A 68791-nucleotide genomic window follows, 5' to 3' on the forward strand; every position below is an offset into this window, starting at 1 on the left:
ACTGTGATACTGTGAAACAGAAAGTTGACATGGAGATTCGTGCTGCCCTTGTCTCGTTTGGTTGCTCCCAGCACTGTCAAGCAGTTTGTGAGCTGGCTAAGATGGAAGCTCATGCCTCTCCCACCAACAAGCTCTCGAGGCAGCCCAGTTCCTGGCTATTCCCATCACTGTTCCATGCCCAGGAGAGCAGAAAAAGTCCAGTTGGACCCCATCAGGGCCACGCACCATATGGCTGTTCAGCTTGCCCAGGCTGGGAGGCAGGAAAACCCATCAATTTCCTCACAAACTGCCTTTGTCCTCAATACATTTGGGATGCTAAAACCATGCACCTTAGGCCTCGCTTTTGCTTTTAAATGCAGAGCTGCTTTGCAGAGCAGTGCTACACCACCTGTGTAATAGAACCACGGAATGGTTTGGGTTTAAAGGTCCCTGCAGTGAGCAGGGACATCTTCAACTAGAGCAGGTTGCTCAGAGCCCCAGCCTGACCTGGAATGGTTTCAGGGATGAGGCATCCACCAACTCTTGGGGCAACCTGTAACACCAGAGTAAAAAAAACACTAAAAATGCAAACTCCAAAGGGCAGGGCCTTCCTCAGGCACAGTATCCCCTGCAGAGGCTGATTACTAGATCTGGGAGCAAGGGGGATGCCTGGGGCTCAGCCTGCCCCACAGTCAGCTGGGTGTGAGGAGGTGAGGGCTGCTGCCAGCTTGGAGATGTGTGACTAAGGGGATCTAAAGCAAGGGTTGAAGGCTGTGTGCTGGCATGGGTGAAACCTACAGCGTACAGCTGGTTGCTCACAACTGCTCACTCCACCAGTGAGTGTGACAGACTTCTTTCCAACCTCCCCAGCAAGTTAATCATTTCATTGCTCCTGCTGACTACAGACTGCAGAGGTGAGCTCATAGCTGAGACTCGTTACTCAGCGGTTGCTGTTTGTCCTCCTCTGGGAGCCTCCCTGTGCCGGAACCGGCAGCCTGTGAGAGCATCCCACACGTCATGGGGACTAGGGCAGGCAGGAGGTCGAACTGCAGGCTGGTTAGATCAGTCCAATGGCCCTGCCCTAGCAAAGGCAGAAATGGGAGAATGGGAGCCAGGGTTTGCTGTGACCAACACCAGAGACTCAGCTGCTCAGGGCAGTAATCCAGGCAGCAAGGAGAAATGCAGCTTGCCCAAATCCCTCTCCACTTCCGTCAGAGCAGCAGCCTTGACACAGGCTAGGCTGTGAGATAGGAAGTACCATCCTGCCTGAAGCACAGCATCCTTTAGCCCCTTACTCTAACAGCCATGCTGCGTGGCAGTAGGCAAATAAATAGCATCTCCTTTCCCCCCAGGGCAAGCAAAACAATATTGCTCCCTGTTTCTGCAAGAGATGGGATGAGGGGAAAGATGCAGGGTGGAGTAAAAATCAACGAGGTGCCTTCCCCTCCTTCAATTCTCTCTTGCCACATAGGGTTTAATGGTTGGAAAGCAATCTGAGATCAGCAGATGTCAACAGCACTGCAAATGAGTCATGAGCCCAGCACAACCAACTGAATCTCGAAACAGAGCAGAAATATGTAAGACAATAAACCCTGTGCAGCTCATGGTAAGCAGAAAACAAGTCAGGCAGAAAAAGCTATCCATTGGTGTGATTTATTCAGTGCCTTCCTCTTAACCCCATTGCCCCTGTCACTGCTGTTTCCACTTTTCCCTATGTTGATGGCACATCCCTGTTGCTCTTGAGAAGCCACCTTGGGCCATAGCAAGCTGGAACCAGTCAGTGCAGGTATTGGGAACAGCATGCCCAAGACAAAGGCATTTTGTTTATTCAACAAGGGGCAGAGGGAGGTGCAAAGCAGAGGAAGATCTCTGATAGTAGCAGGAAGATGGACACAAGGCCTCTGACAGCAGAGGGCCCCTCAGTTCCTCAGGATTAAGAACCAAATCTCTGGGAAAGGAAATTAATAAATAGATCATTCAAGGTTTTCTAATGGAGGAAGGTTGCTTATTTCCTCATGACCAAAATACAACAAGTGGTCCAAAGGAAAGAAAAAAAAAAAAACACCTAAAACCTACACAAAACAAAATCTCTTATCTGAGCATGTTCCTTCCCCTCCAACTCCTCCCAGCCTTCTCCAGTCCCCCACGTCCTTCCCATCCCACTCTCACAGTAAGCTACCCATCAGTACACAGAGAGAGCAGAGGGACAGGAGGGCTGAGCTGGGCATCAAGAGGAATTACTATTGTAATTCATCCAGCACACAGAGCAGCTTTGCTGCCCAAGACCTTCTGTGTAAAGGACAGGGGCATCTGGCTGAGAAACCTGGGACAAAGCTGGGGAGTCCAGCATGTCCCAGAGGTCCAGCAGCACAAGGGCTGGTGGCTGCAGGAAGCAATGCCAGAAGAATGACTCCTTCCTGTGCCAGGGAGACAGGCCAGCAGTGCCCACAGGCATAAGTGTTCCTGCTTTCTCTACTTTCCATGGCACCAACGTCCAAAACAAGCTGTTCCCGAGCCCAGAGGAAGGGCTGGCGCCTGCCCCACAGTACCTGGCAGAGGCAGGTGCAGAGTATCCCGTGGGACAAGCACACAGTGCTGCCGGCTCTTCCCAGAAGGGCTGGATGTTTTGGCAGGACTGGTGCTCTGCTCTTGCAGCATGTGCAGGCAGAGTGTAGCAACACAAGCACACACAGCTCCAGGTGCCCCAGACAGGGAAGAGTCTCATAATTTTTTTTTTGCATGCTTCGGAAGAAGACAGTCCAACAGCAAGTGCTTGGAGACCTCCCCACAACTGAAATCCTGCCCAGCAGCAGCTGCTGCCTGCCTGCACAGCTCCTCACCTCCCTACTCCAACAGCCATCCCTAACAGCATGCAGGACCATTTCACCTCTACAAAGAGCACTTCTCTCCCTAAAAATCCCCCAAAGCCTCTGTCTGGAAGCCCACTTCAAAGGTAGTGTAAAGCAGGTCAGCCAGAGTTATACCGATTTCCACTAGCCATGGATGTGACCCAGCTTTGCTAAGAACACTTGATCTCCTCCCAGAGCACTGCCAGCTGGTTGAAGTGCAGCTGCTGCCTCAATAGCACATGCAGAAAAAAAGGCCTGAGATGATTCACAACAAAGAGACAAATATTGCAGCCTTTGCTTTGGGTTTCAGATGAGCAGTTTCCACTGGATGTATCCGGGGGGAGAGGAGAAGGGGGAGCTGCTGGGTGTCAGAGAGCTCTTTGGGCTAAGCTGTCACTAGCTCCCACCCAAGATGTCCCCATGACATCATGGTCACAAGCTGTTTGCACAGGCACCTTGGGAGGGATCCAACTCAGCTACTTCCCATTAAAGAAATCCATTCACAGGGGTCTTGCAGGTGCTCTGCAGAACCCACATGGCATCAGGGCCTTCCCCCCACCCCAGAGTTTGACACCAATTTCTGGTTTCCTGACAGCAGTTCTTCTAGCACAAGCTCACAACTAACAAGCTTCACAACCTTCTCCAACTAGAAGCTCCCCAGTAAGCCCAGGCTGTCTCTTTGCAAGGCACAACACAGAATCATAGAATGGCTTGAGTTGGGAGGGACCCTTGAAGATCCATCTAGTTCCAATCTGCCTGTCATGGGCAGGGACACCTCCTACTAGACCAGGTTGCTCAAAGCCTCATCCAGCCTGGTCTTAAACATTACGAGGGATGAGGCAAATTGTGGAACTTCTCTGGGCAACCCATTCCAGTGTCCCACTGTCTTCATAGAAAGAACTTCTTCCTAATATCTAATCTAAATCTACACTGCTCTAGTTTAAAACCATTGCCCCTTATCCTGTCACCACATGCCCCTATAAAAAGTCCCTCTTGTAGGCTCCCTTCAGCTGCTGTAAGACCACTCTAAGGTCTCCCTGGGGCCTTTTCTTCTCCAGGCTGAACAGAGATGGAGAAAGGCTGTCTTTTGTTTCAACCATTCAGACTCATGCCTACCCTTCTGCAGGCTCAAATTGCACTGCCAACTCCTTCCTGGGTGCTTTGGAGCCATCATGGGTGGCTGACAGCAGTGACTCAGAGCTCTTCTGCTGCTCCCATGCCAGAGCTTGGCTCTCCAAATACAGGGGTGTTGCAGTACCATCATTCAGGCTGTATTCAATCCCTACTGCTCTCTGTTCCCTGTACAAGCCAGGCAGACACCTTCTGTGGGGTCCTGGATACTGCCCTTGATCCTGTGATGTTTCTAAGCTATACTCTACCCTACACAGAGAGCTGTGAGTAGGCTTTGCCATGCATGAGCTGTACAGCTCACAATTCAAGGGTAAAACAGCACAGTTGCCATCTCTCTTTTCCCTCCCCATGAAAACAGAAACCAAATGACCCAGATGAAACATCTCACTCTGATCAGGATGTTTCCATGGCACAGATTTGTAGCATGCCACAAATCTTTAGGATGTTCTTTCATCCCAAACCTTCATCCATGGAGTGTCCCTGGCCCCTGGTACACAATGCACAGCCCCAAGCTGTGTGCACAGCTTCAAAATGGTGCAGAGGACAGCCTTGCCAGAGACCACCTCCTTCCCCAGCCAGCTTCATGAGCAACTTGATTCTTCCTAGAGAGATGAATGACAGGTAAAAAACTTCCTCAGCAAAGCATCTTCTCCTCTTAATGAAGTGCTTCCTCGTGGGTCTACAGCCCTCATTGACAGTGCAGCCTGCTGATCCCTGGCACAGCTATTTGCTAGAAGGGAAGGTATCCATGCTACAGTGAAAGCATTTTAAGGAGCAGATGGAGACCTTGCCAGGGAAGCCAGCCACAAGGAGAGGTAGAACAAATGGAGCCAGTTAATCACCCTGCATGTGTGATCTGTCTGGGGGGAAAACAGTCTGAAAACACCTCATATTTCAGAGCAAGCAGTGATTCAGCCAGCTGAAGCCCTGGCCTCCAAGCTTCAGAGACATGCTAAGCCCATCTCGAAGCCCAGCTGATCCTAGGCAGCTTCCTAAAAGGAAACAGCATCCAGATAACATAGCCCTGGCTGTGGCTATTCCTGCCCTGAACTTGGTGGCTTGCTCAGGATCCCCTAAATACAGTAAGGTGTTGAACAGGTTGCTTTTTTTGGTTGAAGCAAATGTTGATCCTAGCATTTTCCCAAGTACCTGCTGGCCAATGTGCCTTCCACAATCTACAGGTTCACCTCAGTGGGGAGGAGGCTCCTACCCACTCACCTTCCCAGTATTTTAAGCATTTTGGCTAAGCTCTGGCTCAGGACAGAAGCAGCAATTCATTCAGCTGTTCAGCATCTCCATGAGCCACATGGGTGGGCTTGAGCCACCTGGATGGGCTTGAGCCACCCAGATCTGTGATGAGAAAAAGCAGTCTAAACCTCCATCTGATTAATAATTCTCATTTTAACAGTGTGTTTGACACTGGGGAAAGCTGGCAGCAAAAACTGTGGAGTCTAGTGCCTCATCCACCCACAGGACACGAAAACACACAGCAAGGCATCACTGCTGTCAGCTTCATCTAAAACCTGAGTGAAGGAAGATGACCTTTCCTTCTGAATCTGTGTGGAGCCATATGGGGCTCCATATGGGGCTCCATGGGGGTCATCATCAATCATGAGCTCAACTCTGAATCATAGAGTCCTTTTGGTTGGAAAAGACCTCCAAGATCATCAAGTCCAACTGTTATCTAAGTCTACCAAGTCTGATGATAAACCATGTCAGGCTTTTGGGGAGCCAACAAACACCCTGCCACACACTCATTGCTGTCCGGCACCATACACCCAGTCAGGCTAGTGCCACAGGACCCCAGAGTGCAGGATCTCCACAGCTTTTCCAGATCCTTAGTGGCACAGGAGTCACATCCTACAGACATGTCACCCTGAGAGGGCAGTCAGTGGTGGGACAGATGGAGAAACTGTTGGCACCAATGTGATCATCTCCAGCCACTGTGACCTACCTGTTTTCCATGCTAGCCTGGCAACCCACCCTTGCCATTGGATTTTGGGCTAGAATTATAGAACTCCACACTTCCATTTTTCTCCCCCAGCAGCCTTTCTGAGCAAGAACAGTCTCAGCCACAGAGTATGGAGAGTTCAATCAACAAGGGGAGGAGAGGAAGGTCCTGAGGTATGTATTCACACCTGGGCCAACCCGGCCAGTAGCCAAAGAAAGGGCTTGCTAAAAGGAGTCATGGGGACAACTTGTTGATGAAGGAAAGCAAGACTCTCACTGAAATGAGCTGGCTCCACCTGGGGCAAGGGATTCGAAAGCTCAGCACAGCCCTGCGATTCCTCCCAGCAAACCAACCGTGGCTGGAGGCAGGGATTAAACCCAGCAGCAGAGGAATGTGGCTCCTTCCCGCTGCAGAGTCCAAGTTGGCACCACATCCCCACTCAAGACATGGCTTACATAATGCAGCTTATGAAAAAAACACAGCCTGGCCGTGCCAGCCTGTGGGCAGGCTGGGATGGAGAAGAAAAAAAAGGGGGGAGGGGGAGGGGAAAGACATTTTTTTGTGACGTAAAACCTAGCTGCCTCCTGTCCCAGGACTCCCACACCACCTCAGCAGGGAAGGGAGGAAAGGAGCAGTGAAGGAGAGGGATTAGGAGAGGCAAAGGGCCCAGTACTACCACATGACTGTGAAGAGCCGAAGCCCTGCTGCTCTTCCTGGAGTCACAGAACGTAGATTTTCCCCCTAGTTTCCCCCTCTGACCCTGTGTTTCAACACATACATGCCTTGTGTGCAAGGCCACTGCAGGTTTTGGGAGCTAGCCTCACAAGAATCCCCCAACACCAGATCTTCCTTCCAAACACAAGCCAGACACCTCCAGGAGCAGCTGGGAGAGGCTCTGACCAACATCATACCCCACTGGGGATGGAGACCCTGGAGACACTTCAGTGCAGAGAGCAGCTGAGTTGGGTCTGTCCAGAGCCCTTCTCTGTGTGTTCTCGTCAAAGGTCATTGCCCAAGGGAGGGGGACAGTCCCAAAACACCCAGCAGTGGTTCAAAACAGAGTCACAAGGAGCAAACTGAGATCACCGTTTTCTCATGAACCAGGCAATTAACCAGCAACACCTCTAAGCATCCAGGTGGGTCATTACTCAATGACTGATACCTCCTATGATCTACATGACCTCAGGAAAAGTTATTCTTCTCTCCATACCACAAGTCCTGGGCAACCTAGTCCCTTAATCAGCCAGCAAAGAGTCCCAGCTGGAGAGCCAGGAGAGCCACTCCTGGGTGGAGGACCCACTCACAAGCCACCTCAGGTTTGACCCTGCATCCAGCTGGCCAGGGAGACCTAAGATCTTCCCTTTCAAGAGCTTCCACTTGTTTCCTAAGCAGCTCTCCTCAGTTTAATCAGAACTGAGCGTTTCAAGAGAGCAGTGCAGGGCTGCTCTGATAACTTAAGGTTCAAGCATGAGCAGAAGCTCTTGCAGAGCTCTGCAACTCACCCCTTCTGCAGGCTGTGTCTGGCTCCCTTCCTGGGACCATCCCATCAATCCACAGGCAGAAAGAGATCCAGGACAGTCACACAGGCCAGGTTCAGCATCTCAGGAGAAGGGAAAAACATGGATTTGGACAAATAAAAACAATTTTGCCTCTCTCCCACCCAGGTAACAGCATCCAAAAGACAGCTCAGCAAAATTTTACCCACCTGAGTCTGGCTGATTTCTCCTCCAGAAGGTACATTCAGGAAGAGAAAGGTGGTCATAGCTAGAGTGCTCCATACAGATTTCATTTCATTCCAGGCTCTTTAACTTGGAAAAGAGAAGACTGATCTTACAAATGCTTATCAGTAGCTGAAGGGTGGAGGTCATGAGGATAGGGCTGGGCTCTTTTCCATGGTACCCAGTAACGGGACAGGGTACAATGGGCACAAACTAGATCGCAGGAGGTTTCACTTGGACATAAGTAAAAACTTCTTCACTGTGAGGGTGCTGGAGCACTGTTCCAGGCTGCCCAGAGAGGTTGTGGAGTCTCCTTCTCTGAAAAGATTCCAAACCCACCTGGACACTGTGATCTTGGGCAACCTAATCTAGGCATATCTGAGTAAGCAGAGAGGTTGGCCTAGATGATCTCCAGAGGCCCCTTTTCAACCCCTTACCATCCTGTGGATGCAGAGGCTGATCTACCAAACAGAGCCATCTAGGAAGATCAAACAACCCTAAAACACACACACACACACACAAAAAGAAAATGAAGTGGCATGTAGCTACTGGACTAGCATCAGGGCATTCTGAAAGTGTGAGAGGGTAGAAGAAACCCAACCAGACATATCTGATTCTTCTCAGGAGAAGAATAGCCCTCCTGTGCTGATGGTAATTGGGCTGGCACAACCCAGTGTTCAAAGATGCTGCAAGTGCAATCTTGATGAGCTCGTCTGCTGCAGGCTGCATTTGAAGGGAGCTGTGGCTAATCTTATTTTGATTGCCCTCAAATTCAGTTGCAGGGGAAAGCCTGGCATGTGAGCTGATATATTAATCATCTTGGAGCAGCCTTGTCTCTTACACTGGTGCTTGATTAAAAGGGAGCAGAACCAACAGGCACTTCAAGAAGCTGGTGCTATTTTTGCCCGCTTCGTTGGCAGCAGTTCCTGATGCTCTGATGTGCCTAGCAGACCCTGTGAGACCCATACTGACGGCTTCTTGCACTCAGGGAGCTTGTCTATATCATTGCTCACATTTCTAAGGCTGTGTGAGTGAACAGAGCAAAAGAATCCCTTCATCCTGAGAGGCTGAGATTAAAAGTCAAAATGCTTTATATCAATACATAAAGCAGCAAACTCAGCCTCTGGAGGTTTGGGGCTCCACAGCCTTAAGAGGAGTCCTCTCTAGCCTACATAGACGGGAAATGGTGTTTGGGTAGCTGCAAGCAGACCCAGCAGTGAGACTTTAGGCAAAAAGAAAACAATGTCAGGAGGAAATGAGGGATTTTTCTTTTGTCCTTCCAATTCATTATAATCTTTCCTTACATATATATTTTTAATAATCATCTGGAAAGCCATTTTGCAGCACAATGTTGTCTCAACCTTGTTTTCAGCTGGGTAATTGTGAAGTGAGTGGATAAATGCTTTCTCAGCTGAGAACAAAAGGAGCCATTAGGCATCAAGCTCCTGTCCTAAATTTATGTTCAAGGCAGTTGGAGAAGTAAAGGATTGATGCCTGCTCCTGTTATCACCCTGATGGCCAGCCTGGAGATGGCAGCCTCTGCAGGGGCACGCAAATGGCACACCATGTCTCTGCACTGAGAATGCTCTGTGAGACACAGGGAGATGCTGTTTGCCCTCAGGACAAACCCTGGCTGCCCATCACCTACTGCCTTGCCTGCTGCTGATGCTGGGGAGCAAAAGCTAAGCCCTGCCTCCTTCTCCCAATTCCTTTGTTCCCCAGAAGAGGGTCCCTGGAGGGACAGGGCTCCAGCCTTAAGGATGCAGAGTGTTTGAAGATACAGAAAGCTCAAGAAAAACCTTACTATGTCTTGCCCCTCCTTCTTTGCAAATACTCTTACAGAAGTTTCCTTAATTTAGATGCCTCTCTAATGTTTTCTTGGAGGGCAGAAAGCACAGCAGCTGCCTTTGCCCTGCACCCAAAGCAGCAGAAAGCCCAAGTGTTTCTGGGCTCCTGATTTATTCCAGAGCAGCATCAACTTCTTCTGACTGCAGCAGCCCTGCTGCAGCCCAGAGGCCAAAGTCTTCATGGTCACGTCATGATCAGAGAGAAGCACACGGTGTCTGTTTTGCTTCTGCTCCTGTGCCATTCCAACCTACTCACTCTACCACCACCCACAGAGATAAAGTAATTTGGGGACTGTGGTGAGGAAGGGGCTGCCTTGCACATCTCCCAGAAGGGAGATGCAGAAGACCACAAAAATATGATGGCAGGAATGGGCTCATCAGTCCAGCAGGATGCTCCTGTGTGGTTAATCCATGTTTTGAAGTTAGGAATGGTTAAAGAAAGGGCCTCTTGGGGAGCTGGGAAACAGTACAAGATAAATGAAGAACTGTGGGAGCAATGGGACACATTTTTACTACCTTGCTTACTTTTCTAGATGCCTGGGTTTATACCAAAGGTGGATGAGCAGCATTTTTTCAACAGGAAAAGTGGGAAAGAGTCCTTTTCCAGAAAGCCCTTCATTTTTTTTTTTTTTTCTCCATGAAGTTTGCTGCAATTCTGTTTGCTGTAGGATTTCTACATCCTGTAGAACTTGCATGAAGGAGGCTGAGGACCTGCACAAACAATCTCTACATACCCCATAACACTCCAAGCCCAGTGGATACTCACAAGCCCAGTGGACACTCACAAGCCCAGTCCCTTTCTCGTACCAAGAGAAACATACTCCAGTCAAAGGTGGACCTTTACTCACAAGAGAACCAACACCCACCTACAAACCCCCATTTTCTAGAGAGCACCATGGACTGCAAGACCCCTGCCCTAAAAAAAAAAAACCTCACCTCCCAAATGAAAAGCCACTATCAGAGTCAAACCACCTCCAAATGAAGGCAACACATGTACTGAAGAAGCTGCCAGGATGAGTCACAGAAAGGAGGCAGAAGTCAGAGTTCAGGTTTTGTTCTTTTTTTTCTTTTTTTTATTACAAAAAAGACAAAACTATTCGGAAGAAGTCCAAATGCAGAATATAACTGGCACCATCTAAGATATCCAAGTGTAAAATCCTGGAACGTCTGAAACCATCCCAGCACGAGCTGGGAGGGACAGGTGTCCTCTCTCTTCTCCTAGCCCCTATCACACCTGGCTGACAGGCAGCCCAAGAGCCAGGACACAACAGTGACATCAACAGTCTCTGTAAAACCCTTCTGCTTTAGAAACTAAGAATATCATGAAAAAAAAAATAGTAATTCTAAAACTTCTTTTTTTTTTTTCCTTTATCAAAAGCCCTGCTTTAGTGATGTGCTAGCCCCGCTGGAACGGTACATCACCCACAGCTCTGTCCAGAACATGGTTAAGTTGACCTGTCAACTTTTAGTTCAGGACTCCTTCCTCCTGTTGATCTGCACGCTTGTGAGCGTGCGGCGGCTGCTCAAGTTACAGTAAGAAAGGCTTCTGCAGGCTTCCCGGGTCTGGGAACCGCCTCCTGCAAACTCCACTCCACGCTGAAACAAATCTCTTCCAAGTCTCCTCTACCGAGCCTTCCAAGCTCACCCTCAGTCCCACCTGGAGGCCCCCTGGCAGCATCCTCAGGAGCTCTGCCTGCTCTAGCCGGGTGAGTCATTGGAACATCATCTCTTTACAAAAAAAAAAAACCAAAAACCACTTTCACAGATTTTTTTTCTTGTTTTTGTATTTAAATAGAAAAATACTACTTCACTCTGTGTTATGAGCCAGAGACCAGTTGACTTCCAGTGACAGAACCAGTTCTCCTCAACGCTCCTATGCTGAGCTCAAATGCCAGAAGATTCCCAGAAACCTCTGAGTGGCCAGAGGGTGAAGATCTCCCAATCACACAGGCAGGAGCGAGCATGCAGGGTTCCATCATAGCCTCTATCTTCCCCTCTCCACAGAAGGGCACCAACTTTAGAGAACCATCAGTCTGCAGAAGAATCAGCGGTGGGGGCTAACACCCCAAATTTGACTCTTGGGGAATTCAGCTTTTAAGCTTTCCACTCGCCTGCTGGCTTTTTGTGTGTGCAGTCTGTCCCTGGAAGCCACCGGACCCCATACACATGAATTAGACAAAAAAAAAAAAAAAAAAAAATCAAAAAAACAAAAAACAGTGGTTAAAAGTTCTCTAACGCCCTCTCCTCCTCCTCCTCCCATCCTCTGAAGAGTCAACGACAAACAGACATCGATAAAACTAAATCTGCCCTCCTCCCCCACCTCAGGACAACAAGAGTTACTGAGACACAAAACGTGTTATCTTGTACCCTCAGGATTACATCTAGAAGAGAAGCTTAGGGGTGCAGGGAGCGTGAGGGGAGGGCGGCGTCTGCAGGGGCAGTCTGCTTAGTTCTTGTACTCAAAAGGCTCATCGCCGGTTTCGTTGAGGAGACACGTGCGGACCAGAGCCTCCGTCACGGCATAGGGATCGCAGTTGGCGGAGGGTCGGCGGTCCTCGAAGTAGCCTTTCTTCTCGTGGCCCACGTTCCGGGGGATGCGGATGCTGGCGCCGCGGTTGGCCACGCCGGCGGAGAACTCGTTGATGTTGGACGTCTCGTGGAAACCCGTCAGGCGCCGGGCGTTGTCCAGCCCTCCCTTGGGGTCGTAGGCACGGATGTGGTACTGGTGACGCTTGCTCAGCTTTTCAATGGCCTCTTCGATGTGCCTGTGAAGAGAGCAAGGGAGAGGGGAAGGTGCAGTGAGTTGTCTGATGAATGGGTACGAGCTGAGCCACTTGACCATTGCATCCAAGCCACAAGGGGTTCATGGCTGTCCCCAGGCCGCTTCACGATGAAGCCTTATGCCCTACAAGCCACTTTTCTGATCATGGCAACACTGACACTGCTGACCCAGGCTGGTTCTTGGAAAAGGATCCCCATGGCCAAATTCCACAGAGTCCCTCAGTGGTGCTGTGCATGAGACACCACCAGTTCAGCCCACGGCCAAATCCCACAGGGGAGCTTGTGCTCAGAGGGGATGTTTCTTAACACACAAGCATCTATCTGGTAAGCTCACAGGGTCATGGGTTGGCTCGTTCTCCTGGGGAATGAAGGAGCTAGGAAAAGGAGGCATGGCTCAGTTTTGGCACCACCAAGATTAAGGCAAGAAAACACAGCTGCCAGGAGGAGCCCCTTCATAGAGCTTCACTGCAAACCAGTGCTGCAAGGTCCCTGCTGGCACTCAACACACCCATCCCATAAGGAAACTTGGGGTTTACACATCCAGATCTTGCTGCTTAAGAGAATGTGTCATTAGCTACCACAGCCCAGCCTAGTCAGAAGCAAATTGTCTTTCTCTTTCATCGTGGTTATACAAAAAGGGTCTATACTGAATTTGTTTGCAGCACTGGCTGGTCAAGAGCTGGACAGCAGCCTGTTATGAATAGCTGCATCTTGGCCACCCATGCTTCCAGCAACACTGGTGGAGGAGCTATACTGCTGGCTGAATTTCCCACCCAGCACTGAGATGGGAGTGTTATCATAGAAAAAAAAAAAAATCAATCAAATAAAACATATATCCAGAAGAAAAGCTCAAACAAAACACCAGGCACCAGAATGACATCTCTCATCCCATCAAAACTCTGCAGAAAGCTTGTTGCTACTAACAAAGTCCAGCCTGCTGCCTGCTAAACAGACACTACTGGCCCATCTCAAAAGACTTACTTGAGACCTCCATCTTCCCTCATGCTCTTGGTGCTGAAGTTGGTGTGACAGCCAGCACCGTTCCAGTTCCCAGGAATGGGTTTGGGATCGAAGGACACGACGACACCAAAGTCTTCACACACCCGATGAAGGATGAAGCGCGCGATCCAGAGGTGATCCCCCATCTCAATCCCTTCACATGGTCCCACCTGGAACTCCCACTACAAGGAGGAGGAGTCACCAGCTCAGTGGTGCAGAGATATTCACCGTGAGGCACTTCCCACCCCCTTATGCTCTGATTGTTGATAGAGTGACATGGCTCAGAGCCAAAAGCTCCTGCTGCTTGGGATTCTTCTGTACTATCTCACTCCAAGAGGCATCTCAAAACAATTTACCTGGGCTGGCATCACTTCTGCATTGGTTCCTCCAATTTTCACACCAGCATAAAGGCACGCTCGGTAGTGGGCCTCCACAATGTCTCTGCCATAGGCTTTGTCTGCCCCTACGCCACAGTAGTATGGACCTGCAACAGCACAGGTGAACAACAGCGCAGCGTTGAGTTTCCAGAAAGGAAAAAGGCTTAAACTTAGTGAAGAAAGATCACACACAGAAAACTCCCCAGAGGCATAGGATGCGTGGAAACCCCCAAACTCTCTTTCTGATGGATGTACTAGCAGGGCACTGATGGAGAGCAAGTCCCTCTGATAGTGTGCGCTTGTGCTGTGCCATGCTGGGCAAGACTTTAAATCACCCGCAGACTAACAAACCACGCAGCAAATTTAGATGTGGCCCATCACCATCTTAGCCCTTCTGCAATGACCTTAATCTCATGGGTTAATTCATGCCAATATCCTCCTTGCTGTTGTCCACTCTCACTTCTAGAAACATCTCAGATTCTTCAGCTGGCCTGAAGCACTTAAGCTGCATCACACGGATTACAATTCAAACGCAGTATTAGGAAATCCTGACTTGCTCCAGTGCAGACTCCCAAAGGATTACCTTGGGGCCCAGGGAAACCATTGGAAGGCCAGCCAAATGGGTGTCCATCTGTGCCCAGAAGAGTGTACTCTTGCTCCATTCCAAACCAGGGGTGCTGGTTGGACACCATATCCATAATCCGCCTGCAGGTGTGTCGGAGATTTGACTCTAGAACGGAAAAGCAACACAAGGCTTCATTGGCATCTCCACCTCCATTCCCTATCTCCATTTTATTTATAGTTTGAGTCCTAGCAGTGTTTGTAAAGCATCCCAGGACCAGCCCTTTCTCCACCACCAGCACTTTGCCTTTTTTTTTTTTTACTTTCAGAGCAGAGATTATTTTTGTGTTGTGCACGACGCTAAGGGCAGGAACATCATTTGGACAGGCCTCCCTTTGCCCTCCCCAGAAACACCACCTCCAGCAGGAGAAGGGAGAAGGTGGTCCATTCACCTGCAGACTGGCGGTTGTATTTGAAGACCTCGCAGAGAACTAGTTTATTGGGATCCTTGCGGAAGGGGTCTCGAAACATGGCAGCAGGTCGCAGGTACATGTCACTGTTGGAGCCTTCAGATTGGTAAGTGCTGGAGCCATCAAAATTCCACTCAGGGAGATCTGGAGCAGAAAGAGAAACAAGCCACAGTGACCCAGGGTCCCTGGTCACCAGGCGATGGGGTCCTGACCACCCTCCAGTGTGACAGAGGTGAAGATGCTTGCAGAGGACAGGCTTACTTTAGGTTTAATACCAGCTCAGCTGATTTTGTTCCAAATGGGAAAAGCCAAAAAAAAAGACAAAAACCAAAACCCTACAAAAACAACAACAACAACAAAAAATCCCCAACAAAACAAGCGAAAAACAGGGTAATGCAACTCCCCAGCCACCCTGAGAAACAGAAGGAGCTGGGCTGCTGGCCAAGCCCAAGTGAACTGAGCACCACTAAGGCTGTTTCCCATGTTGCAAGAACCACAGGGATGAGCAGAACATCCAGTCTCCTTACAGAAGTGGCTGGACAAGCTGGGGGAGGGCAGAGCGTAACACATCCTCAAGCTGTAGGAACAAGGGGAGCCATGAGATACCATGTGTGGCCTCGAAAAGATGGGAAAGCAAAACACATTTAGGTGGAGTCTCATATGGAGGAGTATGGCCAGCGTGGTCCCCTCGGCCACCCCTCAGGGCTGCACACTGCCCTCCAGGTCAAAGCACAGCAGGAGCAGCAGTGAACTCCACCCGGGCAATGTTATCTCCTCTGTATCCTGGGGGAAAAGAGGGAGGATGGGAAGGACAAAGATTGCAGAGGAGCTGTGCCAACCACTCCCTTAGAGAGAAAAGGGGAAAGGAGAAGGGAACAAAAAGAAAAAAAGAAGGAAAAAAACCCCAGAAAGATAATTCTGCTCAGTCACACACACAGTATTTTCATTTCATAACTGTCTCCAGCCAGCACCATGGCAACCTGGGGAAAATCCTAATGCTATTATTGTGTAAGCTGGGACTGTTTGTTCTGAGGGACACAAGCTCTTAATTACACCGGATAGCTCCATTCTTTCCCCTCCACTTTCTTCTGCCAAACTACTTCCGGCCAAAACGAGTACTCGGGAGTCAATGGGCTGCCAAACCCCTGCCAACAGCCCCAGCCCCTGCCAACAGCCCCCTCCGCAGTAGGGGCAGTGCCAGGGGCAGCCTCCCAACCCTGGGCATCTCAGTGGAACTCCGCATCTGGAGAGCTGGGAACGTCCCCCCAAGGGTATCTGGGGAAAGAGGTATCTGGGAGGGGATGAAGAGTAGCATCTTCCCCAAGTATCATCCTTCTGCCATGAAGAGAGCAATGGCATCCGTTTTCCAGAGCATCCAAGCATCCTCCACCCGCCTTCTCACCTTCGAGGCTCTTGGGCTCATGGTCCAGAGTGCGGGTTTTGCAGCGGAGGTGCTCCCCTGTCCCATCGATCCAGATGTACATGGCTTGGACCTTCTCACCCTGTGGCAGCTTCATGTACATGTGCTTGATAGCTTTGCTCAGGTGGGAGCTTGCCGAGGTGGCCATGGCTGCAGACCGGACAAAGGGATTCCTGCAAGAGGGATACAAAAAACAACCTCAACTATGAGCCCTTCCTGCATTCCCAAATTTTTTCACCCTCCAGCCAGAGAGGAACACAAGATAGCCTGGTCACAGGGCTGATTGCCAGCTTCAGTGGTCCCATGCCATTCTGCAAGCCGCTAGACAAAACCTTACTCGAGAAGCGATCTCCTCAAAGTGTCCCATTAATAACCAAACTCCTACCCACGTCCTGCCAATAAGCTAGATCTTATCCACCAAGCCTTCAAAAGTGCTCCTCAGCCATGCTCACAACTCCAGAGCAAGTCTAATGCCCAGGAAAGCTTAGCTAGGGCTTTCTTAGTCTACTTGCTTCATGAGGAGGGCTGGCCAGCCCTGACTACTTTCTTGCATTAGCTGGTCTGAAGTTTAGACCAGGCTCACCCAGGACAGCAGAGCTCAAAGGAGAGCAACAGGCAGCGTGAGGAACCCCTGAACAACCCAGGCAGCGATGAGGAGGCTAAAGGGGCTCTGCTCCCAGAGCTGTAGCATCCCCAGAAAGCCCAGCACAGCCTGAAGCTGGGCTGCCAGGGCCAACCAGTGCAGGACCACGGCAGCCAGAGCCCAGGCACATTCACGAGAGCCCAAAAACGCCAATTACTGAAAATTTAACGTGATCTGGAAATTCACTCCCAACACCCTACTGCCCTTCAGCAGAAAGTCTGGGGCTGCCCAAACCAGCCTCCTCCTACCCACCCTGCTATGGTGGGGGTCCGCTGGCCCACCCTCCGGCTTCGATGACCCCAGGGAGGCTTCGCTCGCCCCGGAGGAGGCTCTGATAGCTTCGGGGAGGCTCCGCTCGCTCGGGGACAGCCCCACTCCACTAAGAGAAACGTCAACCCCACGTACATAAAATCATTTACGTTGGAAAAGATCCTTAAGATCCTCGAATCCAACCGTTAACCCAACGTTGCCAAGTCCACAGACACCTTGCGAAGAGAAACCAGCCCAAACCATCTGTTTTCGAGAAGAAACTGGAACTGCCTCTCCACTCCCCCACTCCAGGGAAAGGGAAAAAAAAAAAAAGAAAGAAAAAAAAAAGACAGAAAAACAAGAGAAGAAGGAATTTCCTCTACACGGTCTGACCGCCGCCGACCAAACAACCGGGGAGCCCCGGGAAGAGGCGGAGCTGTCGTCCCCACCACCACGGGGCCCCAAGGGGCTGCGCGGGGAGGACGCGGACACCCCCCTGCCCTCGGGACTGTTACCTGTGCTGGGTGCCGGTGTCTGCGGACAGACGCGGGGCTCCCACGCTCGGTCCCGGGGCCGCGCCCGCCGCCGCCGCTTTAATGGCGCCGCAGCGCCGGCCCCGCCGCACTGATTGGGCAGCGACGGGCGGGCCGGGGGCAGGACGGGGCCGGGGTAAGGGGGGGATAAAGGGCCACTTCCCTCCCTCTCCTCCTCGGCAGGGTCGTCCCTGTCACCCGGAATGGAAGGGAAACCCCCTGCTTCGTCCCGCATTGAGGGATTAGTGGGTGGAGAAGCCCAGAAAGCAGAGGGGAAAAGGTAGAAGTGTGGGGTTTGGGTTCCTTTTGCAACCGTCCTGGCCCTGGAAAAACAAGCCTTGGTCGGGGCTGGTTGTGGGAAGGGAGCGGATCCAGGGTTTGCCGCGGCGTTTACATTAGCGGCGGCTTTTGCATAACTGGCAGGGATGGAAAGCAGCCACTCTGGGTAAACAGGGCAGCGGGGAAAGGGGAACTGGAGCCCCCTCCCGAGCTCAGGCTCTGGCTTGGTGCTCAGATTTGAGGGTAGGGGGAACAGGCAGTGTCTGCTCAATGCCCCGCTTTGCCCTTTGGAGCAGGGGACATCCTCCAGCAGCTGGATTTCCACCCAGGACCCTAGCTCCAGGGTCACTGACACACGAAGGAAGAGAAATCCTCCAGTCCCACCGTGGGTGGGGGAAACACCCACTTCAGAGGCACGCAGGGTGTTGAGGGGTCACCCAGCAAACTGTAGGCACTGCCCAGTATTTTTCCACCCCGGCAGCTTGCTCACTGTCCCATCCCAGCTTCTCCACAACCCAGCCCTGATGGGCGAGCACAATGCCAGCACTAGCAGAAGGAGCTGCACATGTGTGCACACAGCTACATGCACATGCAGGTAGCAGGCTGAGCACATGCCACCCCCACACCTGCCACAGGGTGACAGGTTCCATGCCAACCTTGCTGAGGTGACACCAACATTTCTGTCTCTCTGGAAGCTGGACACTCCTGACCCATCACACCCAAAGTCAGTGCAGGGACCAAGGAGATCTGAATCTCCATCTAGGAGGAGGTTGAATGGCAGGCTAATGCCTCGCCTTGGTTTATTTTCCCATCTCAAGAGCCACATCCCCACCCTCCCTCCTGGGACAAGCCAGCTCATTCTTTACCACCACACTGTAGCAGCCACAAGTGTGTGTTAATCCCCTCAGGCTATCCAAATCTAAGTTAAAATTCAGATGCTTGTCATCTCCTCACATTGCTTGACCCTCCAAACGTCACAACAGAAACTGCCTTCTCTGAATACCCCCATCCCTGCACCCTCTATATAGAACACAAGTTTCAACACAGAAACAACTGCTGGGTTTTACCCACAGAAACTAGCTCAGTATCTCCTATTTGGACCAAGTTCAGCTGTGGTCACCTGAATCTAACGGCTCCACTGAAACACAAGGAGGCAGGAGCTGGTGCTGAGATCCAGTCAAGCCAGGAGAAACCCAAAATAGCTCCCATAAAGAGGAACTGTCAAGCCACAGGCAACGTAAAGCCATGCCCAGCCAGTTTCCCTGGGTTTGCAGTGAGAATTTGCTTACTCAGGACACTGACAGCTCTGATAGCTCCAAATTCTTGGAAATGTGCTTGCGAACCTGGAAATTTCACAGAAACTTTGGCTGCAAACAAGCCAGAGCTGGCTGCAAACAAGCCCGGGGTGTTTATGGCTGGAAATCTCTGTGGCGTAGGGCGACCCTCATGCCATCTGAGCGTCAGAACTCGGCAGCTCCTCTTTTCACCCTTCCCAAAAGGGAAGCAGGCAGTGAAGACAGCTTGCAGTATAAACATTTCTCCGTCCAACGAATACATGGCAGCCAGCAAACCCCAGCCTGGGACAGACCCTCAGCGTTTTCAGAGCTGGACTGGGGAGTGAGGGGAGATTTGGAGGCAGTGCCATGCCCGTGCCCTCATCCTGCACAACATGTTTACAAGCCCACGGAGAAGATCTGCGCCCTCTCCCGGGAAGCCAGCCTGGGAAGAAGTATCTCCTCACCAGCTCGCAGAGCTCAAGGCGCAGCTTGTTTAGAGCCTGCCTTCCCCTCCTCCCCTTACATGCTGCCGGGGTTTTTTTGGGAAACAGCTCAGGCTGTCCCTTCGCCCAGCTGCGTGCTCCAGTGACCCTTATTGTCGCCAGTGTTCAACCAGACAAAAACCTCACCGGGGAGCTGGGGAAGGCACGATGCCAACAGGTGACACCTCCCAGGAGTGGATTTAAATCCGTCTTCAAAGGGCCCCGCTCTAAATGCACAACGAGCCTGCCAGAGACAATGCACCGCTCCAGGGGCGAGTCCCAACTGGCACATGTTTTTCTTTTTTCCTCCTATTAATTCGTGGGAACACCTTTATTTGCCGCCCCGGCACTTCCCTCCGACATGGTTTATATCCTGCAAGAACTGCCAGGCTTGGAAACCGCCTGGTGAGCTGGGAGGGTCAGTCATGGATGGACTTTGCAGCCTTCTGATTACAAAGCAGCAATGCAAACCCAGCAGGAGCAGGGCACAGCCAGGTCATCCACCTCTCCTGGAGAGGTGTGGGGACCAGGATAGTTGAGTCTCTCATGGTTAGCATAAGATGTGCCCGCTCCTAGGTGTGCTCTGCTCAAAATCATCCTAGAATCTCTGTTTCGAAACCTAGTCAAGGGGTCATGGCTTTGCCTTCCCTGTCCATACATCCCACCCACCCCACCTTGTCCTCATGTTGCCCACAGCTGCCCTAGGAAGTTAATTCTTGGCACAGGGGCCTTGGCACAGGGGTCTGGCTGATTAGACCCCCTAGAAGTGCATCCTCATGAATTTGGGAATGCCTTAAAATGCAGAAATGCCACACCAGAGGGGAAGGGAAAATAAAAAAAATGGAAAAAAAAAAAAAAAGGTGTTTGTGATGGGCAATTCAAAGGTTAAAAACACAGGATATGAAACCTCCCTGTGGCTCAGGCCCTGGGGCAGGTGGCTGTTAGCTTTGCTCCTGCAGTGCTGGAACTCTTTCCCAACACTCCAGGGCCATCTCCAAGGGTAGCCCCTCAATGCAGAACCTGCAGCTGGAGAGCTGGTCACCCCTGGGCTAATAACCCCAACAGGATGCAGACCTGTCCAATAAGCCCAGGTAACCATTTGTCTTTTGCTAGCATTAAAAGTTAATTAATAACTTAATTAACGATTTCTTTTCTATTTAAACAGAGATGTCACACAGTGAGGAGGAATGGTCCATTTTGTTGACTGGCTAGATCCTAGGAGGAGGCCTGATGCACCTGAAACGCCCCAGCCACCAGCGCTAGCACAGGGCTGGGAGGGAGGAGTGACAAGCATACAATCACTGAATCACGGAATAGTTTGAGTTTGAAATGACCTTTAAAGATCATGTAAGTCCAACCCCCAGCCTTGCAATGAGCATGGGCATCTTCAGCATTTCTCCTCTCCCTGTGCTGAACAGCTAAGACATTCCCAGATTCAGATATATCATTTCCAGACCCATCCAGAAAAGCACTTTGGGCTGCAAGGTCCTACATAAGGAACTGAAACACACCAAAGTGAGACGAGACATATACTTGATGTCCTGACAGAGCATCACTTCCATCTCTGCCCACCACTGGGCACAGCTGACTCTGTTTGAACTCATCACAGCATGCACACTGCCACTGGGACCTGGACTCTGGGGGAACTAGAGGAGCAGCCCCTTTTACCCATGATTAGCAAGAGCTGGAAAAATGAACCTAACACCTTAGTGAGCACTTCATTAATGAGTTGCCCCACTAAGACCGCAACAGCAGTCACCAGCTGAGGACAGGGACCTTGCTGTGAGGCAGGAGAATTATCTGCACTGGATGTGGGGGGACTGACCTTGTGCAAGCAGCAGTGGCTGATGGGTCTCCCCTGGAGCGCTTCGGGAGGCTGACGAAACCCCCCAAGGCAGGGAGGCGGTAGCTGCTCGCCCGATAGGTGAGCAAACATTGCAGGCTCCGCAGCAGGACCATGCTCCCTTTGAAGATGCTGCCAGGGTCAAGGTTAGCTGAGAGCTGGTGACCAGAGGATTTTCAGATTACCTGGGCTGCACAGAAGGGCAATTTAGGAAAGCAAATTAATAAAGAAAGACGTGCAGAGGCACATGCAAAAAAACCCTCCACCTCCCTCCTCATGTAACTCAACATGACGCAATTAGGGTAAGAGGGGCCTTGGACCACCACAGTCAGGACAATCTTGTTCAATCCCCCCGATTTCTTATACCTCCCTCTCCACCCCTTTCTCAGCCCCCTTGGTTGCCATGCCCAATGCTTACCTTGCTGCTCCTAACATGGCATTACTTCATGCCCCAGCAGCCTTGTCCCCTGGCTCCCCCCAGGGAGCGTTCTTTGCAAAAGAGGCATTGCCTCTGCCAGCTCCAAGCTGGTCTGGCAGCAACCCCAGCAGGTAGCACCTACCTCTCACCAGCTCTGCCCTACACACATTCAGACCTTGCACAGAGGCCGAGTGTCTTCAGCAAGCAGGGGCCACCCCTGAGGAGCACATGCTGGCCATCAAAAGCAGCCAGGGGAAACTGGAAGATGAGAACGGCAGGGACAGGCGGGATTTGAGACCTAGAAATTGCTTGGCTCAGTTTGCTCTGTACAAGGGTGGAGAATATCCCAGGGAGCTCTCAGCACATGCCTTTCCCTGCAGTTGGAAACTGGTCACAGTGTGCATTGGCAGGGTTGTTTTTGTTGGGGTTATTGGGTTTGTGTTGGGGGTATTTTTGGTCTTGCCTTTTCGTTAGCACTGTTCATGCTGCTAAACGCAGTCCCAGCTAGGTCAGGGCCATGTTAGCTGTGGCTAGCAGATTAATTTCAGCCTCATGTACTTCCCAACTCTGTAAGTAAGAGTGCAGAAAGCCCGAGTGCTGCCCAAGTGGATTAAATGACAGGATCCGAGCCTGACATTGTTAATTAGCAAAGGTACCTGCAAAATGCTGTTGTCCATGTCCCCTCCTTAAGGGTAAATTAGAGCCACGTCCTGCTACAACACATGCTTAACCTGGACTGGTGAAGTCAACAGACCCAAGCACTCATTTAAGGTTACCCAAATGATTGATTTTGCTTTAGCTGGAGAAGAGACTGAGCCTGCTGTGGAGACTCTCAGGTGTAGCGGGTCAGAACCCAGTCAGTCCCAAGTAAAGGAGCTACAGACAGATGGCAGCAGGCTCAAAATTATTTCTAATTAATGTAAGGAAATGCCAGAGATATCCTTGCTTGAGCAAAAAAGTCTCATGCACACAGGAGTCCAAGCACAAAAATAACATTTTTAAAAATAATAATAATAATAATCCTAATATGTTCAAGAAAAAAATTAATATTTAAGGCTGAACTGCCCTACCTGAGACCTCAGACAATTCCAGTTTTAAGGTGTTGTGGGTCCAGAAGGATCATGCCCATTGCTGACAGCCTGTGAGGTGTCCTAAACTATCTATAAGAGAACAGGCTGAGGCTGTGGGAGGAAAAAAAACCCCAATCTTCCCCCACAAGCTCACTCTGGGCATGTAAATACTTAGTTTAGAGAGTGGGTTTGTGCAGCAAGGTGCTTGCACTGCTTCCTCATGCTGCTGTTTCCCAGTTTGCAGGGGCTGTAGACCATTCCCTGAGACCAAAAGTGTCTCAAGGGGATGGGGTTGCTGAGGGTTGATGGGGAAACAACCCCCACCCTCTCCATGCCAACAAAAGGGGCAGGTTGGGCAGCCCTGGGGGAGGTTGTGAGTAGCCAGTGACAGCAAGCAGTGAAGATGACCCTGCAGTTGGGCAGCCTTGGACTTCTCTGCCACCCAGGAGTGCAAGGCTCTGCCAGTGGTAGAGGTGGCTTCAGGTCTGCTCAGGGTGGGCTGCTGCCAACGTAGGTAATTTGGGCTTGGACAGAGTAGGAACGAAGCCCTTCTGACGTGTTTGGTGTTGCAACCCTGCCCTTATCTTTGTACAAAGAGTCCTGCCACTCTGCCCTCCACTCCAAGCCCCCTTCTAAATCCGGGTTGGGTTCATGTGCCCACCTTTTCTTTTTAAAAGCCTTTTCCTTTTTTTTTTTTTTTTTTTTTTTTTTAATAGCCACACAGATATTAAAAAATGCTGTTGGTTGACAGCCAGCTGAACATGAGCCAGCAGTGCACCCAGGTGGCCAAGAAGGCCAACAGCATCCTGGCTTGGATCAACAATAGTGTGTCCAACAGGATCAGGGCAGGGATTATCCCCCTGTACTCAGCACTGGTGAGGCCACACTTTGAATACTGGGATCAGTTTTTGGGCCCCTCACTCTAAGTAGGACATTGAGGGGCTGGAGTGGGTCTAGAGGAGAGCAACAAGGCTGGTGAAGGGCATGGGAACAGGTCTTGTGAGGAGCAGCTGAGAGTACTGGGATTGTTTAGTGTCAATAAAAGGAGGCTGAGGGGAGACCTTCTTGCTCTCTACAACTCCCTGAAAGGAGGTTGGAGCCAGGTGGGGGTCAGTCTCTTCTCCCAAGTAACAAAGCAATAGGACAAGAGAAAATGGCCTCAAGTTGCTCCAGGAGAGGTTTAGGTTAGATATTAGGAGTGATTTCTTCTGCAAAAGGGCTGTCAAGCCCTGGAACAGGCCACATGGGAAAATGGTGGAGTCACCATCCCTGGAGATACTAAAAAGATACATAGACATGATGCTAAGAGACATGGTTTAGTGGTGACCTGGCAGTGCTGAGTTAATGGTTGGACTTGATGATCCTAAAGGTCTTTTCCAGCCCAAACAATTCTCTGATTCTAACATGCTTTCTGGAGTCTGTCATGTAGCACCAGTTATCCTCCTTGCACAAGACAACACAGAAGTGAGCTCACTTGCTCGTGGTGACAGAGCGAGCCGGGGCCAGCAGCCCAGGACTGTCACCCTGAGGTCCCCAGCACCAGCTCCACCATTAATTTGGGGCTGTCCCTGAACTAATTGTGACTGTGGAGTCACAAGCCCTTGGTCGAGATACGGAGCCCTGCTGCTGAGAACAGCCTCACATTCCTGGTGAGGCAGCGCCACCTCGTGAGGTGGCCTCACTCCTGGGGACGTGTTGGGTGCGGGCAACTGTCCTGCCCCAGCGCTGCCCGCAGCAGGTCCCCACGCTCCGCACAGAGGTGGCTGCACACCGCTAGGTGCGCTTGAACCTAGAGGGTGATAGGATCAGGGCCTGCAGCCACAGCGACACCTAGGGGCCATGGCACCCAGCGGAGCACGGCTGCCCTGTGTCAATGGCCAGGGCAAGAAGCTCAGCGCTTCCTAGAAACGCAAGGTTGGCAGAGTCCATCCAGCAGCCCCCCTTAGGTAAGCGTAGAAGAGATGTCCAGTGCAGGAGAAGCACGAGACCTCTGCTCCACACTCTGAACGGGCCACAAAACCCTTCCCGCTCCCACTGGCATCGTGGAGCTACAGACAAGCAGAGATATTTCTCTGCTACACGCACATCAGAGACCCCAGGCACAATGGTGCCCAAAACCTGCAGGGTACCAGAAGCCTTGCCAGGTCTGACACCATGGCATTAGGGACAGGGGAATCAAATACCTACCTGGGGAGTAGATTCCTCCTCCTGCCAGGCAAACAGGTCACTCCTGCTGCAAGAGAGATGTGGTTCCTTCTTTTCTCCTCTTCCCACTGGAGAGTATCCAAGTTTGGTTCTTAACCTGAGATCTAATGAAGCAGGACAGCTAATAAGAAATCTGGGGTTGCTGTGTTCAAGGCATGTGTAGCAGGGTCTCCTGTGAAATTTCCATCACCACCTGAACCTGGTTCGAAGGCAAGAAGTTTACTTAAGTAGGGAAGAAGGAGGGATTTGTTTCACTAAGTATGGTGATTTTAAAAGTTGTATTTCCATGAAGGATTGCAAAAAGGAAAGTGCTGAGAGCCATCCCAAGGGCTCACCATGACAACTGTGTCACAAGCAGTGTGACACTCCAGAATGCATCCCTGGGACACAGCAGCTCCTCTTGGGACACGGCAGCATGATAGCCACTGGTGAGTTACCTTTGCTGGAGGCTTCAGCCCCTTTAAGCACACCCCAAACAGGACAGCAGGGAAAAAAACCCACAACAGTATTAGGCTTCTGAACTCTGGGTCCTGCCTGTGACACAGCTGTGCCTTCACACTAGCAGACATTTCCAAGGGCATCCACCCATCAGAAGCCTGATGCCATCTCACTCTGTTGCATCCAGATCTTTGAGACACGAATAAAACTTCACAGGATAGCGGCACACGGTCTTGATGCCCTGGGTGCATGGGGTAGGGCTCTGCAATGATTGTCACCACAGCCTGCCTCTAACCTGATGGTGCCTCCCAGTTTGGGGTAATTGGTGACCAGAACCTAAGCAAGAGGACTCAGAGGACACCAAGGGAGTGGGGCTGGAGCAGCAGCACCAGAGCACAGCACAGAGCTGCACTCTGTGATAGCAGGCTTATGCCTGCTTTCTGGGTAAGGCAGAGGAGCACTCTCTCCTCCAGCTACACCTCCCTTTTCCTGCCCTACAGGTGCCACCATGTACCTTTGTTTTTTAAGAAGCTGCCTTTCAGCCTTTCCTGCTCCTGTCTGCAGCTGAACCTGCTGCTTTCCAAACACCCTGTGCCACTCACCCAAAGCACATGGGTGCACCAGGACCCACATTTCATTAACTGTCCCTTCCGTGTGTGCACAGGACAAGCCCATAGCACACATCCTCTAGGGCTGTCCCTCTCCAAACTTATCCTTTAGTTCACACTGACATCACGCTTGCAACACAGAGCCCAGGTAACTTCCTTTTCTCCCCTTTGTAGCAACCATAGCCTCCATGGAGATGGGGCTTCTGCTGAGAGATGATGTTTTTGTCGACTTTTTCAACACGTTTCTGAACCTTCCTGTAAGTCTACTCTACATCATAGAGCCCAGGAACTTCCTGAGCCCCCCCAAAAAAATGGAAATATGCCATACTCAGGCTGGAAAATGAGGGAAACTGGAAGACCCTCATCCTGGGGATAGAGCTCTGAAGGGGAAAACTGTGTCCTCCTCCATAGTGAGGACCAATTAGAACATCTGTGCTCTGGGCTCCCCTGCCACCCTCCATTTCTTTCAGGTCTCCCCTTACCTTTTGCTACAGGTTTTTGGCCAGACACCTATTTACATCAGCAGCATAGGCCAGTGGGACCTCTGGCCAGAGCTACCAAGTCACCTGGTGAGAAAATGCCCCTTGAGGGGAGGGTGAGAAGGGAGGAAAGGAGTAGGACAGGGGAGGGAAGGAGTCCATTTCTCATTGCCAAGGCCAGTCTCTAGCTCTGCTGTTTGTGCAGCTGGGGGATTATTTCAAACAGGTGTCATTTTGCTTTTAGGCCCTGGGATGACCATAAGCCATTTAAAGTCCTGACGCAGCTTATGGAATCCAGCCAGCCCTCATAGTTGGAGGTGGTGGCAGAGAAGGAAGATATGAACATCAGTCCTTTGTGCCCTGTATTCCTCCTGAATTCACCAGGCATAAAGTCCTCTTGGTCCTCAAACTGGCTCAGCCCTCCCCCTCTCCATATCCATGACTGCCATTTGTGGTGCTCAGATCCTATAGCAAAAGGGAATCTGCTTCCCTCAGTGCTGCCAGCAAGCTGCCATGCCTTCATGCCTGGGCTCCAGGAGAGCAGGCAGGCTGTGAGGAGAAGCAGCCATGCAGCACCAGGTCTCCCAGGTTTGCAGGCAGAGCTCACAGGCATGCAAGCAGGAGCTACGTAGCTCGAGCATCCTCCCTTCTTTCTCAGCATGGGGTTGGTTTTCCTCACCATCTAGCAACAGGGTGCCTTTCCCACCTCCTTACCCCGTAGCAAGATCCCACTACTCACCCTAATCCCCAGGCAAGAGACAGCTCCTTGCTCGCAGTCTAATCCTCTCCTTGGTTGCGGGGCTTGCAACGCAGGATCCCAGCCCCCCAGCTTTCCTGGCTTGGCTGCAAAAGCACCGCCTGCCTCACTTCTGCAAATCCAGCTTGTGCCTCCACCTCGTCCTCTGCCAGAAGCTTCTGGGTTTCATTCGGTCAGGAGAAGCAGGTGAGTCATCTCAGCACAGAGGAAATCGGAGTGGCTTCGCTCCTCTGCCTGGGGCTGCCACCACCTGGGTCATGCCTCTGCTCCGGGTTAAAAAAGGCTCTGAAGGTCCTGTTTGTAGGGATGCAGCAGGTCCTGGGTTTTCCACAGGATAAATGGGGCTTTAACCCACAGCCCTGGTAGTACAGGCTCGCTGCCTCTGTGGAGCTGAGCTGGAGAAACCTGCTTGATAAGGGTTTCCATGCAGTTCAGGGGTGGAGCAGGGCTGGAGAGCATCCTCAGGCATGGTAAACCAAGGTCCTGGTGTTTGGGTCTGTAGCTATGTAGGGTGCCCAGAGCTCTCACAGTGTATTGCAATAGGTTCCTTGTCTGATGCTTTTTACCCTGCAACAATAAGCCTGTGCTGTGGTCAGTCTCACCAGTAGCAAGTGTGGACTGTGCTCAGTTCCCCCCTAAAATGAGTCATCTCAGCCCAGCCAACTGCTTTGTCAACCCACGTGTCAGCACAAGGGAAGGCTACTGGAAGGAAAGCTATGGCAGATTTTCATTTCCCAAAAATAAGCAATTCATCAAGGCTTCCTCCACTGCTGTTTCTAAGAGCATTGCTGCTGCTTCTCCAGTTGGGTTGAACTTTCAACTGAAGGAGGTTGAGGGCAAGCTCCAAATGCAGGCAAAAAAAAAAAAAAAATGGACTGCAAGGGGAAGAAGCTGTCACCAACGTGTGCAGGTTGCCCTTGCAACCACCACATGTGCATCCTCCAACCCTGCCCAAAGCTCCCATTTCAGTGTGGTTTGCTGGTCTCCTGGCTCACAGCACTGCTGCCATTTGGCAGCCTCTCTCGAGAAGGCTGGGGAATGCTGGGGGGGGCGGTCTGGAGGGCTTTCTTGAGGACCACTCTTGCACGCACCTCCTAATACCATGCTCTGCACTCTCTCTGACAGCAAAACTGCTCAACTGGCAAAGTGCAGACCAGTGGCTGCTGGAGAAGTGCATCAGTGGAAGCCAGGGCATGTGGCACTTTCAAGCCTTCATCCAAGGAACAGCAGGTGGGCATGGGATGTTCTGCAGCCCTTTCTCAGCCAGCTGTGGGCAAGCTGGGCAGTGGGACACCGGCACTGAGCTGGGGATGTGGGTAAGCACCGGTGGGACAGGAGATACTGCAATCCCAGCTAGAGCTTTGGAAGATGAGCCAGCAGCAGAGCCCCAGAAAGAGCACTATGCTGGCTCTTCTCTGCACTGTTCCCTCGGTTCATCCAGGCAATCTTCCCTGCTTTTTAAAAACACAGGCTGCTTCACTCATCAGTGCGGCTTTCAGGGGCTCTTTCCAACTCCTGTCCCTTGTCCCATAGGTGAGGAGCTGACCAACTTCTGGCTCACTACTGAAAGGCTCCTGGGGCTTGATGAGTCAGATGCAAGGCAGAGGGACCTCTACCTGTCCTTACTCCACAGGCTGAAAGCCACTCACCTGCGTGAAGGCTCCAGCGTCATCATTCTCTGCAGGACCATCGTTGGTAAGAAGCATGGGAGCTGGGGATGAGCAGTACTCTTCCAACAAGGTGGGCTTCCCTGGATGCTCTGAGGGAGGTGAAATACCATCAGCTTTGTTTTGCTGGGTAATGATCCACATGGAGCCATCTCCTCATCATAATCCCCTGCATCCATTTCAGGGTCACTGCTGAAAGCTGGACATGTTCAGCCCATCAGCACCAGGAGGGAAATCCTAAGTAAGATGCAGGAACGGGTCCTTTTTACAATTCAGAGTTACTGGCTCCCTAAATTCTTCATCCACTGCAAGATGAGCATGGAGAAGGAGAAACCATGCCAGCCTCTGCTGCAGGAGTACCAGGAGCGTTTGTTGCAGGGCAGCATGCAGGAGCCCTCTGGCTTCTCAGAGGATCTCTTCACGATGCACATTAAAAGAAGCCAGGGTTTGTCAGGACTCTACTGCAGCAGGAAGGCCAAAGCAGATATCTGGACTCTGGTCAAGGAGGGAAGAGACACCAAAGAAATGAAGATGCCCACTTTCCAGGTGCAACCAGAAAGGCAGCCAGCTGGGAGCACAAAGGAATCACAGCTGGATAGGAATGCTTTGGGATCGGTTCCTCAGCAGCCAGAGCACCCTGCAAACACTGCCTTTGGAGACAAAGGAGGAGCAACCTCTCCCAGCAGACCTGAACCCAGAGCAGAGTGGGTCCTTCATCTGGAAGGCCTCCATGAAGAGAGAATCTGCTCTAACCTGCATTCCTCTGCCCCCCTTGTCCAGCTGCCATCCCTGAAAAAGTCATTCAAGACTCTGAGTTTCCTTCCTTGGGCCCTTAGTGCTGACAGCTGTGCTGGACGGCCCTTCAGGGACTTCTTGAAGCACCAGGGCCGCTATGTGGAGACTCATCTCCTGGACCTGTGGCATGAGCTGGAGGAATTTCTACCTGTGGTGCTGGACCCCCGCAAAGAAAACAGTTTCTTCCTGCGACATTTGATTGGGGAGAAGATATGCAAGACCTACCTGGAGGAAGGCACCACTGGGCACCTTCCCTTGGAGACCAAGACTGTCAGGACCTTGCAGAACTATCTGATGTACGGAGAGTTCTCCCCCTGCATATTCAGAGCCCAGAAGGAGATTTGCAAGGTAGAGAGCAGTGCTGGAAGTGGTGAGGCTGGGAGGTACAGGTACTGTTGGCACCCCAGAGCTGGTGTGAGGGCTTTGGGCATGTTTTAAGAAGAGAGGTATTTGGAAAATAAAGATGTAAAAAGGCTAGGAAGGGGAAATCTTAACAGCTACAAGCCACCTGGCACTGGAACCTGTAACCAAGATGCACCAGGCCAGCACAGAGGAACAACCTCACTGGTCTGCTGGCCAGTGGAGCAGAGATGAGCAATTATCTAGCAGATGGTGGCCTCAGTTGTTAAACGTACATGGCAGAGACCATGGAATGGCAAGGCAGTGGCCATCTCAGTCCCTGGTTCCATCACAATATGACTAAAACATATTTACAAGGCTTTGAGCAACCCAATGGATCAGCCTGGGTATACATCTCCTGGCAGATCTGTCCTGGGCATCTCAGTGAAGTGGGACCTGCCTATGCCATCACCACTGCAACCTCAGGGTACAGCAGGTCTGAGAGGTGCTGGCTGCTGCTGCTGGAGCACTAACTGAGGACAACCCACTTCTGCTCCTCCTCAGGTGCTCTGCTGCTTCTATGAGGAATTTCTGGCTGCCGATGACAGAACCTTCCTCCAGTTTATGGTAAAGTGGAGGCACAGGGGTTGTGGGTATCCTTAATGGATGTTCAAAAACCAGTGGAAATATGAAAAATCAGAGAGAGGGAGGAGAAGTCCAGCATTAGCTACAGTGGTCCAGCATCCACAATGTCCGCCAACCAGTGCTGCTGCAGGATGATACTCCCACAGAGATGCTCCAGATACCCAGAGCAACTGTCCTCAGGACTGCCACTCCAGCACCCCTTAAGTCAGACACACTGCAAGCATATCCTGTGACCTGGCCCAAAACCAAGGAGACAGTTCAATGTAATTGTCAGGGTAGACAGAGGTGAGACCAGTAGCAGGCAAGTGCACTGGTAACTGCCTCATGGGCAAAGCTCTCCTGGGAATCAACTGCCCTGTTTTTTTTCCTTGCCTGCAACAAGACCTGCTGTTACTGGGACTCATGTGCAGACACACATATGTATGTCCCCATCCCAGTGGGACTCCCTGGAAAGCACATGGAGGGGAAGAGGTCCTGCAGCCAACCTAAGCCATTCTAGGATTCAACCCACTCAAGTTTTCCACTGTTTTTTCCCCACTGTGTAAAGGAATGATTTGAGAAAGAGTCACATAAGTACTCATCTTCAAAGAGCATTATCCCTTCTGGCAGTGGGAATCCCACTAATCCCACTTGTTTATGAGCACCTTAAATGCTAGCTTTACACCTGGGAGCATCCTCAAGGACTGAAGCCCCCTAAGCATGCCACCTGCTTGGCTCCCTGCACAACCTGCATAGGCAGCTTTGATGAATACAGATGGGGCTCTTCAAACCAACCATTAGGCTTTTCCCCAAACTGCAACATAAAATCAGCTGCTGATCCTTACGATGGTAAGGAGAGGATGTCAAGGATATTGTCCCCAGAGACCTAGCTCATGGAGATGCCAGCAGCTCAGTTAGCAAGAGCTGAGCATTTGGGGAAAGTCAGCTGGCAAGTGTTGACCTCGATTTGTGAAATGCTCTTGGTTGTAAGTTAATTAACTGCCCAGGTTTTGAAGCATCTTCTCAGGAAAATTACCCTTCAGAGCACAGACCTGGTGTGAGAATGCAGTTAGCACTTCAGCAGGCATCAAGGCCACACTCTCCACAGGCATCATTCCTTAAGCCAAACTCCTCCCAGGCCTCACCATTCTGACATCAGGGGAACTAGTTGCTCAGGGAATTAGCAGAGTTATTTTTGGTGCTTGCTCCCAGGGACAGCAGCCAACCGACAAAGCACACAAGGTTACCTGTCTGCTGGAGACACCTTCAGGGTTGTCTTCAGCCCTCCTGGGTGGACATGGACCTCTTAGGAAAGCTGCCACCTTTGCTAGCAAGCCATTGTCTGGACTACCTGGGGGACCTGCTGCACATCCCAGTTGCAGGAAGATGTGAGCCCGCTTTAGGCAGCTGCACAGGGAGGTTTAAGGGCTATGCTGAGCTCCATGCTCATGTCGATTTCTTCCAGGTAGTATAAAGCTAAAGCAGAGTAGGGTAGGTTTGTGCTCCAAGGCACAGTACAGCTGCCCTGTTTGGCAGAGTGTAGGAGCAGCAGCTCCCCAGGTGGGGTGCATGCTTTGTGCAATCAGCCTCTGCTCTTCTCACCATAGTCTCCACAGAGCAGCGTCCCAGCACCTGAGGAGCAGGGCCATGCTCTTGGGGAAGATGAACGTTTCCTCCTGTTCCAGCGACTAAACGAGTCCTTGAAGCTGAGCCAGGCCTTGCATGGCACAAGGAACTTGGAAGGTCTCTCCTCTGAGCACTGGCAACTAATGGCCACTCAGGACCTCCGCCAGGGGGGCTTCATCCAGGCAGAGGTGGAACTTCTCCGCAGGGCAGGTAAAAGGAAGCTCTGAATTTCTGCTAGGGCTCAGGCTGGTAAGGCACATTTCCTGCATCTGTGGTGACCACTGGCTTTGGTGTGTTGCTGTTTTGCTGACAGCAGGTGGCCATCATGGAATGGGTTGGGCAAGGTACCTGGGAGCCATGAAGCGTAATGCAAGCCCTGACAGTGACCCGTGAGCCAAATTCCCTCCTGCCAGAGGCACCAAATGCCTCATGAGTTGGAACATGCTGCCCAGGGAGGTGGTGGAAGTCACCATCCCTGGAGGCATTCAAGAAGCACGTAGATGTGGCTCTTCAGGATGTAGTTTAGTGGTCATGGTAGTTGGGTTACAGCAGGACTCGATCTTGAAGGTCTTTTCCAACCTTGATGATTTCATGATCCCTGCACTGGATTGGCTCACCAGACTTTGCTGCAGCAAAGCAACTGAACCTCAAAACCAGCAACTGCCACAGTCCTCTTCCACATCTTGACCTTTCCCTGTGAACACCTGGCCATGCTGGTGTAAAACCTCAGTATTGTCTTCTTGCATCGTCTTTTGAGAATGACATCGGGTTTCTCAGCACCTGCTGGTGCACTGACAGTGACAACAGTCACCTGTGGCAACCACTCGGTGGGGCCTCAGTTGTACCTGAGAAATGTGGTGTTATGGGTAGGTCATGGGAACAGGGCAGAGAAGGGATGAGGAAAGGTGAGTAACAATCACAATACAGCACTCAAAGGGGCTGTCATAGCCAGGAGGAGTGAACACTTTATCTGACCTGGCTTCTCGATCTGATGCAGACGCCCACAAGGTGGCATCCTCACACCGTCCAGATGTGTCGGTTCCTCAGAAACTCTCATCGGATGTGGATAGCCCAAGCAAGGAAAAGGAGCATCCGGGTCTCAAAAGTCCGCCACTCAGTGAGTTCAGTCTGAGCAGGCTAGAAGCAGGGTGGGCCCACAACTTTCATGCCCTCAAAGGGGCTCCAACATACCTTAAGGCAGCTGCACAAGCAGGTATCTTTCCTGCTTGCATCTCTTCATGTAACAGAACATCTCTAGAAGGAGATAGAGGCCAAGCCACCTTTGAAAGGCATATTTTGGGGTGTTAATCCAGCTGGAGAAGATGGAAATGGGAAGGCTTCTCTGAAGCAGATACCAAGGGCATGAAATCACACAGACAGAGTTCCCATAGCACTTACAGTGTCTCCTAAGCCAGGCTCACCATCAGCATGTTGGCTCTGGGCACAGCTTGGGTTTCTTTGGGCTGCTTTGCATTGATGACACCTGTGAGCAGACTCTATCTGTCACCTGAAGAAGGGGCCAACCCTTTTCTATCCCCACAGCCATTGAACCCAAGAAGAGAAAGAAGATGACTGTTCCTGTGAGAAAATCATCCCCTATTGCAGTAAAGAAGCCATCTACAAGACCCAGGTCTGGTACTCTGCAGCAGAAGGCTTTGCTGGTTTTTGCTACTTTCACATTTTCAGGAAGCAGATTTCCCCCAGTGCTGCCCTGCAGTGCCACTGCTGCCTGCTTCATCATTGAGCCCTCTCAGATGTCAGTATGGGTAGCCTGTGGGTCTGAACTGTAGAATTACTGGGGAAAGGAGAAAGATGTTTTAACCCACCCTCAACCCCATAGCTGAGATTTACTCCTCACATCTTGTGCATGTTTCATGCACTTCATCCTCAATTACTCCCTGGCCATCCCTGTGGTACACCTAGACAGCTTTCAGATTCCCAGAGGAAAAAAACAGAAATCACTTTAAACCACCCTGCAACCATACTTAGATGTCTGTACTCACTGACCATGTGAATGTCCTTGTGACTCATGTCTCACCTCCTGGGAATACTCCCAATACAAGCCCTCACAGCTCCACATTGGGATATAAATGGCAATCAGGACACAAGTCCTGAGCAGGAGCAGCTCTTGTTATGTGCTTATTGTGAGCTCTTATTGTGTGTTTATCGTGAAAGTCAGTTTCAGGAGCTAGAAGAATACAGGACTTAGTCCACTGATCTTCAAATCAGAGCTTGCTAACTTCATAAATGACCCAAAATCCCAGTCCACTCCTAGCTCTGGCTTTCCAAAGCTCTGCTGAATCTTTCAATATAAACATCCTCTGGCTTTACATCTATCAGTAATTTCCTGATCTACCAGCTGCAAAAGGTGTTTCCACTCCAGAACACCCTCTTGGCAGCCCAATGCATGAAGCATTCTGCCATCCAGTGGCAAACTGTTTTATTCACAACCTCCTTCCACTAGTCCTTCCAGGTGACCCATCCTTACCCACCTCTCTCCCCTAGACTGTGGGGCTGGCCAAGCCATCTACAGGTTCTGAGGTCTCTATCATAGACCCAAAGACCTACTTGCTCCTTAACTCCCTCGATGAAGCCTCCTCTTCAGGCCAAAACCAGCTGCTGTGGATGCACAGCAGTGAAGCTGTCGGACAGGTGCACCTACAGCCAAAACCAAACAACTTGCCAGGAGAATCACCCCTGGATTCCAAATGGCTTTGTGGGTAATGATTTTAAAGGTCTTTTCCAACCTAAACAATTCTAGGATTCTACAGGCAAGACAGACAAAGGAGGCTGTGCTCCACCAGTACCCTTGCTGGCCCATCTGCTGTGCACACACCTCACTCATCTGCATGTTTCTAGCTCTTCTTCAGGTGTCTCACTCTTGTTGGAGAAGCAAGCACAGAGGTCCTGGCTACGCTGTGTTTCAGGCCACTGGTGGCACAGATGTCACATCTCCTGCTGTCTCCTACTCTGTAGGCACTTTGTGAAAGTGCTGCACAACCGTGCCCACCTGCAGTACTTCAGGCAGTTCCTCAGGGAGCGCAATGCGGATAAACCACTGCATTTCTGGATGGCTGTGGAGAAGCTAAACACAGAGACCAACCCCGAGAGAAAGAGCTTGCTCATCAACAGCATCATCAAAAATTATTTCCATGGTGACATCCCAGCTGGTAGGTGCCCTCCTACCCTGCATTTCATTCATATTGAAATCCTCTTTTCCCTGGGCTTGATGCTGTAGCAGATTTTACATCCTCTCGCAGGGACCTGCCAGTTGTCCTTTCTCACCCAGTGAGGAATTTTATTTGCTGAGGCCTTCCACTGCTGCCTACATTCCTATGAAGGTGGTAGTCTAATTTGGCAGGATCTATTGACCAAAGCTTGCAACATGCAATTCCTGCAGTGGCAGAAAGAATTCTTGCCCATTTGTCTCCTTTAGATGCTCTTGGAGTCACAGTTTCACTAGCAAATTATAGCATCAGCATGGTATAGAAAGGAAAAAGGCTGAGACATTCAGCAGCCAGGGCAGGCAGAGATGGGACAGGGAAGCACTTGCAGATGTGAGGGTAGGAAGAGATGCCATAGCAGCCCAGGAGTGGCTCACAGGGGCAGGCAGTGACCTTACTTCCTTTCCAGAGGAGCTGCTGGACTGTGATTCTTCTATCATCAGTAACATACGTGAGGCCAAAACAGTCAGCCCCTTCATGTTGATGACAGCACAGGTCCTTGTCCAGAAAGCAATGGAGAAACGATGGTGAGCACCTGGGTCAAGCTGGTTCCTTAAGCCCAGTGGTTACACAAACACATCTTTCCCAACACCCATCCCACCCCAAAGTGACAGGCAGCAGCTGTGGCAAACATTTCCTGATGAACCATCAACTGGTGCATGGAAGTCCCAGCCAGAGCCTCACCCCAGCAAGACTGCTGAGACATTCAGCAGGGTTTGTCCCACGGGGACCAGAACACTATAGGGCTTTCAGGGTACTGGGCTAGAGGAGGCAACACACTGCAGATAAACAAGACAATCTCAAGTCAAGAGAGGGGAATCCAGCCTGTTCTCCAACCTACTCCAGGAACTCCTGTCCAATGGGACCCAAACCTCAGGCCCATCCCTGTCAACTGCTCCCCTCATTTAGCCACCCTTCCAGCAAACCACTACCCTCCTCATGTGTTTGACTGCTCTTGATGCTCTTTCCCTGATCTCCCACGTGGCAGGTTTAAAGAGTACCAGGACTTGTTCTCCCCAAGTGAGACACATATGCCTAACGTCGACCTGCAGCACAGGATGGAGAAACTCACGTCAGACAAGCTGGTAAGGAAAGACCCTCTCTGCTGGCAGGCTGAGATGTTGTCCAGGCAAGAAAGAGGAGATACTGTGAGTCAAGTGGTGCTCACATAAATGAAGTGATGGGGGTCAGATTTGGAGACCTGCAAAAAAGCAGCTGATAAAGGCTCACTCCTACAGGCTCTGAAGTCCTGTTCCACACAGACCTCACCAAATTTGGCCACAACTGCCCAAGTGATTCCCATTGTCACCTATGGCCACCCCTGAAACTGGGAAATGCTGGAAAACAAAGACTGTGACTGGGTCACCAATCCCAGCACCGAGGCTGGGCTCTGGTGCTCCAGCTCACAGTGGTGGGTCCAAAAGGGGGGGCTGTGTCTGGGAGCAAGCCTATTGCTGCAGCCAGGGGCTGAGGTGAGCTGTGCCATGTGCCTGCAGCGGCGGGCCTGGTGTGCCATCTGTGACCTCATCAAGAGCCTCTGCAAGTTCCGCAGGGAGATGAACAACGCCAACAGCCGTGGGGAGTTTGAGGACTTCCTCCGACAAGAACTAGGAAACAAGGAGGAAAGTATGGCGAGACTCCTTCCACCCCCTTCTCCTCCCTCCCCAAGATAATCCTGGGGTTAGGCAGAGAGGTAAATAAAGGAAATCTGTGGGTCATCTCCCGTCCCTATATGCTGCTTCAGTTTTCCCAGCTGGAGGCAGATAAAGAGCAGGTATCTCAGGATGCCAGGTATTGCTGTGCAGAGGTCTGCACACAAGCACTGGAGTTAAGAGAATCATGGAATGGGTTGGGTTGGAAGGGACCTTTAAAAGTTATCTAGTCCAACCCCACCGCAGTGAGCAAGGACATCTTCAACTACATCAGGTTGCTCAGAGCCCAATACAACCTGACCTGGAATTTTACTAGAGACGGGGCTCCTCTCCAGGGCCAGTGTTTCATCACTCTTGTTGTAAAAAACCATCATCCTTGCATCTAGTCTAAATCTCCTCTCTTTTAATGCAAACCCGTCATCCCTTGTCCTGTCACAATAGGTGCTGCTAGAAAGCATGCCCACATCTTCCTTTAGGCCCCCTTTAAGTAATGAAGGGCCATGATAAGATCTCCCTGGACCTGAAAGATGAGGTTCAGAGTTGTGCAGAGGCAACACACACAAATACATCCAAGCAGTACCTGATTTTCTGATATGGGTACTCCATGATGCTGTTGCTCCGCATCAGTTACCCAGTGCTGGGAGAAGCAGGACATAACTGCTCTTCTTCTCTCTCAGATATGCCCATCAGCTCAAGGCTGAGCAGCAGCACCATGCTCAATTTCCACTTCCACAAGGCCCATGCCAGCACCCCACCAGACAAGGAGGTGGTACTAGTGAGACGTCTCATGCTTAACAATCAGCTTGTTACCATCAACTTCCTCATTGATGACCTCCGCTTTTTTCTGGAGATTGACAAGTAAGTTCCCTTTCCTCAGGGTGCTCAGGTACCACCAGTCTCCCATCCTGTCAGTAGCATCCACTTCTCAGCAAAGGATAAAACCTGGTCCACAGATTCATTAGCACACACTAAGGTCTGTGCACTCACCCCTGAACTTCTATCAGCACCTCTGTGCAAGGCTAGTGTCTGGACATCACACTACAGCATACAATGCACCAAAGTCTCATCCCATAGCGCTCTACCATCTAATCTACTCATGGTTATCTGCTCCTGAAGCCACAAACCCCTCCACTGCAGCCTAAAAAAGTTCCCTGGCTCCTGTTTGGGTATCCTAGAAGTATTTTTGTTTTGATAGTCCCAAGAAGTTTAACATTTTGCCTATGTCTTGACATGCCAGTTGTGACATCTCTCTATTGACCTTGTCCAGGCCATGGCCAATGCATAACAGCCCTTCAGTCACCACACCCCCCCATACCTGGGGTCAGTTCTCCTCTTTTCCTGAAGAAGGGTAAACATCACATACCCCAGCTGAATGCCATGACCATAAGGCTGCTAGAAGAGGAGAGTGGCTTTTCACTGTTCCCCACTCTGTGGATTGTTATTTCTGACCCACTCATGACTGTCTAGTTTAGCAGCTTTGTCTCAGAGCAAGACGCCCTCATGCCTTTGCAGGTTTTCCAATCTGGCTGACTCAGTTGAAGCTCAGGCAGCCCACAACATGCAGACAGCAAAGCAAGTTGCCTTTCTCAAAAAGAAAGTTGCCATCATCAGCAAACTCTTCCTGAGCTCCGACATTCCCCCTAGACTGCGGGTAAGATGCTGGGACCCCCCAGGAAGCTGGAAGGCTGTTCATTGCTCAAGACCATTGCATCACAGCTGCAAGTAGTTGTGGGGAAAGGGGAACCAGGCAAAGGTTTGGATCTGTTCCTGCCAAGCATGCTGTGAAGCTTCAGAGTATGCTCTGAAGCTTGGGACCTCCACTTGGGCTCCATAAGATAGGATTTGTTCCAGCACCAGACCCATGCTGGCACTTGACCCATACAGATTGAGAACAAACATGTGGAAAAGGAGATAGTGAAAACCCCTACCTGATGGAGAAATGCCAGGCTGAAGGACCAGAATGGGTTCTGCTCACCACCAGTTCAGTCCTTTTGTGCTGCAGAGGTTAACATCACCATCACCCCCTCCCCACTGCACCCACCTCTCCACCTCACAGCAGGCTGTCTTCCTTTTGGAAGGCACAGTACAGTGTTTTCCACACAAATCCAGGGAAGATCCCACCCTTCTGCCCGGGAGAGTGAGCCAGGATATAACTAGCATCTCTTAGAGACTGCTGAAATATGAGGTGGGATCAGGGAAGAAATGTGCCTCCAGGACCCATCAGGGTTGCCACAAACTGCTTTGGTTAAGCAAGGTCTCTTCTGTGACCAGGTAAACATCTCCAAAGAAGAGAGAAATTTCATCTGGAGCTTATCTTCTAAAGGGATACTGACCCGTGTCCTCTACCACAGGGCCAAGCTCATCATCTTCCCCATCCTGATGCACTTCTGGAGAAGGTATGTATTCCCCCACTAAGGTGAGAGAGGCTCTGTGGATGCCATCCATTTCTTTTTCAGCCACTTGTTCCTCTGACATGATAAAAATGCAGATGAGACACTCCCCAAGAGCTCAGCTGTAGATGTCTGCTTGGAGGTTTGCTATCTTCAGTATGTCTCACACAGGTTCTGCTACTGGAAGGTGATGAAGAGCTTTCGGGCATCTGCAACAGAAAAAGGGCTAAGCTCTTTGCCCCCTACAACAGTGTCCTCCAAATCATCTGACATCTACAGTCCAGGTAAGCTGAGTGCCTGTCCCTCAGCACCACATTCGTCTTCAGGCTTGTTATTCCAAACAGAGAGATGCCCAGAACTGGGCTTTTGGTGTCCCACAGGGCTCCCCTTGAAAGAGCCAAACTTCTTCCTTCACACAGCTTTGAGGGTGCATGTGGTACAGGCATGCTGGAAAAGGAGGAACCTTTGAAATTGTTCTTTTCCATCCATTCAGTCACAATTGCCCAGCGAGTTTTTGGATCTTTCTTAGGGGAACAGGGAAACACATGCGGAGCAAAGAGCTGTTGCTTAACTCATGTTTACTGCAATAACCAAGTTAAAAGTACTCACACACCCCCTAAACCAGAAATAAAGCAACTGATCTTTTGAGTTGAAAGTCAGTTGGGAGCAGGAGATCATAGAATTGTCTGGGTTGGAAAGGACCTCCAAAGTTTATCTAGTCCAACCCCCTCTGCAGTCAGCAGGGACATCCTCAGCTAGATCAGGTTGCCCAGAGCCCTGTCCAGCCTCACCTTGAATATCTCCAGGGATAGGGCCCCAGCCACCTCCCTGGGCAACCTGTTTCAGTGTTCCACCACCTTCGTGGTAAAGAACTTGTTCCTGACATCCAACCTAAATCTACTCTTCTCTAGTTTGAAACCATTGCCCCCCCAACCTATCACTATAGGCCTTTGTAAGCAGAAGGAGAACCTTGCAGCCCAACACCAGGCTCAGTGGCATTACATGGAAGATGCTTTGAACATCTGAAATGGAGAATAAGCTTCATCAGAGTTTGAGATGACAGCCACTGGGACATCTCTGGGGAAGGAGAAAGATATTTTTCCTTCCTCATCTACTTGTTTAGTTTCAGTACCCTGAATAACTCTGAAAAGCACAAAGAAATCAGTGCTAAGTGCTGTCAGTCTGCCTGACAGCACAGTTCCTGGACTGAATATTCATTTGGAAATTGTCTAATTGATTTTTGATTAAAGGGGAAACCAAAATAGGCACATACTAATCTTGCTTTGACGGTCGAGTGGGTGTCAGCAAGCCACTGTTCTGCTCCCTGTCATTTATCACTGTCAAGTTCTGGATAAAAATCAGCAGAATTGTAGGATTTTGATATCCACAGGCAGGTGCTTGAGCTGCAGCTCTGCAACCAAGCTGAAGTAACAGACCCTTGTTCTGGTGTGCTCCAGGACTGCCAAGCCATGTCTGTTAGCCCAAACCACCCAACACAGATTCACAGATTACATTGGGTTGGAAGAGACCCTCAAAGGTCATCTTGTCCAACCCTCCTGCAGTGAGCAGGAACACCTCCAACTAGATCAGGCTGCCCAGGGCCACATCAAGTCTTGGGTATTCCCCTAGTTAACGTGAAACGTTCAGCTTGAATCTCCAGCTTGTTACAGAGCCTCACTGCACTTCTAGAGCCTTCTCAAACATAATTGTTTTAATCCCCAAACCCCTTGCCACCAAAAAAAAAAAAAAAAAAAACAACACCACCTCACAAACAAACAAAAAACCCCAACAACAAAAACCCAAACAAAACCAAAAACAGTCAAACAAAAAAAAAACTAAGTAAAACCACACCAGACAAACCCCAACCCATCACATGTATATTCCCAGCTAGAAACAAGCAGAAGTGTTGGGTCACCCAACAGCTATCTGTTGTATTATCTGGGATGAAGATGTTTTTGTCAAGGTCTTCAAGAAAAGGATGGGGAGAGAGGCATTCACAGTGAAACACTGGCACAGGTTGCCCAGAGAGGCAGTTTGCCACCAGAGAGGTGATAGATGCCCCATCCCTGGGAATATTCAAGGTTGGGTTGGATGGGGCTCTGAGCAACCTGATTTAGTTGAAGATGTCCCTGCTGGCTGTAAGGGGGTTGGGACTGGATGACCTTTAAAGGTCCTTTCCAACCCAAACCACTCTATGATTCTGTTTGATCAGTGCAAGCTGTTGCAGGAGTTGGGACAGTCCCACCACAGCCCATGCAGCACAGCCCACATTTAGCTACAGAGAGCCTCAGAGTGAGACTGCACTGAGATACTGCTCTGGAGAGGCAGCTAGGGATGTGTAGAAAAGACTGCAATCTCTCTCACATGGACATTAATCCTGCAGTGATTGTCCTTGGGACAACTGTGCCCAAGCTACAGCTCCCTGTAGCACCTCACAGGGATAAACAACCAGAGGTGGGCAGATAAAATCCCTCAGCTTGGATGGTGAGCTTGGGAAGAAATGTATGATCTCTCAGACCTGCCTCAGCCTTCATGGCTGGCATGTTCAGTCTGGTTGAGTGGGAAGGGCAGATGCCATCATGCCTTGGTAGGGCAGGGTGCAGCTCAGGCTGGCTCCTGCTGTGCAGCACCTGCCAGCCACAGGCAGCCCTGACTGTCAAAGAGCAGACCAAAGCAGCCTGCAAAGCAGCGCTAGGTGCTCTTTCTGGCTGTGCTAATGCCCATGCCACCTTTTGCTCAGGAAGCTTTCCTGCACTTCATCCCACCTTCACCAATGACCTTTTCCTAAGGGTCTCGCTTTCCTGACCTTAAGATACAAACCTAGCTTTTCAGCTGGGAGAAAAAAAAAAAAACGCCCATGTTGTCTTTAAAAGGCACCAAAATTGCTAGGGAAGATACCTGCAATTCCAAAGAAAGCCTCCTCTGGCCCACGCCTTGCTTTTTCCCTCGTTAGAGGGTCGCTGCTTCGCGCAGCGGTGGTGCACACAGGGGGGACCAGAGCTGAATGCGGCTCCCATCACCAGGCGTCACTGTGGCACCACCTGTGCTTTACACAGAGCAGAGGGACCAGTCCTGCTGAGATGGACACGCTCCCCACACCCCATCTCTTGGGCTCCTTTTGGGGGAAGCCACCCATGAGGGCACAAAGCTGAGAGCGCACCTGTGTAGGGGCAGCTGTGTACACACCACACACACCCCCCTTTCCCCTCCTCTCCAAACGCAGTATTCAAAAAGTCTCCAACTGATAACTCTCCGACCCTGCAGGAGAGCTAGGCTGGACATGTTACCCCTGCCCTGCAGCCCCCCAAAGTCAAGGGGAGCTCATGTCTTTGCTCAGCCACTCTGCCTGTGGGATGTGTTGTCCTCCCACATTTGCCATCAGAGTGCACAGCACCACTTCATCTCTTCTCCCTCACCAGGCAATCACACAGTCATTGTCTTCACACTCCAGAAGGGGATCCAGGTCCTGCTGCCAAACCCCAGGAAGAAAATTGACTCCTCAGAGGAGAAGGAAGGTGAGCCAGTGCTGAAAGGACCATTCCTGCTCCAAGTGCTGGGATGGGAGCTGGGCTTTAGGACTCCCTGCATCAGTCCATGAGGGAAAGTTTATGCATGGTGGTTTTCTTAGATGCAGATAAAAGTCTTGAGAAAAAGCTCTTATTCAAGAGGTCCTGAAGAGCAGGTAGGTGATTGCAAAGGCAGCCTCTGCAATCCTCCCCCAAACCACACCAGCACAAGCACCCAGAGCTGGGTGGGTCTGGGCAGAATGCTGGTCACCTCCCAGTCTCTAGTGAAATCCCCTGCTGCAGCCCTCCTGCATGCCCTGAGCACCTCCAACCAGGAGCCTCCCCTGTCACCCATACCCTGCCTCCATCAGCAGCAACCACTGATGCAACATCTCTCTCTTCTCTGCAGGCACCAAGGAACACCAGACGATCCCAAACCACCTATGCTAAGCAGGACAGGGATGTGCTCCAAGGAAGCTGAGCAGCTCAGACACACTGCAAAGCTTGCACTTTATCAGCAGTAAGACCTAAAAATAAAGCAGCTCACAGCATCCTCCAGTTTGCTTGGTAACATAGCACAGCAGCTTGCACCTCTGCAGCTATGGCAGGTACATACCATGACATATTTCCATCCAAGGACATACCCTTGTCCACCTGGCAATCTCTTTCCTCACACATATCTTAAAAAGATTACATTGCCCATAGCTGGGACCCAGGGACAGTGCAAACAATCCACTCTGGGGTACAGCACACCACCTCCAAGCTCTGTCCCAAGACACCTGGAAGGTGCTTAAAAACCAGAAAGCACTCACAGAAAATACTTCACCTGGAGAAAGAGCACCTCAAGACCACTCAGCCCTAGAAACTTCTCCAGACCTGCTGCACAGAACCGTGCTTCTTACCAAGGACTGGAATTGCTCTGCTCAATCTAACCTACAGCCTCAGCCCAGCTCCTCCTCCTCCCTCCACACAAATTAAATACCTCCTGTGGGTGACAAGGCTAAGAGACCCCACCTGGTTTTCTGCTCAGCTGTGCCTGGGTGGTGAGATGGTTCCTGTCTTGCTAGAGACTGATTTTCCAACCAAGATCAGCTCCTGCCTGACTCAGGGCTTCAGCATGTTTTTCTAAAAGCCAGTATTGTTTACAAAGCAGGAACCAAAACAGATCAAACCCCTTCGTGTTCCACAGGTGAAACTGAGTCGAAACAAGTGACCACAAAGCTGCAGAAAAATCATGAACTTACATCACATCTCACCCACCATAGCTCCCATTTGGAGCTATTTTTAGCTACTTCTTAACCCTCAGATCCTAGAGGACTGCATTCTGGGAATGACACAGGTGCATTGAAGGCAGATAACAACAAGTTTCATATTTGCTAGTTATGATTATCAACACTCCACTTCTGGAGGGTCAGAAAATCAAACCAACCCAAAGCCTAAGAACCTTTCTATAAATGAAGGACTCTGGAAGGTGATGCTGCTCCCACAACCTGAACCTCAGCATTGCCCTTCTGCTGTAACTTGATGCTCTCAGCCCCAAAAGCTAGCTGCATTTTTGTGTGCTTTGCACTAACTCTTCAGGCTCTGCAGCCTTAGCCCAGCTGAGCCTGGTCCCTAGAAGGCTTCACAGATGTGCCTGAAGCTCAGCACAGCAAAACCATGGCTAAAAGTGATCTTCACTCCATTGCTTCTCTGTACCTTTTTTTTTCCCTCAGTGCAGCAAGCAAGACACGTTGACCTGAGGCCATCTCTGTGCACACAAGCATGTCCTCAGCACACAAGTGACAGGATGGAGAGCACCTGATCCCATCACTTTGGGTGGAGCCAGCTCCCAGCAGGAGCAGAGGAAAAAAGGCAGAGGCACAGCAGAGTACTGGCATGACAGCAGGGGAATGAAGCATGAGGGCCAAATCAGCATGCCCTTGGGCATCACTCATGGCCTGCAAGCCTGTCTGTAAGAGATTAAGGCAGGCAGCACCTCCCAGATGGGCACTGATGCTGGAAGCCATCAGCACATCAAGCAGCACTAACCCTGGCAGCTGGCTCTGCCCTTGGCTCCCCAGGATGCTGTTATCCTGAGGCTGTGACATCAGGCACTGCCATACCACCCAGTTTCAATGCTGTCCAGCTCTCCTTGCCACTTGTTTTCCATCCTGCTTGGCCTTTCACTGAGCACTCATCCATCCTCTCCAACCCTGCCAGGAGGAGAGGCAGCCTGATGTTTTACCCAGCACTGGTCCCGGCCCTGCAGCCTCCCTACTTCTCATGGCCTGATACTCTGTGAGCAATAAGTTTTGCAGATGCCATGCATGGATCAAGTTTCTTCTCTGGCATCTCAGGAAGCAGGATGTGGCCCTGTGGTCCACACAAGCTTTCCCTGGAAACTCTTCCCAGCAGCCTGTTTGCCCCAGGGATGCAAGTCACAATCTCTATGAGTTTAATAGTTGCTCTTGTTTGGCCATCCTTGAGTGCTGTCCACTTTCAGGAAGGGCTTTCCACAGCCTTTTAAGGCTGCCAAGTCACAGTCCTTTAGCAAAACAACAGAGCAATTCAAGAAGATGCAAAGGTCAACCAAAACCATCTTACAATAGGCTGAAGGAGCCTCACCTCAACTTGGGCAAGAGCAGAAACAAGCTGCTATGGTATGAAGCCACCATGTTGCCTATAACATCCCTTCTTGCCACACTGCTGAGACCTGGACACACACCTCTGGGTGTCCTCCTGATTTCTGGGCATAAGAAACATGCAATAGGCAGGAGGAAATAAGCAGGGAGGAAAGGAGAAAATGAAAACATTGACAGAGGAGTCATCAGCATTCTCCTGGCTGCATTTTCTCTAGTGGTATCTCATCAAGAATTGGAATCATAGAATCACAGAATGGTAGGGGTTGGAAGGGAGCTCTGGAGATCATCTAGTTCAACCCCCCTGGTAATGTGGGTTTGCCTGGATCAGGTTGCACAGGAATGTGTCTGGACATGTTCTGAAAGTCTCTAGATAAGGAGACTCCACAACTTCTCTGGGCAGCCTGTTCCAGTGGTCCATCACCCTCAGATGAAGAACTTCTCCTGAAGTTCAAGTGAAACCTCCTGGGTTCTAGTTTGTACCCACTGCATGGCCAAGCTTTCTGTTGTTATGTTTATATAGTTTTAAAGGTTCCCAAGACCATCAGAAAGAGCTTTGCTCTGAGCAAGGGCCACTGATGCAGGCTGGCACAGAGCCCTCACAAGCCATGGGCACATGGATGGCAGTCTGCCACCCAACTCATGCACTGCAAAGCCTGCTAGTTTGCAGGTGCCTGCATCTAGAAGCACACACAGCTGAGGGGACACACAGGCCTCCATGGTGCATTCTAGGTAACTGCCTGTTCATAGAGGAGATGGGTCAAACATATCCACTCCCAGAGTTTCTCATGTATGCAACCACATCTTCATCCTTCAACTCATCCACAAAATCCTCACCCTCACACCACAAAAACAATGCAAAACCCCCTCCCCTTAGCCCAATAGTTCACAAGAGACAGCTTGCTTCCCAGGACAGGAAGCTTTCACTACTTCCCAACATCTTTTCTGATCAGTTACCCCTCCTGGACAGGAGCATTTGAGAAGTCACAAAACCTTACCTAAACAACCAAGAGGTATCTCCACAAGGACACAAAAAAAAAAAAAAAAATCTCAGTCTTTTGGTTATTTTACAGTGCTGCAGACTAACTCTGTGCAGAGGGGATGGGGGAACCTCATTCATAAACAAGTAGAGTCAGTTTTCCAGAAAAGTTTATTCCAAGGTTGGTTCTTCAGAGACTCATTGAAAGAATAACAATCTCAGTTTGAAAAGAAAAAGCAAAAACCCCTTCAACAGCTGAAAAATATTTCTGTAAGCAACACAGAATCAGAGCAAATCAGTGCAAATCAGAGCCATGGCCAAGGAAGGAGCAAACCCTTGGACAACCAAACGCACGCTGCGTGCTGTGGAATATCAGAACTGGGATTGTATCACTCAGCACCCAAATTTCAAAGCTCTGAGCTGGCTGCATGGGCACCAGCTCTGTGCCAGGGAGCCAAGCCCGGCAGGAGGACAGTGATACACCCACAGGGGCACTGTTTTGGAGACAGGGAGTGCTTGTGCCTAGCCCTGTCTTGCAGATGTAGCCTGTCATGGCAGAGCTTGTCCTTCCCAGGAGGAGCCAGTCCCTGCAGTCTCTTTGATGTCAGTGACCTTTTCCAGGTGAGTCAGGACTACTCACAGTAGCAGAGTTTTGGGGGATTCTGCTCCTTATTTCTGCCCCTTGTGGAAACATCTCCTGCATCCCCCACCAGAAGTCCCTCAGGTCCTAGGAGGCAGGCCTGACTGCTCATCTGCCAGCTCAGAGGGGTAATGGTCCAAGGGCAACTCTGCAGCCAGACCACCACCTAGGCATTTAATTTTCTAGCTGCTGTGTTTCCAAAAGGCTGAGAGCATCCATGTCTTTCGAGGGGTAGCTCCTCAGTGCAAGCTCTAGTGAGCATCAACCCTAACAAGGATTTCAAAGTCCTTTTCCTTTATCAGAGAGTCCCATGTTGTCTGGAAATGCTTAAGCTCTTCTCCTGCCTTCCAGATAGGACATTGGTATATTGATACATTGGGGATGTTGGTGCTGTCCCACATATTCCTTCTTCCCTGAAGATCAGAGCCTTCATTTCCACCTCAGAGAGGCAAGTAAACTCAGAAGGACAGAGGTAATTGAAAGGGACCTCCCCTAGCACTCAGCTTCATCTCTCTTCAAAGCCTGTCATTGTTAAACCAAACACTACTGAAGCATCTTTCAGTTCTTAGTCTAAGTCCTCTGTGCTCTGTCCCTTCTTGTGCTCTCTTCCATCTCCTTACTCACTTTTTTCAACTCTTTTGCAACTTAAGAAATAGGGAATGAAAGGAGACAGTGATGGTGGGATTAGACATGGGGCAGGAGACAGTGACACCCTGCAGAGAAGGGTCCCAAAAATCTGCAAAGTTCCTGATTTAGCACCAGAATTGGTCATTAGGTAATGGTTGTACTCGAAGGCCTTTTCCAACAGACACAGCTCCAGGATTCTACAAAGTGTCTGTACCTGGGGTGCTTGCACAGGCTGTTGTAGACATACATGGTAAGTGCTGGGAAGGACTTCAAGAAATACTCTGCATGGTCTCCTGTTATCTTGCTGATCCTGAAAGAGAACAAAACCCAAATGGATTTTTAAAGCTTGTCCAAGGAGCTCCCCAGATGCCCTGGTTCCTCCCTTGCAGAGGCCATTCCAGAGGCTTTCTGAAAAATACAGGAAGGTTTCCTAGAAACCCTTGAGCTGCAGATTTTCTGTACCTTGCCTAAGCTATTCAATCCATTTTTTTCCCACTATTCCTCCAACACCTCCATCTACCTAATCCCACCTGCATCTTCACTGCAGAGCAGTGCTGGCTGGAGGCATCAGTGAAACCATCACTGGGAGTTACCACCACCTCTAACCTCACATGTAAGCACCCATGACTGTAGAGGGTTGGAGACTCTGGCAGTTCTTCAGGGGTCAAGACCACCTAACAGGATTTTCTAACAGGAACAGTGCTCCCTGATCCATATCTCCAAGCACTTCAGCACAGCCAGCATCAGCACTTTGGAAATACTTGCAAGGTCGATAAGGAGGCTTTGTGAAGGTATAAAAGGTATTTAAGAGTGATCTAAAAACCTTCCTGGTGTTTTGGCAACAAGTACCAGCCTGCAGCAAAACTAAGGGCCCAGAAGTTCATGATGCCTTCTGCTGCAGAGCCATGTCCTGCCTTAGCTGTCACAGACACCTCTCCACCCCATGGGCTGCTCTGCAAAAGCAAAGGTGCAGACAGAGCTGCCACCGATTCTCTGAGGCTGCTGCTGTCCCTGTGGAGTGACAGCTCTGCTGGAGGATGTTCTGGCTGAGGATGAGTGGGAGTCAAGAAGATAGGACCACTTACTGGTGCCCAGTGATAGGATGAGGGGCAATGGACACAAACTGGAACACAGGAAGTTCCACCTCAACATGAGGAAACACTTCTTTACTGTGAGGGTGACAGAGCACTGGAACAGGCTGCCCAGAGAATTTGTTGAGTCTCCTTCTCTGGAGACTTTCAAAACCCACCTGGACGCATTCCTGTGTGGCCTGTCCTAGGTGAACCTATTTGGGCAGGAAGGTTGGACTAGATTATCTCCAGAGGTCCCTTCCAGCCCCTACCATTCTGTGATTCATCTGTGGGAGATGATCTGGGAATCAGATTTTGCTTCAAAATCTGAGGTCTAATCCTGTGAGCTAACTTCATTTTCCTACCCCTAGGTGGTTTTGAGGGCTGACCCCAGACCTCTTGCTGCTGTGACACAGAATCTTTCATACACTGTAGCACTCCCAAAGGAAACAGCCCCTACAATGAGATGATCTCTAACAGACTTCCTCCCACCTCCCAGTTCTCTCCTTTCTGGAAATCCATCTGAAGGAGATTTTACTCTTCATCTCAGCGATGCTTGCAAATACCCAGCTGCTCCCTGCGATGCAGCTGTGTCAGGGGTGAGGATGTGAACACATACTTGTTATCTGCATGTTCATCCAGGTTCCTGATGAACTTCAGTAGGTCAGTGACACTGTTGGTGTAAGGGATTGGCTTTCTGTTGGGAGGGTTATTCATGGCAGACAGAACACGTTTGTCAATCTGGGGGGAAAAAAAAAAAAGGCACATAGATTATTCTCTGCCTAGCACACACTGCCAAAGCAGCACATCTACCTCCACTCCCCACAGCCACTGCCTTTCTGCAGGGATGTCATTCTGCATGGGTGGATCTTGTGACCCTTAAAAGCCTATTTCCCAGCATGGGCAGAGGCGTTCACTCTGCAGGACATGCAGACCACTTGATTCTGCCAAGTGTTTCTTCTCCTGCCTTGCCAATGTGTGACATTCCTATTAGGAAACTCAACATGGCACAAGTGATTTTTTTTCATTGCATGCCTGGAGGGAAGGAGGCACTCAGGAGGCATGGTCCAACTGTTCCACTGTTGAGAAGACCACATGGGCTGCCATGTGAAACTAAGACCATCAGATCTCAAATGATACAGTATGACTTTCCAGGATGTTACCAGAAAAAGCAAGCCTGATCTCACTGCCTTTGAATCAAGCTAACAAAAAACTTTAGCCAGAAATTTTCTGGTAACAAGGACTGGAAGTGCTCGGCTTAAGGGCTCACCAACAAACACCTTTGAAGGCTTGCCAGCCAATTCTGTAATGACTGAAACAGGCTGACCAGGGAAGTGGTTCAATCACCATCCCTGGAGGTGTTCAGAAAACATGTAGACATGGCACTTTGGGACATGGTTTTGTTGGGTTAATGGTTGGGCTTGATGATCTTAGACATCTTTTCCAATCTTAATGATTCCATGATTCCCTGACCATCCCTTACTACCATCCCAGGCAACAAAGCTCCCTTTAGGAGCAACGTCTTTAGTCTTGAGGATTTTGACTGCATGGCTTAGATTTAGTTCCCCCAGTTACCTATATTTGGGGGAGGGGGGTTCTTGTTTCAGTTATGGTTTTAAACAGGCACTTGGGAACAGCTTCTGCCTTGTATAAATGCAAAGAGAAGAGGGTTACCTCCTTGGTCCACTGTGGATAAGGAAAATGTTCAGCAGCAGCAGAAGCTTCAAAGACACGTTTTCCACGAGGGAGAACTTTGATTTTGTTCCACACTGACTTCAGGAAATCAAGCCTGCTGTGGAACAAAGAACTTCATTAGCTGCAACAGGACAGAATCACAGAATGGTAGGGGTTGGAAGGGACCTCTGGAGATCTAGTTCAACCCTCTGCTAGAGCAGGTACTCCTAGAGCAGGTTTCACAGGAATGCATTCAAGTGAGCTTTGAAAATCTCCAGAGACATCACAACCTCTCTGGGAGCCTGGTCCTGTGTCCCCACACTCAAAGTAAAGGAGTTTCTCCTTCAGTTGAAGTGAAACCTCCTGTGTTCCACTTTGTACACATTAACCCCTTGTCCTATCACTGGGCACCACTGAGAAGAGCCCAGTCCCATCCTCATGACCCCCACCTTTTAGATATTTATATGCATTGATAAGATCCCAAATCAGTTTTCTCTTTCCCAGCCCCAGGTCTGTCAGTCTCTCCTCATAGGAGGGGTGTTCCAGACCTCTCATCATCACTGTTCCCAGTGTTACATGCAAATCCCACACTGAAAACTTTTCCTTTGTGCTCCAGGGACTCACAGTTGTTTGTTCCAGAAATAGGGGTGGTTGCTCAAACCTTCCAAGCCTCGTTCATCATGACAGACCAGGCTGTTTACAAGGTCCAGAGCCTCCTCATAATCTAGGGACCCAGGAGCCAAATCCTTGGTACTGACTTGCTCAAAGGGTTTCCTACCCCCAGTTAAAACATACAGCACGAGCCTGCTGAGAGCCTGCAAAGAAAGACATTGCTGCTTGTGTGCCAGGTGCATGACACTTCTTTACCAAATGGGAGAGGACAGGTACTCCTGAAGAAGCAGACCGTGTATATGGGCACACACATAGAATCATAGAATGGCAGGGGTTGGAAGGGACCTCTGGAGATCACTATGTCCAACCTTGCTGCCAAAGCAGGATCACACAAGGCAGGTCACACTGGAACGTGTTCAGGTGAGTCTGGAAGGTCTCTAGAGAAGGAGCCACAACCTCTCTGGGCAGCCTGTTCCAGTACTCCAGTACCCTCACAGTAAAGAAGTTTTTCCTCATGTTAAGTTGGAACTTCCTGTGTATGGTTTGTATCCATTGATCCTCATCCTATCACTGGACAGCACTGAAAAGAGACTGGCCCTATCTTTGACACCCACCCTACAGATATTTGTAAACATTAATAAAATCTCCTCTCTGACTTCTCCAGACTAAACAGCCCCAGGTCTCTGAGCCTTTCCTCATAAGACAGATGTTACAGTCCCTTAAGCATCCTTGTAGTCCTCTGTTGGACACTTTCTAGTATTTCCCTGTACCTCTTGGACTGGGGAGCCCAAAAATGGACACAATACTCCAGATGTGGTCTCACCAGGGCAGAACAGAGAGGAAGGAGAACCTCCCTTAACTTGCTGTTAACTTGTCTTAATGCACTCCAGGATACCATTTGCCTTCTTGGGCACAAGGGCACATTGCTGTTCCACAGATAATTTACCACAAGGTCCTTCTCCGTGAAGCTGCTTTCCAGCAGGTCAACCCCTGATCTGTACTGGTGCATGGTGTGGCTCCTCCCCAGGTGCAGGACTCTACATTATTCTTGTGGAACCTCATTAGGTTTCTCTTTGCCCAGCTCTCCTGTCTTCCCAGGTCTCAATGAACATGTTTCTATAGGTGTGCAGATGTGCAAATACAAACGCAAACTTTGAAGCTGCATGCACAGAGACAGAGGAGATAGCCACATCAAAATCATGCTCACAGGATATCTGTGGATACCCTCAGCCTTGCATCCACTCTTACACAGCAGCTATTGTTCTATGGGCCTTCCCCCAAAATCAAACTGTGTTCTAGTTGAGGATGCAGGGAGGCTTCCCCTAGGATTCACAGCAACAGAAAGTACCAGAGAGAGCCTGAAATTTTAATCCAGGCATTGATTCTCAGGGCAGTTACCTCTAAATCTGATTTTACAAGTTCCTTTTGGTCTTCAATCAACTTTCTTCTGTTATCAAAGTCTGCCAAGTATATTTTACCATCTAAATCTGTGGAAATAAGAGAAACTATTTACACACAATGATGGAAAGCCTTGATACAGCCTGTTACTGACTTTTGGACAGCCCCTTCTTGAGAAAACAATTCTCTGAGGAGGTCTGTTGTGGGTTGATCTTTCTGCAAAGCCTCAGAATCATAGAATAATTTTTGTTGGAAAAGAACTGCAAGATTACTGAGTCCAACCAGAAAGGAGGGCGGGTCTAATGAGACATGCAAAGTTGCTCTGTTCAGCCTCTGTGGCTGCCTGTGAACATATCTATCCTCATTCCAAGAGGAGAGCTAATGCCACATTCATCCCATAATGAATAAAGACATCTGGGTTCTTAAAAGACAGCTATGAAACTTCTTCTTTTCTAAGCTACAGGCAACAGGAAAGCAAAATGAAAACACTGAGAATGCAAGAAATAACCTATGAAAAAGTTCCTGGGATGTAGATCCTGGTGAGCAAATCCAAGGGAGTGCAGCTCTCCCACTGCCTGGAAGATCATCCTCAGAGTATCTTTGTAATCCCTTTGGTCTGCTGGTTCCTGCAGATGCTCTTCCAGGCTTTTCTCCCAGAGAGGGAAGCACAGATACATGTCGTCCTTGTGCTTCTCAACCTGGAAGAGCTTTAGTAGATGTTTACAGCTACCACATTCTTCAAAGAACACCTTCTCTTCCTCACCCTCCACACCTTGTCTTATTCTAACTGCTACCTCCGTCCCGTCATGGAGCCCCAGGTAGATGCCACCGTGGGAAGTGCTCAGAATCCTCTGCTTGATGTATGGAAAGGTCTTCAGTTTGCCAACCATGGGGTGATACATTTTGTACAGGTATTTCAGCTGGTCCCCCCAGCGTTTGCTGGTTGGCTCCCAGTCCTGCAGGGTTCCTGGCACAAGCGTGGCGCGGTGGCGTCGGAGGAGACGCGCTGTCTCATGAGCGCGGTTCCTGTTGGCAACCTCAATCAGGTTCCCAACGTCGGTCCTTGCTCCCTTTTCACACAACAACTTGACTATCTCATAATCATTTTTCTCTACAGCCACCGTCAGTGCCGTGTTGCCCTCCTCATCTGCATCATCAATGTCTATTCCACCTTTCTTCAACAAGGTTTCCACCAAATCTGCGCTCCTCATTTCAACAGCTAGGATGAGGGCACTTTTCCCACATTCATCTTTGCTCTTCACGTTGGCACCCTGCTCCAGCAGGAAATGACCTATGGAGACAGCTGACTTGGCACAGCCCTCCTTGAGGGCATGGATCAGGGCATTCCTGTCTTTGTTGTCACAAATGTTTACATCAGCCCCCATCTCTTGGACAAGAGCCTTTACAACTGAGAAGTGGCCCTTTTTACTAGCATCCATCAGTGCTGTCTCACCTCCCTTATGAAGTTTTGCTTTCTCCTCATTAACTTCCCTCCTCAAATTCACATTTGCACCTTTGCTAAACAGGAATCTCAGGGCTTCTTCATTCCCATACCAAGCAGCCTCCATGAATGCAGTGAAGCCATTGTCATCATGGTCATCAATATTTAACCCCTGACTAAGAAGGAGCTCCAGTATATTCACATTTCCCACTATTGCTGCCTCAATAAATGCAGTGCCACCGTTGTCCTTCCTGGCATGTGGACAAGCACCCTTATCCAGCAGAAGTCTGACCAGGTCCTCATCATCAGCTTGCACAGCACTCTGCAGTGGTGTCCAGCCATATTCTGCTTTGGAGTTCACATCTGCCCCTTTCTCTAGCAGCTCCAGCACATGATTTCTGTTACTGTTCCTCACAGCAGCATTTAACTTGAAGGCAAGGTCTTCTGCTGTCTCCATGCTGGAAGGGGTGGATGACTCCTGCTGAGTGTGAGCTTTGGGCTCCATGATGCTCAGACAGAGAGCTCTGTACCTCTGATGTTCCTCACTTGAGCCCTGGGATCCCACTGAAGGATGGAAGGAGTGCAGTGCTCAGAGCCTTCATTGTGAGGGATGCTCTGGGTTTAGCTGATGAAACAGGCTAGGAAGGACAGGCTGCTACTTTAACAGCTTCAATATCTTCACCTAATCAATAAACAGAAAAATCTTGGTTTATTAGGCTGTGAAAGTTTCTCATTTGCATTTAGTATCCTGCAGGTCTATGTGAGAGACAGATAAGGACAGCAATGCCAGTGCCAGCCAAGAGAACTAAGGCTTGGCAAGAAGCATGACTTCAGCAGTTGCCCAAACATAGGTATTCAGCATGTTTGCTTGCCTGATCCCAGCACTAATCACAACCCAGGCAGGTGTCCCCTGGGGCATCTGGCTGAGGGGATGGGTGAGAGCCCAGGCTGTTATCTCAGACTTACTACAAGTTACCTAACAAGCCAGACTCCAGCAATGTTTTCAGGTAGAGAATGCAGCAAGTAGGCAGAAACAGGCACTGCCTTCCAGTTTTGGGTGGCAGCCACACGTGCTGTCCCAGAAAGTGCCTGATCCAATATCTGGAATGAGACAGAAAGCCAATCTTAACTCCTCCTGCTTCCAGAGGCAGTTAGGACACCCTGCCTGACCAGAAGCCTTTCCTAAGCTTTTCATGACATTAAGAGGTTAATTAGGTAGGGCCTGATCTATCCATATCTAGTCAGCATATGGAAAGGCTGGAGTTCCAATACCCATTTTCCTGACTGCAAAGGCTGGTTCAAGTGACCAGTGCTTTTAGGAGCCAATGTCTGACAAGCTGAACTGGCAATAAATTGCCTAAGTAAATCAGAAAAGGGACAAAGAAGTCTTAAGGTATAAAAGCCAAAGTACAAATTCAGCTGAATTTACCCTCAGAAAAGCCAAGAACCCTTTAATGAGTGTTTCTGCCCCCACCCAGCAGGAAATTAATACCTTCTTTCATCGAATTAGATGCATTTCATTTCCTTCTAGTAACCTCTGTGTCTTCTGTCACATAATAAAAAAGCCAAAACGCTGCTTTCCTGTCTGGAAAAACAGTACAGCATCCCCTGGGCACGGTGGGGCTGAAATTCCTTGTTCCCATCAGGAAGGCAGAAGCCGAGGGAGAGAGAAGACAGGAGCTGTGTGCCTTCTTCACCGAGCAGTAGAGCCATAAGCACCCAGCCCTAGGAAACCTTTCACCATTTTTATCCCATCCCACTGACCTTTGGCCAGAAGCTGCACTGCGTCTGCACCACAGGCGTCAGTCCGGGTGCAAAGTCACACAACCCTGTCCAGCACCACCCACCACAGGAAGGCAAGGAAGGGATCCCTCTGGCTGTCTAGAAACCCAGATACTGCTTAAAATGCCTGCAAAGAACAGCGTTTCTCAGCAGCTGCTCTCACTGCTCTCTTCCCAGCAAGCGTCCCTAGATAGGATCTGCTTCCCAGCAAAGTCTGCTTTTGGTCCTCTCCCAGGAAGGAGCAGCCCTGGGAGCATTCTATCCACTTGCAGGGGGGATGCTGGGGGTTTTGGTGACTTATTTTTAGCACAGAGCAGAGAGGTCATGAGCAAAGTGCTCTCCCCATACAGCCACACACTCACACACACACTCACACACAGACCTTGTTTACAGAATTACAGAATGGTAAGGGTTGGAAAGGACCTCTGAAGACCATTGAGTCCCAACCTCCTGTCAGAGCAGGATCACCTAAAACAGATCACATAGGAACATGTCCAGGCCAACCTTGAAAGTCTCCAGAGACGAAGACTCCTCTGGTTTAGACCATGCCCAACAGTGCTGCAGGAGCTGACACCAGAGAGACATTAAATGCACCAGTGCTGGTGTTTTGGGGGAAGCAGAGATTTGGGGGTTGGGGTATTTATCTGTTTTAAGCTTTTTCTCACCTTTTGGTAAATCCATCCACATGAGGAAAGTAACCACACTGCTCAGTTTTCCCCAGGAACCACCGAGCTCCAGGTCTGTTTGTGCCACAGTTGGTGTGTTCTTAACCACACCCACACTGGCAAGCTGCCCACTGCCCTGGCACCAGCTTCCTTGTAGGCAGTCCTGGGTAAACATCATGGGTGTTGGTCTCTTCTCTCTGTTATCAAGTGAGGAAATGGCCTCAAGTTGTTCCAGGGGTGGTTTAGGCTGGAGATTAGGACAAATTTCTTTCCTGAAAGAGTGGTCAGGCATTGGAACAGGCTGCCCAGAGAGGTGGTAAAGTTACCATTCCCAGAGGTGTTTAAAAAAAATGTGGAAATGGCACTTCAGGACATGCTTTAAAGGCCATGCTGGTGCTAGGTTGATGACAGGATTCAATAATCTTAGAGGTCTCTTCCAGTCAAAACAATTTTATGATTCTGTGCTGCTGCCCGAGGGAGCCAGCCCTTCCTGTCTGCCTGCAACATGCATGCAGGAAATACATGAAGGAACCCAGGCTACCCAGTTTCCACCACTGCTCTGTCTTTTGGGATGAGCTCACCAGTATGCAGAGCCCATACAACCTCCCCAGCCACCTCCACCAAACCATGCCAGCTGCAAGATTTGGCTCATACATGAAATGGGGCTGGGATCACAGCAGTGAATTCACACCTGGCTATCCAGGGAGGGTTGATACATGCACAAACTGGGTACCTGCATATGTGCATGGAGACATAGCTGGGTGCAAATACAAGGGTGTGAATGCAGAAAAGCTCACCTGAAAGGGGTGCATGGATGCATCCCTGCATGTTTTTCCTGTATACCCAAATCCTCACCTATGCCTACATTGCTTACTGACATCTGCATGTCAGCTTCCACAAAAGCTCTCTCTGTCCAGGAGTCACCTTTGCACCTAACTGCCACAGTGAGAAGCCTGCTTTCCACAACATGCAGCACATCCATGAGGTCTGGATGGAGTTTCATACAATTTGTGTTGCCAATGAAGACTTTTGTTTTCCCTCAATTATGGTTTAGGTTTGTACCCAGTACACAGGAGACAAAGAGCACATGGAGTCAAGATTCACCTTCTAACCTTTAAAGCAGTTCTGTATAGAAAGAGGTGCCAGGCAATGGCTGGACCCAGCACTCCTTTTAGTAACAAGTGACAGGATGAGAGGAAATAGCATCAAATTGCACCAGGAGAGGTTTAAAAAGGATATTAGAAAAAGCTTCTTCAGAAAAGGGGGTCTTGAAGACTGGAACAGGCCCCCCAGGGAGGTGGTTGAATCCCCATCCCTGGAGGTATTTAAAAGAGGCAGAGAGGTGGTGCTGAGTGACATGGCTTAGCACTGGACTTGGCAGAGTTAGATAATGGTTGGACTCAATGATCTTAAAGGTCTTTCCCAGCCAGAATGATTCTACAGTTCTCTGGTTCAGAGGGGCTGTAGGCTTTACACAGATTACAACAAAGAGTTAGACAAATTTGTTCATTGGTCACCTTTTGGTTGTGTAACAGGTGCCCTTCAGTGCATGCTCTGATTAGTAGCTACCTCATTACACAAAGGCAGTCTGACATTAACATGCAGGGCTGTCCTCCCAGGGGTGTGACTTTTACCATGCTAATTGTTTTAGCTTACCTTAGGTTACCTTCAGGTGATCTCACTTCCCCTTCTCCCATCCCAGCAGGTGATTCATCTTTTGTTGGCATTAGCTTATCCCTGTGTTACTTCGTTGTTATTCTTTACTATGAGTATCACAAAACCTTGGCACAATCCTCCAGGGACATAGACTGTGAAAACTCAAGAAATTACTTCAACTGACTCTCAAGATCCTGTTTGAATTCACAGAAATCTGTTGAACTCAACAGCATCAAGCCCCACTTTGACCAGAGCTGGACTTTGGCTGCCAGCATTTAACTATCCATTTGCATTCTGGAAAAGAGACAAACAAGCAGAGCAGGGGCACATCACAGGCTCAGAACCAACAATAAAATCATCCAAAAAAAGGAAAAAAGTCAGCATTACAATACCATGTCACTCAGCCACCCAGGAGCAAAAGCCTTCTTCAGCTTTCCTGAGTTAATCAAAGTAGTTCATTATCTTATGGTGAGAAGGTGAAAAACCCTAGGATGGTAGGAATCCCAACCCTAGGATGATAGGAACCCTAATTCTTGGATGATAGTACCACCAGCCCTAGAATGGCAGGAACCCCAATCCTAGAATATTAGGAATGAGGGGTTTGCAGCAGTCAAGTAGAAGTGGTAGAAGTGCCCTGTACTTGTATCTCAGCAAAGATTTGCTGGTAACACTGTCCCCATCTCTCATCTCTGATTGAAGTTGCTTTCCATAGAGTCATCAGCTAAAAATCTCTAGTCCCTGTGACAGGCAGTTTATGAGGAATAGAAGAGCCTCAAGGGTTTTCTAGAGCATGGGAGTCACAGAGGTCCTCTCCACAACCATTCCTGTAGCCTCTGGGCTATGTATTTCCTCCTGTATTTGCGGTTCTTCAGAGTCCTTATTTGCCTCCACTCACAGAGAGACTCAGGAGATGGGCTGCTGAGACACAGTCACCAAGGAAATCAAGGGTTCAATTAGACAAATCTCCTCTTCCCTCCATCCTGATGGCCCTACATCCATTTTGGAACCCTTCCCCTGAAGTAACATCTCTGAGCATCCTTGCCCCGGCTGCCAGCCACAAATAAACAGGATCTAAAACATGGCAACAAAAACTGCCTGCTGAAGTCAAAATCACTTTTAAAGTAGCTATGAATAGCAGGATGCCTTTTCTCTTCATGTTCCCTGCACTTGCTTCCCTATTATCTTTCCATATGGGAATATCCCAGGGTTTATATGCTTGGCCATGCTGGTGTGACTTTCAGTGCTGGAACACAGCCCTGGAAAATACTCCCCAAAAGGAGGTATTTAAACCCTGACAGGTGATGCCATCCACGCGGGATCATCGCCCACGTTTCACTTCACCATAGAGTATTTTTACATTTGCCATTTGCTACCTTTTTAGAGCTCTGCTAAACCCTCATCACCACAAAAAAAAAAAAAAGCACACCTGCCAGCAGAAGAGGACTGGGAAGGAGCAGTGAGGGCAACAGAAAGGCAGGCAAGGGAGAGACCCCACCAAGCAACACACTGCATCCCAATCTCTGGGTAGAGAGTAGAGTAGGTCCATTGAAAACATCCTGGATCAGTTAAAACAGGTCAAACAAGACCCAGGCTGAAGACCTGGCTCCTAAAGCATTTCCCAAGCAGCAGTGGCAGTTCACAGAATTGCTATGGTTGGAAAAGATCTTTAAGTTCATCAAGTCCAACCATTACCTAACTCTACCAGGACCACTATCACATCATATATTTGAGCACCATATCTAGGTGGCTTTTAAATACATCCAGGGATGGGGATTCAATCCCTTCCCTGGGCAGCCTGTTACAATCTTTGATAACACTTTAGGTACAGAAGTTCTCCCTCACATCCACCCTAAACCTCCCTTGTTATAACTTGAGACTGCTTCCTCTTGTCCTATCAGTTGTGACTTGAGCAGAGACCAACACCACCTGGCTCCAACCTCCTTCAGGTAATTGTAGAAAGCAAGAAGGTCTCTGCTCAGCCTCCTTTTCTTCAGACTAAACAACCCTCAGCTGCTCCTCATAAGACTTATTCTGAAGACCCAGCAGCATTTTTCCAGCTGTTTCTCATCCCCAGCTTCTTAGGGAGGCAGTTGCAGTATGTCAGAACTGCCCTCCAGCACCAGCAGCCCCACCCTGGGGAGGCAGGAGGGCTTCAGAGCCTGGCATTGCCCTCACTGTCAGAAAGCATGAATATATTAGCATTGGGTTTTTTATCAGTTCCCAAGGCACCTCGGAGGTCAGAATCCCTGTGCACAGCTGGACCAGGCTGGCAGCTTCGGCATTGAGCTACACATACTGAAAGAGGGACATGAGTCCTGTGGAATCACACAACAGAATCCCAGAATTGCCTGGTTGGAAAAGACCTCAAGATCATAATCCAACATCTCCCTGTACACAACAGTCAGATCATGTCCCTGAGCACCTCATCCAAACATCTTTTAAACACCTTCATAGATGGTGACTCCACCACTTCCCTTGGCAGCTTGTTCCAGGGCCAGATGACCCTTTTGGTGAAAGAAATTTTTCTTAATTTTCAACCTAAATCTCTCCTGGAGCAACTTGAGGCCATTTCCTCTCTTCCTGTCACTTGTTACTAGGGAAAAGATGCCGACTCCCACCTCATTTCACCCTCCTTTCAGGGAGTTGTAGAAAGCAATGAAGTCTCCCCTCAGCTTCCTCTAGTTCCCTCAGCCTCTCCTCACCCTACTTCTGTTCAAGACCCTTCACCAGCTTTTTTGCCCTTCTCTGGACACACTCCAGCACCTCAGTGTCCTTCTTGGAGTGAGGGGCCCCAAACTAAACCCAGTACTTGAGGTGCAGCCTCACCAACGCAGAGCACAGCGGGACAATCTTTGCCCAGGTCCTGGAAACACCACATGTGATCTCTGGCACTTTATTCAAGCAAAAGCCTTGAAGCGAAAGCCACAGAGCATGAAGCAGTGCCATACATCTGTGCCCTCCCCACCAGCTGGCACAGGGGCTGGCAGAACACTACAGAACACTGGGTAAGGGGGTAGTGGTGTTTGAAATGGCTCAGCGCATCCCCTTTGCTGGGCAGCTTCCTTCCAAAACATATTTAAATGACAGTTTGTAGCATTTATTTGCAGTCTGGCTTTAAAAGAAATGAGTCATGGATGTACACACATGGGTGTGAATTTGCCTGCATATCTGTGTTGCTATCACAGCCTAGTTTGGGTTGGACATTTAAAGTTCATCTAGTCCAACCACCCTGCAGCATCCACACACCTATACACACACATCCACCTGCCCAAATATGTCTCTTTGTGGGCTCACTCACACCCTAAGGCCACCCTAAATGCTGCTTGCTCCTGCCAGAGTGGGGACCTCTGGCCACAGGAAGAGATGGGACAGCTGAGCAATGATGCCACCCCACTGAGCCACTGCTGGGAACACACTGGGTTCCAGGGCAGAGGGAAACGGGTGAGGTTTTCCACCAAATAAATCCACCCTCCATCCTGGCTCATGGAAACCTGGCCCTGGAGCAAGTATGCCTGATGGCCAGGAAGGAGGACAAGCAACAGCCCCCACGTTTGCTCCCCGGAGCTCCAGTCTCTGCTGCTTCCAAATTCACAGCCTCCTCCCTGGGAAACTTCAGCTGTGGTTTACTGGAGGCGACCACAGCCGGCCATGCCCAAGGGCGGTCACGGGAAGCTTCGGCTCCTTTCTCCACTGGTTTGTGGATTGGGTTCCCCCTCCCCCCTCCAAAAAAAAAAAAAAAAAAAAGGCTTTAAAGGTTTTGTTCTGTTAGCACTGGGGTTTTCCAGCAATTGCAGAGGTTTTGTTGACCAAGTTTTCTCTTTGTGAAGCATCTCGGACTTGGAGAGATGATGACTTGGAGAGACTATGACTTGGAGAGACTGTGAATGGGCCACTGGTCTCAGTGGTGAAGGCTGAGCACCACTAGCTCGGCCATCCATTACCATGCATGATGCATCAAGAATGGACACAGGCCCAAATTTCCATCTAAAGAATGCTCAACAACATTTTCAACCTAGATTTGTTGTTGTTGTGGGCCAATTTAAGTATTTTTTAAATGGAGAATCAATTTTAAATTAATTTCAAGGCATGCAAGGCAAAGCATTAGTTTTTTGGTTTTTTTTTTTTTTTTTTTTTTTTTAGATAGAAGCTGCAGTCAAAAAAATTCAATCATGATATTTTTTTCCTAGCTGCTTCCAGACTGTTTTACTGCATCCACCCCAGGGCAGATGCTCTATCCCTGGAAACACTCCAAGTCAGGTTGAACAAGGGGCTGAGCAAGCTGATATAGCTGAAGATGTTCCTGCTCACTGCAGGGAGATTGGACTAGATGAGCTTTCAAGTCTTTCTTGCCAGATAAATTAACATTTCATACAATCATAGAATCATTCAGGCTGGAAAAGGCCTCCAAAAATCATCAAGTCCAACTGTCAGCCCAACACCACCATGCCCATTAAACCATGTCCCAAAGTGCCATGTCTGCATGGTTTTTGAATGCTTTCAGGGATAGTGACTCCACCACCTCCCTGGGCAGCCTGTTCCAATGCCTGACCACTCTTCCAGGACAGAATTTTTTCCTCATATCCAATCTAATCCTCCTCTGGCACAACTTTAGGCCGTTTTCTCTTGTCCTATCAGATATCCTGGACACCCTTCAGTTCATTTCTTCCCTCTGACACACACACAAAGATCAGGGGTGCATGCAGGCTCCTGAGATTCTGAACTGTTTTGTAAGACATGGCCACGCGTAATGAAAGAGTGAATAAAAGATGAAGTGAAGTTTAAACTCCTTTCCTCCAGCTAGGTGGGTGGGAGGAATGTTTCACCTCTAGGGAACAGGGATGGAGCAAAGTGGGTGTATTTTACAATGAAAATGATCCTTGGATTCTACATGGCTGTGTTAGAAAAGATGTAAGATGTTGTTATAGACTCGGTTGGCTTTTCCGTGGCAGAGGCTGGCTTGCGCTAACCCCTGGGGAGCTGAGTGCTCCTGAGCTGCAGTCACCTGTGCTGCTAACTCCTTCTCAGCAGTCCACTCACACTCCTCTGGTGATGCAGGCCAGTTGGTTTTGTCTTCCAAAACACGTAATAAATAGAAAGAAGACAACTTACAAACATGCTTTGTTTGGTTTTTATTCAGAGCATTGGCATCTCTGAGCCACCCTTGGCTGCTGGTGCTGCAGGCAGCTCTCCTATGGTCCTTGGGGGTACGCACACACCACACACCCTCCGTCTGCCCTCCCAGAGCGTCCCATAGGGACACAGGGGACTGCCCAGCCCTTGAAGATAGCACATGCTGCAGCAGAGGTGGGGTGTTTTCTGTCAACCCCTCTAATACCAGATACTTTCCCCCTTGTAAAAGAATTCAATCATCAGCTGAGCTATTGACAAAAATCAAATATTATTAATAGTAGTGACCCAAAAGCAATGTTGACAAACAGCAGCCCTCACAACTTTGGCTTACCAAATAGATATTGGGAACTGCAGTCTTGTAAAGTACTCAGGAAATGGCAAGTGATGCAAACACCACCAGACACCCTGACAGGGTTATTAGAAACTTATATCATAGAACCAGACTGGTTTGGGTAGGAAGAAACCTTTAAAGGTCATCTAGTCCAAGCCCCTTGCAGTCAGCAGGGATATCTTCAACTAGAGCAGGCTGCTCAGAGCTTCATCCAAGTTGACCTGGAGTGTTTCCAGGATATAAAGTTATATGTTCAGAACTTCTGCTTTCATTCCTGCTGTGACCTGTTGAGTTCTCTTCAATAAGGCAGATCCCATGAAGAAGCTCTTCCACACCCTTCCCCGTTCCTGATGCTGAAACCTTCAAAGCAGATACCCCTCAAGCCATCCAACACCTAGCAGTTTGCTCTAGTGTGCTTTGAAGGTGATCCAAGTTAGAATGTTAAAATGAATTGAAAGCCCAGAGAGAGAGAGAGAGCATGCTGTCACAGGAGTTTCCTCTTTGCACTTTATTCGATGATGACAATATTACGTTAGCCATGACAATGGACCATTGTGCGTCATTCACTTCAGCGACACAGCAGAGATGGTTCCAGTTGTAAAAATAAAGAAGAAATAAGAAAACAACTAACATCTCCCTGTAAACACAGCCAGGACCCACTGAGGCTCAGAGGTAGAACCAGGGTGGGAAAGGTGGAAGAGGACTCAACATAGCATCCCCAAACTGGTCCTTGGTCCCTTGCTCTGCTCAAACAGCCACAAAAAGCCCAAGAAATCCTGTGCTCCAGCTAATTCTCAAGGAGGCAAAAGGTAGTTTTCTCAGCAAGGACTCAGTACCAGCAGGAGGAGGACCTCCAGGTTTAGTATTTAGGGATAAATTGGAAGCACGTGTGGCAGCCCCAGGCTGCCTCAGGAGGGACTGGTGCTGATGGCACGTTCCCCATGTTCCAACACAGGACACCTGTGGGCTCCTCAACTCCCATCCACACAACTGCTGACACCATTGCTGCCAAACAGGATCCAAATCTTTCCAGAGTGGCTGCAGGACCCAGGTGTGCCTGCTCTTTTCTGAAGAGCTTGTCCCACATGTATGAGCTGATGAACTGTCCTGCTGCCCCCTAGGATGCTGAATTCCCAGCACACATCCCTGTTTCACTTGGCTCCCTGGGTTTCTGCTAAAGTGCTGTGTCTGCAGATTGGGTTCACTATCCAAGAGAACACCAAGCCAAATTTGAAACCAGGGGAAAGCCTCATTTTTTTTGTCTTAAGTTTAAAATCTAAGTTTTCAACAGGATCACTCAGCAAAGTGCCTGGTTTACACCACTATTCTCTGTCTAGGACAAGCTGCTAGGCTATGGGATGCCATCCACATCTTCAAGGCGAGAAAGGAATCAGTGTGGACCACAAAGCATCTTTTTACCATGGCCAACACCCCACCAAGCTCACAGGAAACCTGCTGCCTTTGACCCCACTGGCAGCCCTTGCCAGGCTTCAACTCTTGCTGCTGCTGTTCACTTACCGTCCTCCACAGTCACAATACAGATCTGTCTGCTCATCTCCCTGAAGCTATCCTACAGGAAAGGTGGGCAGCATGCCAGGTGCTACAACATCTAGAATAATTTAATTTACCAGCTCCTCGGAGCAAGGGATGCAGGTATGCTTTCAGCAGTGCTCTTCCAATAAATATTATATAATAATGAGGATGATCAAATAAATAACAATAGCAATAATAAAAAGTTATGCAGGTGACCTAAGAACGTGTGCCATCTAAAGGTCACATCACTTAAGTGAGGGATGAAAATGTCACTGCTAGGGATGCACTGTGCAGGAAGAAGGCGTAGAGATTTGATGCAGAGCATGCGTAGGAAGCATCAGAAGAAGGATCTTGGGATCAAGGGAAGGCAAGCACAGGGTCCCTCCAGCTGAAAATGCCATGGAGTCTTTTGGACTTGTGTTCTGGCCATTCCCTATGGGAAGAGCCCTGTGGGCAAGTCTGTGGTGGTTGCCCCGGGCACGGTGGGAGTTTGCAGGCTCTGTGCCGGCTCTGCAGGTCAGAGGCAGGGTCCTGAGAGCAGGCAGGGGCTCTCTGGGTTAGGGATGCTCAGGGGAATCCAGTCTCTTTTTCCTGGGCTTGGAACTCAAATCCAATTTCTGTCTGTCCCTGTGGTGGTGGTTGTGCAGGTTTCCAGACATGCTGCAAGGGGAGGCATTGGCTTCCTACCCGCTCTGCTCCTACAGGGAGGAAGGACCTCTCTTCCCAGCAGCTTAGTGAGAAGCAGGAAATGCTTGAGGTCCTGAGGATCCTGCTAAAATGCCAGGACTTCAGCTGAAACCCCACCACATGGACCTCAGCCTTTGTAAACTGTCTCTCAGCCTCTGCCTGGTCCCCTGGCTTGTTCTCCTGTGGTGGATTCGGGCTCGGGTCAGGTATGCGACCGCTTGCTGATGCCACGGCTGGTGGCCTGCTTGGTCATGTCCTGGTAGGAAGCAGACTTTAGGAACCGGGGGTAGGAGTCCTTTTCCATCAAAGTGCGTGTCTTGGCTTGGGCTTCATTGAAGCAAGTGGAGGTGGCACCTGAAAGGTTCTTCCTGGTGATCTCCCTGGTTTCATGGTCGATATTCACCTACAAGGAAGCAGCAACCACAAACATTAACTCAGCATTAACTCTTCTCCCATGGGAGGACAAAAACTGTTTTTTCCATCTTCAGATGAGGGTGAAGATGTTCACAAGCTTTTATATTCCTTCATCTTGGTAGACCATGCAATGTGAGAAATTAAAGCTCTCGTGAGCAAGAGCGCATCTTCCCACTTTAATAAATCCCACCAGGATATTTTAATCCTTTCTCACCCTATCAGTGCCACAGGACAGAGGCAGAAAATGCTCTCACCTCCCTGGGTGCCTCATTTTGGACAAACTCCTCGAAGATCCTGTTGGCCTTGGAAGCCAGCTTGGTTTTTGACCGGGTCTTTTTGAAGTCCTCACAGGCCAGCCAGAAGTCAAGGTTCTCCTCACTGAACTCTGTTTTCAGAAAGGTGTGGAAGGCTGTCACCCCACCTGGGCAGGGGAGAGAAGAATGGTTACCAGAATAGAAGAGGGGTGAGGAAGAGGAGAATGGCTGCCAAAAGTGGTGTTGCCTGCAAGCATCCTGTAAGCATCCTGCAAGCATCACCCTGGGAGCTCAAAGTATGACATCTGCAGATTTCCTTTCCCTCCAGGCAAATTCCACCCTCTGAGATGCTGCTAATTGGCCCCTGGACTCCAATAAAATCCTTTTCCCACAGACAAGTAATTCTCTGGTTTTATTTATTTGCCCTTTCTGTTATGAGGCTTCAGAGTATTTTCCTTACAGCTTCGGAAAAGAGCTAATTCTACCTAAGCAGAAATCCACTGACGTATTGGTTCCCTGCAGGAGCTGAGCAGTGATGGCTTTGGGTTTATTTCTCAGCTGAGATCTGGGAAGAATGAGATGCTGAGCAGTATGGAAGAGTAATTGCAGTGCAGATTTCAGAGCCAGCCTGGGGACTTGTGTTAAGTCACAAAGCCGGAGATGCCTGTTAGCCATCACAGCACATGGGGAGACTGGAAAAGAAATATGTCTAGCCCCAAACTAGCACGACAGAAGGACTCTCTGTGGCTGTGGAATAACTTTTAAGGTAGACAGCTGCTTTTATATTAAAATGGGGCATTTCTACCATTGTGTGCCTGCTGCAAAGGCCAGCCCAAATAAAAGATTACATACGGACTCAAAAAGAGGGTCAGGAGGTACTATGTGATTGGAGAGGCAGACAGCACCTCATGGAAGCCCTGCTCCTCACCATATTCATAGCAAATATCAGCAGGGGAAATCTCAGTGTACCTCCATAAAGCAGCTAAATCCCTTCTCTCTGTGGAAGAACCATCCCTGGAGGCACAGGGCAGACAGGCAGACAGGGGGCAGCAATGCAGTGTTTTGAGCAACAAAACACGGGGAGGTGGCTGCTTTGCTGCGCAAAGCTGAGCATCGAGAGCATACACCAAGAGCCTTCTCCACAGTGTGGAGACAGGGCTGGACTGGGCACAGCATGTCCATTCTCCATGGTGGAGTGCTGCACAAGGGATGCCCAAGCTGATGCTCCTCTCCTGAGGCAGCAGCCAGGTGTTGCAAGACAGCATTTATGCCCCCCCCCCAAAAGCACCCAGCCAGAAGAAAAGGGTACAGCATGCAATAAGCCACATGCATCAACCCCATTACAGCAGCAAAAAGGCCTTTTTCTAAATCCTAAACCGTCTCATTTGAGGAGCAGACAATATTCCCTCACACACCAGCTGCAGCAGCACCGTCCCCCCCTTGCTCACTGGCAGTGTGTTTGTCCCACGCATGCTCACCAAGAGAAGAAAACAAGATCCTACTCACTTTTACTCTTCAGGAGCTGGTCGAAGGACTCCCTCCATTCAAGTGCTTCTTGTGAGGAGTCTCTGGAAAAGACAAAGGGTTGTAAGTCTCGCTGTCCTGCCAACAGCATTTCTCCTGCCCCACAGCAAAGGATGCAGGCACTTCGGTCAAGCAGACCCATTATGGGAAACAGAGCAAGAAGGGAGGGAGCAACACTCGGTAGGAAACCAGTGAGACCCCCAGCATCCATTACCTGTGGGCTCTCTTTCCTTTCTCCCTTTCTTTTACCTTCCCTGATGGCTCACCAGCCCTCAGCTCCATAACGCAGCTTTGGTTAGGCAGCTTCTGTAATTCAGCAGAACCCCTTTTCAGCTGGTACAAGCCCAGCAGAGCCTCCTCTGTGAGAAGACACCCTGCCTTCAGCAGCAACAGCTAGTATTTTGGTTTTAATGCTGCCTGCATTCCCTACAGGTCCCAAGCACTGGGCTGAATCACCACTGGGACTGCAGGAGCCCTCTGGGTTTCTTGCCTGTTGCTAACGCCCTGCTCTCTTGTGCCTAATGCCAGAGCATCAGTTCCCCCATCTGATTTTATAACTGGTGGAG

At 49.8% G+C, this 68791-nt stretch overlaps 4 protein-coding genes across 10 annotated transcripts in view; 1 reads left to right on the forward strand and 3 right to left on the reverse strand.

Annotated features, from left to right (window-relative positions):
* Positions 1-10571: 10571 nt before the first annotated feature.
* On the reverse strand, positions 10572-21420 carry GLUL (glutamate-ammonia ligase). Of its 7 annotated transcripts, XR_008489157.1 has the most exons (8): positions 21372-21420; positions 16066-16256; positions 14646-14807; positions 14216-14362; positions 13612-13739; positions 13238-13437; positions 11843-12240; positions 10572-11616 (listed from the first exon to the last, which is right to left on the reverse strand). XR_008489157.1 is itself a non-coding variant. In XM_054383923.1 (7 exons), exons 2-7 carry the CDS (start codon positions 16229-16231, stop codon positions 11922-11924), a joined length of 1122 nt encoding a protein of 373 aa, XP_054239898.1. In that variant the 5' UTR covers positions 16232-16256; positions 21372-21420; the 3' UTR covers positions 10572-11921. The 7 variants fall into 7 exon arrangements, 6 of the variants coding, with proteins under 6 accessions (XP_054239898.1, XP_054239900.1, XP_054239902.1 ...); XM_054383923.1 differs by having other exon boundaries at positions 10572-12240; XM_054383925.1 differs by lacking the exon at positions 21372-21420 and adding an exon at positions 18908-19034 and having other exon boundaries at positions 10572-12240.
* Positions 21421-25497: 4077 nt separating this feature from the next.
* RGSL1 (regulator of G protein signaling like 1) lies at positions 25498-43637 on the forward strand. Its single transcript, XM_054384536.1, has 21 exons — positions 25498-25510; positions 26303-26385; positions 26623-26697; positions 27421-27550; positions 28490-28594; positions 28898-29059; positions 29216-30174; positions 30730-30792; positions 32397-32609; positions 33388-33532; positions 33958-34045; positions 35392-35585; positions 36049-36166; positions 36628-36724; positions 37136-37265; positions 37969-38149; positions 38804-38942; positions 39563-39687; positions 39853-39965; positions 43101-43196; positions 43597-43637. The coding sequence occupies exons 1-21, from the start codon at positions 25498-25500 to the stop codon at positions 43635-43637; spliced, it is 3270 nt and encodes a 1089-aa protein (XP_054240511.1).
* Positions 43638-46953: 3316 nt separating this feature from the next.
* Positions 46954-55251, reverse strand: RNASEL (ribonuclease L). Its single transcript, XM_054384113.1, has 7 exons — positions 55226-55251; positions 53317-54931; positions 52809-52897; positions 51423-51613; positions 50799-50916; positions 49744-49865; positions 46954-48364 (listed from the first exon to the last, which is right to left on the reverse strand). The coding sequence occupies exons 2-7, from the start codon at positions 54752-54754 to the stop codon at positions 48199-48201; spliced, it is 2124 nt and encodes a 707-aa protein (XP_054240088.1). The 5' UTR covers positions 54755-54931; positions 55226-55251; the 3' UTR covers positions 46954-48198.
* Positions 55252-66235: 10984 nt separating this feature from the next.
* The window catches only part of RGS16 (regulator of G protein signaling 16), a 4202-nt gene continuing 1646 nt past the window's right edge, over positions 66236-68791 (reverse strand). Inside the window, exons 3-5 of the mRNA XM_054384151.1 lie at positions 68208-68269; positions 66702-66868; positions 66236-66436 (exon numbers count right to left, since the gene is read on the reverse strand). Of these exons, the coding sequence (XP_054240126.1) occupies positions 66236-66436; positions 66702-66868; positions 68208-68269 (430 nt within the window). The remainder of the gene's footprint in view (positions 66437-66701; positions 66869-68207; positions 68270-68791) is intronic.

Source organism: Indicator indicator, chromosome 10 (genome assembly GCF_027791375.1).
Source record: "Indicator indicator isolate 239-I01 chromosome 10, UM_Iind_1.1, whole genome shotgun sequence".
Taxonomy (NCBI): Eukaryota; Metazoa; Chordata; class Aves; order Piciformes; family Indicatoridae; genus Indicator; species Indicator indicator.

Excerpts from the sequence above, each read along its gene's own strand:
- RNASEL (XM_054384113.1), bottom strand. The coding sequence starts at position 54,754 with ATGGAGCCCAAAGCTCACACTCAGCAGGAGTCATCCACCCCTTCCAGC. Across the intron at positions 52,898-53,316 it reads TCCCAGGAACTTTTTCATAG|ATTTAGATGGTAAAATATAC; the intron begins GTTATTTCTTGC and ends TTATTTCCACAG. Across the intron at positions 49,866-50,798 it reads ATCCACAGTGGACCAAGGAG|ATTGACAAACGTGTTCTGTC; the intron begins GTAACCCTCTTC and ends TTTTCCCCCCAG.
- RGSL1 (XM_054384536.1), top strand. Across the intron at positions 34,046-35,391 it reads AAGCCATCTACAAGACCCAG|GCACTTTGTGAAAGTGCTGC; the intron begins GTCTGGTACTCT and ends CCTACTCTGTAG. Across the intron at positions 35,586-36,048 it reads CCATGGTGACATCCCAGCTG|AGGAGCTGCTGGACTGTGAT; the intron begins GTAGGTGCCCTC and ends CTTCCTTTCCAG.
- GLUL (XM_054383925.1), bottom strand. The coding sequence starts at position 18,996 with ATGGGAGCTATTTTGGGTTTCTCCTGGCTTGACTGGATCTCAGCACCA. Across the intron at positions 14,808-16,065 it reads TGAGCCCAAGAGCCTCGAAG|ATCTCCCTGAGTGGAATTTT; the intron begins GTGAGAAGGCGG and ends TTTCTGCTCCAG. Across the intron at positions 13,740-14,215 it reads TGGTTTCCCTGGGCCCCAAG|GTCCATACTACTGTGGCGTA; the intron begins GTAATCCTTTGG and ends GTGCTGTTGCAG.